The sequence below is a fragment of the Prionailurus bengalensis genome, chromosome D1 (assembly GCF_016509475.1).
Source record: "Prionailurus bengalensis isolate Pbe53 chromosome D1, Fcat_Pben_1.1_paternal_pri, whole genome shotgun sequence".
In the NCBI taxonomy this organism is placed as follows: domain Eukaryota; kingdom Metazoa; phylum Chordata; class Mammalia; order Carnivora; family Felidae; genus Prionailurus; species Prionailurus bengalensis.
In genome coordinates, this window is record NC_057346.1 from 103,494,593 (window position 1) to 103,566,111 (window position 71,519).

Genomic DNA, 71,519 nt, shown 5'->3' on the forward strand with positions numbered 1-71,519 from the left:
AGCCGGGGAGAACTGTCAGTGACAGCTGTTGTTTTGATGCAGGCGGGTGATGACAAGTGTTTGAGATAAGGGAGGAGCTGTGTGTGATCTTGCAGAGAAAGAGACAGAGTCCCGAGACAGACATTCCCGTGGTGGGCAGGACCCCGTGGACCAACCCTTCCTGGAATGACAGGGGAATTTTGGTTCAGAAGGGTTATTTGACTCGCGGGGGCTCACGCAGCTAACTTGTGAGAAAGGTGGGGGAATGTGTAATCCTAATTCCGCGATGTTCGCCTGCACTGGCTTCCTGGACATAGAAGATGGTTCTTGTTTCTCTGCGCTCCCTTGAAGGGAGGGGCTGAGAACAGTCACTTCTGAAGCTCACACAGCACCTGCTGTGTTTTGTCCAAGTACGTGGACTTAAGCTAGAAATACGGTTCAGTCCTGTTTACAGCTTCCTACCTGGCTTCTCATCCTAGCGCTCTCAGGCACCTCTGGTGTCATGGCAGAGAAGAACCTCACCTCCACGACCCAGTTCCTCCTTACTGCGTTCACTGACTGTCCTGAACAGGCTCTCCCTCTCTTCCTCCTCTTTCTGTTGATCTATCTCATCACCTTGCTGGGGAACACAGGAATGGTCATCCTGATCCGCGTGGATGGCCGGCTCCACACCCCGATGTACTTCCTCCTGAGTCACCTCTCTTTCATGGACATCTGCTACTCGTCCGTCACGGTCCCCCAGATGCTGGCCGTGCTGCTGGAGCGCGGGGCAGCTCTGTCCTACACACGCTGTGCCGCTCAGTTCTTCCTCTTCACCTTCTTTGGCTCCATCGACTGCTACCTCCTGGCAATCATGGCCTATGACCGCTACGTGGCTGTGTGCCGGCCCCTGCTTTATGTCACCGTCATGACGCAGAAGGCCGGTCTGGGTTTTGTGGCTGGGGCTTACGGTGCTGGTCTCTTCAGTGCCTCTGTGAGGACAGTCTCGGCTTTCACCCTCTCCTTCTGTGGAACCAATGAGATCGACTTTATTTTCTGTGATCTCCCTCCCCTGTTAAAGCTGACCTGTGGGGACAGCTACACCCAGGAGGTGGTCATTATTGTGTTTGCGATATTTGTCATCCCTGCCTGCATGGTGGCCATCTTGGTGTCCTACCTGTTCATCATCGTGGCCATCATGAGGATCCCCTCAGCGGGAGGCCGGGCCAAGACCTTCTCCACGTGTGCCTCCCACCTCACGGCCGTGTCACTCTTCTTCGGCACTCTCATCTTCATGTACCTGAGAGACAACTCTGGCCACTCCCTGCAGGAAGATCGGGTGGTGGCTGTGTTCTACACAACAGTGATCCCCATGCTGAACCCCCTCATCTATAGCCTGAGGAACCAGGAAGTGAAGGAAGCCCTGAGGAAAGTTCTTGAACGAGCTGAGTGGTCCTGACCATTTCCCACTTGGAAAGTCCTGAGAAGTACCTCTTCAACAGCCCCAGCATTCTAGACACTCATTCCCAGCACGCTCACTGTGTATCATCCACACATGACCCATGTCACAGGTCTGTGACTATGAAACAAAATGAGTTTTTGCAAACTTTTCTACGAAAGGTTTCTATCGCGCAGAGATGTTGAAAATAATGTACAGTGAACTCCTTATGTCCAATACTTAGATTCTGCTATCGCTAATATTTTGCTATTTTTGCTTTATCATATATATATGTATATGTATAATATATACACATATATATGTATAATCTGTTCAATTACCCATCGATCAAGTCATCCTTCGACCCACCTTATTTTCTGATGCATTTGGAAGTGAGATGCCGCCGTCAGTATCAGAACTCGTCACTCCCGTAACACTTTAGAATTACGTCCTCAGTTAGGATTCAACATTGAGATTACACTTATTGCTAATGATTACATGAAGGTCATAGTTCAGTGGTCTAATTAATAAAGCCGACCCCCTCAAAGTATTCTTCACACTCTAAAAGTTCACAGAGGTGCCTCGCAGGACTCACTGGAAAATGCCCACCATAACATGCCTGTCCCATTCTTCTTGACTGGAAACATATCCCATTCTTCCTTCCTCCCTGCCTGTTCTAGCCCTCACACATCACAATGTGTGCTGAGAACCCACTTGTGAATTGATATCCCTCCCACTTCCCGTAATAGTATCTGCTGTGTCTGTATCATTGATGTCGACTCTATGTTCTTACAGTTAAAAAAAATTTTTTTTAATGTTTGTTTATTTTTGACAGAGAGAGAGAGAGAGAGAGAGAGAGACAGAGCATGAGTAGGGGAGGGGCAGAGAGAGAGAGGGAGACCCAGAATCCGCAGCAGGCTCCAGGCTCTGACCTGTCAGCACAGAGCCCGACGTGGGGCTCGAACTCACAGACCGCGAGATTGGACGCTCAACCCACTGAGCCACCCAGGCGCCCCCTATGCTCTTACAGTTTTTGACCTCAGCGAGGCAGAGCCTTGCTGTATTCCATACACAGGTGGGCAAGAAGGTTCTCCCGTACCAGGTAGCTGTGTCTGCAGCAGCTCAACCTGGGTCTGAAGACTTCCAGAGTCTGTTGGTTCTTGATCCTCACTTCTCTAACTTACAGGTGTCTCAGTCAAATGCAAGGCACTAGAAGGGAACAGGCCACCCAACCCTTCATTTTCTGTTTTTATGTGATCTTTATTCCTGGAATTAAAATTATTTTCTCCCTGTCCCTTGGATTAAACAAAAACCAAGATCCCAGGTGTACGAATGATGTAAACCATCGTGGGAGAGAAGAGGGAGGCTGACAGTATCTTACAAACAGGGCATGATTCCAGAATGCTGTGTCACCCCCGGAATTGCAGTACGGCTTTGCCCTGCTATCCGAGAGTAGAGGCTTCCTATGAAATCTTTCTTAAGCCAAAACAGCATAAAGCAAAGAAAAAAATTACCATTAATTTATACGGAAAAAATTTTTCAGCATTCTCAGCAAGCCCCAAATAACCTCTCTTGGGCTTTTCTGATACCTTAGGACACATCTTGCTAACAGATGCACAAAATAAATCGAGACAAAGCACAGATGCTCACAGACATTGTTCGGAGCTGTGGCGGCTTGATGCTGAGAGGCTGAGTGTGGTTCCTGGGGAGGGATCATGGCAGGGCCACTCTCCATGTTCGAGGTGCATGCTGAACGCTATTGTCACCTTTTGTCATTTTTTTTTTGTAAACGTGGAGATCCGCGTTGGATGTCTTTCAGGTAGCAAAAGCAGGGGCGAATACAGGTCTTTCGTAAAAGTAAAGTGGGGCAACGTGAAATTTTGAAAGGTGAAGAATACCAGTAATGGGATTTTAAATTGGAAGAAGCAGCTGGAGGACCGGTCAAAGATTCAGGGAGAACACGAGTACAAAGGATACTAAATTTAAGCTCACCTACAGTAAAATAAAACACATTAAAATCTCCAAAGACATTATGTGTATTTCTAGAAGACAGGATGATTTAAAATGCATATTATAATCATCATAAGAAATACTAGATCCATTCAATAGTGGCTTGTCTGGTTCTTAAAACCCAGGTTGAAAATGCATAGCTCCAAAAGACGGACAGTTAATAAATAGCTCCCATGTTGACTGTGTTACAGGTAGTGGCAAAAGGCAAAAGTTAAGAAAGGAGCTAGAAATCTCCGATTGGTCATGTGAAGTTACCTCCTGATTGAAGAGACACCATTGGGTCTGTGTGAGTGAGAGCAGTGCACCAAAGAGCTGTTTGCTCTCTTGGAATCTTCCAGAAGGCAGGAAGCACACCATGAATTGAAAGGAACTGCTAAGAGAATGAGCTGCTAGATATAAGGAGACAACTTATGCTCTTTCTGATGAGATTCTAAGCAGGCAGTTAAGGCTGCTGTTTAAGAAGAAGGGGCCAACTGAGCTGTCTCTAGGGACCAGTGGCCACAGAGCCCCAGTGTTGTATATGGGACTTTTCCTCTATAGAGAGAGTTCAGGGAAAGTTAAGAAAAATGTCCTAAGGTATCCACTTATGTATGGAAGGGCAGACATGGTTAAATTAGTTTTTTTTTTAAGTTCATTTATTTATTTTGAGAGAGAGAGAGAGAGAGAGAGAGAGAGCATGTGTGTGCAAGGGAGGGGTAGAGACAGAGGGAAAGAGAGAATCCCAAGCAGGCTCCACACTGTCAGTACAGAGCCCAATGTGGGGCTCGATCTCATGAACCGTGAGATCATGACCTGAGCCGAAATCAAGAGTTGGATGCTTAACCAGCTGAGCCACCTAGTATCCCAAATTACATATTAAAAAAAATCTTTTTAAGTTTTATTTATTTATTTTGAGAGATACAGAGACAACACAAGTGGGGGAAGAGAAGACAGAGAGGGTGAGAGAGAGAATCCCAAGCAGGCTCTGTGCTGACTGCGCAGAGCCCAATGCAGGGCTCGAACTCATGAAACCTTGAGATTATAACCTGAATCGAAACCAAGAGTTGGACGCTTAACTGACTGAGCCACCCAGGCACCTCAAATTAAGTATTTTTAAAGAATAGTTGATAATATGAAGGTTACCTGGTTGTAAATAGGTGTTAGTATTTCCTTATATCTTGCTATATCTTGTGTGGAAGTCATTAAAATAAAGCAAATTGTGATTCTTTTTATTATTTAATTTTTTTTAATGTTTGTTTATTCTTTGTGAGAAAGAGAGAAAGCAGGAATGGGGGGAGGGCCAGAGAGAGGGAGACACAGAATCTGAAGCAGGCTCCAGGTTCTGAGCTGTCAGCAGAGATCCCGACGCGGGGCTCGAACTCATGAACCATGAGACCATGACCTGAGCCGAAGTCAGCCCCTTAACCAACGGAGCCACCCAAACGCTCCTAGTTATTTTAATTTTAAAAGTCCCATTTTAATAGAAAATACATAGTTGAGGATTAATCGTTAAAATATGCATAGGGAACACTAGGCTATTTAGACCAGAAAACACCATCTGTGGGACAGTCTTGAATGTGGCTGTAATACCTAAAAGGAGAATAAAAAAAAGGACTTCTGGGCAGATAACCTTGGATATCCAACTCAAGAAGTGGGTAGTGAGTATAATACCCTACCCAAACGCTCCTGGTCTCATGCCTGGCATTCAGCTGGATGCTCCCCCTCACCCTTCTCAGGTAGTTTCCTCCAAGGAGAACTCTAATACCATAAGCCAGGTCCTCCAGGAGCTATCAAAGAATGGACTTATTGGTATTATGGCCTCTCTGCTGGGTTCTGGACACACTCCTCACATTTTTTGCCCCAGCCCTGAAAGAGGAGTCCTGGGGACCACACTTCCCCGTCCAGGAGGTGGGGGAAGAAAGGCCACAGCTCTTCCAGAGGCAGGTAGGACAGGAGCGATAAGGCATGACTTGTGAGGTGTCAAAAGGGGCCTGATTCCCTCTCAAAACCCCTTTCTTTGCTTTCAGTTCCTTTGCTGGAAATCACCTCGTGTGGCTTTCTTTTCTGGGGACCTTCAGGTGATGGAAAGAAGGCTGGGTGGTGACTGACACTAGCCAGTGGCATGTCCTTCCTTAAGGGAGTTCCCAATTCTGTACCTCAAGTTTCTCCACCTGAAAACCTGGGGAAAGGCTAGAATAAGAGAATTCTAAGAGCCCCTTTGTGGTCTGGCATTCTATATGACTGGGCTTTAACTTTGTGAAAGTGTAAATTGTTTGAGAAGAGGACCCACATTGTGTGTTGCCAGCCACTTTGTCCAGCCTGGGTTAGGACAAACGAGTGCCCAAGTCTAGGTGATGGAGAAGTACGGGAATGAGTGCTTAGGTCAAGGAAGCTGGAGAGGCCTGAGATGAACTCTGAACACTTTTTCATCTGGTATTTCTGAAAGTGAATCATCTCCCTTCTCATAGGTGGTCAGGCATAAAGCTTACATGGTGTGAGAAATGAGTCCACCGACCCAATCGAAGGAGGGACGCAGAAACTCAGAGTACAGTGGAGTGAGGCTTTAATCAACGTTCCTGTGAGAGCAGGTGTCTGATGGACAGGCACACCTGGGGCAGTTACAGCAGACAATTTATCTCCTAGCATGAAGTCCCACCCCCGTTTCCTCATTGGCTGATTACTACAGAAGTTACAGCCTTATCTGGACGTCGCCTATGCCCATACAAGGCAAGGAGTAGTCTGATTGGAACAAACGTACATTCCCTGAGGTGACGCAGAGACTTTCAGTCCTTCTTCCCTTTGCTCTTTGGCTCATGCTCATTGCAAAGCCCATGAAAATAAGCTGGAGAAACGGAGAGGGGAAGAAGAACCAGGAAGTGAAGTGTCTAAGGGATCGGTACTCCATTGTTTTTTTGTTTGTTTGTTTGTTTTTTGGTTTTAAAAAAAAAGTTTTTTTAACACTTATTTTTTTTTGAGAGACAGAGAAGGGGTGGGGGAGGAGCAGAGGAAGAGGGAGGCAAAGAATCCGAAGCAGGTTCCAGGCTCTGAGCTGTCAGCACAGAGCCTGACACGGGGCTCGCACTCATGAACCGTGAGATCATGGCCTGAGCTGAAGTCGGATGCTTAACCGACTGAGCCACCCAGGCACCCCGGGACTCCATTGTTGGGGGGAGGGTGGTTCATCCATATTTCCAGTAGGTTGCAAACTTGCTGTTAACTAGACAGCACAGCTTTCATTTGGTATTTCTGAAAGTGAACCATCTCCCTTACTTCTCATAGGTGGTCGGCCATAAAGCTTAAAGACATTCCCAAACAGAACTTGTCTTTCCAATGCCTTGTTGATGGCAGTTAGATCTGCAGGCAGGATAGAAACCTGAAGGCTTATACACCAGCGCCGGACACATCTGCTGCCAGCTGTGCTGCCTCTTGCTTCCCCCAGTCACTGCTTAGTCACCACTTCTGAGGGATCCCCCGAAGTCCAGGGGCCGCAGGAATTTCTCGGGTTCTCCTGATCTTAGTGTGGTAAAAATCTCTTCTTTCGTGTTCCCAAACTAGCATCCCTTCTCGTCTGGGAATCTGACCCTGAGTTCACATGGGCATTTCCACATCTTTCTGGGCTCCACCAACTGGCCCTGAGGTAGGCGCCTTGTCCCTTGGCCATATGACCTCCGAGACCTTTCTTGGAATTTTTCTTTTAACTTGGCACGAGAAAAGGTGATTTTCATCTTTTTTTTTGTGGTGGGAAGGCTGGGGCATGTGAGGTGTGGACACAACCATTTGTTTTTCTACTTTGTGGAAAGACCAAAGCTGATATTCACAGACAGTCATGGACCATAGAAAAATTCCTGATGTCATGAGCGTTACCAGGTCCAGTTGTCCCTAAGTTCTGGCTGCACCCTTCCCTGCATTTCCTGAGGTTTTGAGAGTCTTGGGGTGAATTCATCTGTGTGTTCCAGTCACGTTGGGTGCTGGGCTTTTGTCCCCCATGACTAAGAAGACCTCATCAAGAAGCCCCAGAGACTGGAAGTAGTCCCGTTTTAGGATTTCATTCTCCACACTTGTGAGGAGCTGGACTGGATCCCTAAAGTCCTCTGGCTCCATCATTTGGGGAAGTTCAGATATAGAAGCTCTAAGAAAACTTCAAGACAACTTATAAAGGAAACAGTGGAAGAAGCTTGTCTCGGGCTGCAAACCCCTGACAGAATTTGGCGGGGAGAAAGGGCGGATACGCATTTTTAAGAATTAGAACTGAATCAAGAAGCATTCACTTGATTATCTGGTCATCTTCTGTTTGGGGCCTCCTCTGTATTTGGGGGAAGTAAGGGGCCACTGGGTAAGGTGCCAGTTAACCCGTTTGGCCTTAAATTATGGATTGGGAATCAAGTGAACTGATCCAACCACCGACTGTCTTCCTATTTGGGGACTACGGCCTGTTAGCCTGTGAATTGGAAAGAAGTCATTTGGCTTCTAATGTCCCCTGTAGTTCTAGCATCTTATGGGCGCCTCTAAAAATCCGGCAGTTCTGTAATATGTAAAGGGAGGATTGGGACACCAATGATGAACTGTAACATCAGGATAAATGCTTCCAAAGCCAATTTAAGGGCCCTAGACGGTCCTCAACCTTGAACTGGCATGAGATCCATCCACGTATGGATGGGGGATGATAACAGAGATAGATCCCAGGGTGAGAGCTGAGGATATATCCTCCTTACACCAAAACCTACTGTCCTTCCTAATGCTTCCTCCAGACTACGAGGCAGGACTCCTTGGCTACAAGGAACAGATATCCACTTTAGTTCAAGAAAAGAGCCTTTTGGAAGAAGAGAGGGTTAACCCTGGCAATCAACTCAGGTTGAGCTTTCTCCTCCTCCAATGATCTGTGCTTACAAGGGTGAGGCCAGAGGGGGCTGAGGGCGATGCTGAGTCCATCCTTCCTCCGTGGCTGTTGAGTAATACCTTTTAGAAGGAGCAGCGGCCTGGACAAGTACCCCAAGAATTTTCTACCACAGTCTCCTCACTCTGCAATGTAGGTCCCATCTCCAAGCCCCGTCCCTTCTTTTTAAAAGGTTAGAAAGAAAGCAGAGATGTAGAAGGCAGAACTCGCCAACTATTCCCAAATATAGGGGTCTAGAGACATCCGCACGAGGGTTTGCAATAGAGTACAGGAGTTCATCGTGTGCATTCTGGAGCCAGGCTGCTCAGGCTCAAATCCTAGCTCTGCCCCTCACTTTGGCACCATTGGTAATCCACTCCAACTGTCTGTGCCTACATGTTCTCATCCCCTTAAAATGGGGCCAATAATAGTACCTAACTCATAAGGTTATTTTGTGGATTCAATTAACTAACACATCTATCTATCTATCTATCTATCATCTATCAGTATGAGCATCATCATCTGTCATCCTCTATCATCGTAGAAGAGTCAACTGGCATATAGGAAATAGCTTACGTGGTCTTTGCTATTATTCTATTGGATATCCCTATCACATGTTGGCTTAGCCACCGCCATGCCCTGAATCTCTAGATCGGGAAACAAATGTCGGTCAAATCGGTAGTTCTAGAAACAAACCTCTAAACTCCCTTTACTGTAGCTGTATAGGCTCCACTACTCACACATGTGAAATTTTGGTCCATAACTTTTGAGCTTCATTCTGCTTTCTTTCTGGCGCTGGCCTCATGATGACTGAATTGTCTGAATAATTACCTGATAATGGTTTAAAATTCTACCAGAGCTTCCTGAAAGTGGGCTTCTGATGGTCTCAGCAGCCATCACAGCAGGGATGGAGTGAGGCGGAATCACTATTGTTTCTGAAGCAGAACTACAGCTGCTCAGCCACTGGACCCTCTTCGGGACTGAAGGAAAAGTCTTTTTTTTTTTTTTTAATTTTTTTTTTAATTTTTTTTTCAACATTTTTATTTATTTTTGGGACAGAGAGAGACAGAGCATGAACGGGGGAGGGGCAGAGAGAGAGGGAGACACAGAATCAGAAACAGGCTCCAGGCTCTGAGCCATCAGCCCAGAGCCTGACGCGGGGCTCGAACTCACGGACCGCGAGATCGTGACCTGGCTGAATCGGACGCTTAACCGACTGCACCACCCAGGCGCCCCATGGAAAAGTCTTTTTTTAAAAAGCTCCTGAGGGACCGATCTGGAGGGATTGTACTCCCTGCCTGACCCCCTACCAATCCCTTTCACAGTAGGAGCGATTGCTTTTGGGCAAGCCAGTCTGCACTGACTTAAAGGAGCCAGATTTCGAGATGGTGAGTCATCAGGAGATGCCTTTTCTTGGAATGATTATGGCTTGGCTGTTTGGCATTTGGTCAATTGCTGAGCTTTTTCAGAGCTGTACTGCCTCAGGCACACCCATCCCTGGGAACTCTGACTCTGCAGGATGCTAATCTGCTTTCACTGAAAAAGAGGTTTTGTGGTCAAATATTTGGGGGGAAATGGTGGGCTAAGAAAGGTGACAAGGCTTCTTAATTACAGGACCTCATAGATCGTTTAATACACTGCTAGGCGATATGAGTTTCCACACGGATGATACAGTATGCAGTGATTTCCAAACTTGTGAGAACAGTATACCTCTTTTCCTCCCTGGACCCACCTGGGAAGTCTGTTAACAAGGAAGGTGTTGGGGCGCCTGGGGGGCTCAGTCCATTAAGCGTCCGGCTCTTGATTTCTGCTCAGGTTATGATCTCACGGTTCCTGGGTTCGAGGCCCCCGCATCAGGCTCTGCCCTGAGGGGATGGAGCCTGCTTGGGATTCTGTCTCTTTCCCTCTCGCTGCCCCTCCTCTGCTCATGTACTCTCTGTCTCTCTCTCAAAATAAATAAATAAATAAACTTGAAGGAAAAAAAAAACAAACTAAGGTAGATGTCTGTACCCCATGACAAAAGAACTGTATCAGAATCTCTGGAGGCAGGATGATAGTATTCATGCTTTAAATAAATTCCGTGGGCCATTCTTATGCACCAGGAGAACCAGTTTGAGAACCAGCACTCTGGAGGAGAGATCGATCACCACTAAGAATTTGTTCAGTTTGCCTGGTAGAAGTCTGTTCACGACTCACACACACCTCGTGACTCGCCATTTGCACAATTCTCTTTCTGCCAAACGGCGAAATTTCAGAATCGCCAATTTCAGCGTGTCTTGGCATCGGGGAACAAAGGCTTATGCTTCCAAAAACGGTCAGAGCTGCCTAGAGTGGCAGTGGGCAAAGCCCTTGACAAAATTCCCAATAGAGATACAGGAAAACTTCAAAAAAGTACATTCCTTTTGGTACAAGGCAGAAATGAGGCAAGACCAGGAACGAGCCTTGTCAGATGCTGCTGAGTGATGGCAGGACAGGAGATGGGGCTTTTGGAGTTTGAAATCACAGAGAAATCCTCAAAGATATTAGACACCTCGTTAGAAGTCACATGAAGATAAATTGCCCCTCCCTGGAGACTCCCCTTGGGGACCAATTCAGGCATGATGCTGGGGCAGTGAATATAGGGAGCACTGTCAGCCAAGGTCTACTGGTGGATCAGAAGCTCAGGGAGAGAGGCTGGTGCCCTAGCCCTGCTATGCCATCCGAGTCTGAAGACAGTCCCAGGAAGCTCCAGAGTCAGGGATTTATTGTTTTGTCAAAGGTGAGAAGAAAGAGAGGGGCTCCATGAAGTGAGAGCAGACATAGAGGTCTGGAAGCCACCTTACCGCCCCCGAGTTGCTATGATTATGGACTCATGCTGCATTGTTGTTTAGTGAAAGGGAACGAAGACAGGATAATTGAAGTCCAGAGGGGAAAAATGACTTGCATAGGGTCACGCATCTTGTGTGGATGAATCAGAACACAGGTCTCTTCTGCATTGGCAGGTCCCATGGCTTCCAGATCTAATTTCTGTTCTTTGTTATTTTCCCTAATGGATCAGCTCAGTATTGGCCTGGCTGCTGGTGCATCGGGGAATGAAACAGGATCGAAGTCCTCCTTTACAGCCCTGCTTTAGAACCCTAAAGATTCCAAATCCCTTAGCTGAGATCCCACCAACAGCGCTTAGATACCAGACTGCAGAAGTGTTTCTGCTTTCTAATTTGGATGCTTGTCTATGAGCAAACTACTGCGTTTTCCAGGACTGTGTGAACAACCAAACAATGCTTATGGAGTTTTGTTAGGTGCTGAAAAGAGCTTATGTTTGTTGTTTTGATTCCAAGGTTATTGCTAGTACTTACAAAAAGCAACAAATGAAAACCCCTTAATAAGCCAGGCAGCCAACCCTAATTAGGGTAACAGCTATTTGTTAAACATGCCTGCTTTTAGACTGAGAATAGAAATCTTCCTTCCTACAGTCAGAGTCCATTGCTGATTGCTAATATGCTTTTCTTTTTTTTTCGGTTCATGCTCCTTTGTTCAATAGAATATACATTTTTCCTTCCTTAAAACATTCATTTACGATTTTAAATAGCTACTACATATACGTGGAGTGCTTTTAGCTTTCCTGTACACTTTTGCATCTGTTTTAATCTATGCATTAACGTTATTTCTTAAACAGGGCAGATATTATGATCCCCTTCTGGCAGAGGAGGAAATTGAGGTTCAGAGAGGTTAAGTGCCTTGTATAAGATCAAACAGCTAATTGGAGACAGAGTTGCAAATACAAGGGCTGACTTGAAAGTCAGATAAGCACTTGCTGTCCGTTCTTAGTGTAATAGAGGCGTTCATCAGTTTTCTCTTCTAATGAGCTCTGTATGTGTCCATTTCCACTTAAACTGCAAGGTTTGTTCAAGTCTGGTGCCTCCCGCCAGACACCCAATTTAAAGCCTTCTTGCTGGAAATGACTTGCACGTGTCTTCAGGGTCCCCTCACCTGGCTCTTGTCCATCCTCGCAGGTAAACCGCCGGATGGATGGCTGGGAGGAATGACACTGTAGTGAACGAGTTCTTCCTCACTGCGTTCCCAGAGCATCCCGAGTGGGGGCTCCCTCTCTTCCTGGTGTTTTTGAGTTTCTATCTCCTCACTCTGCTGGGGAACACGGGAATGGTCATCCTGATCCGTGTGGATGGCCGGCTTCACACCCCGATGTACTTCTTCCTTGGCCACCTTTCCTTCGTGGACATCTGCTACTCGTCCGTCACGGTCCCCCAGATGCTGGCCATGCTGCTGGAGCGCGGGGCAGTTCTGTCCTACACACGCTGTGCCGCTCAGTTCTTCCTCTTCACCTTCTTTGCTTCCATCGACTGCTACCTCCTGGCAATCATGGCCTATGACCGCTACGTGGCCGTGTGCTGGCCCCTGCTTTATGTCACCGTCATGACGCAGAAGGCCCGCTGGGGCTTACTGGCTGCAGCTTATGCGGCTGGTTTCTCCAGTGCCTTTGTTCGGACGGTCACGGCCTTCACCCTCTCCTTCTGTGGAACCAATGAGATCGACTTTATTTTCTGTGATCTCCCTCCCCTGTTAAAGCTGACCTGTGGGGACAGCTACACCCAGGAGGTGGTCATTATTGTGTTTGCCATTTTTGTCATGCCTCTTTGTGTATTGGTGATCTTGGTGTCCTACGTGTTTATCATCGTGGCCATCATGAGGATCCGCTCCGCGGGGGGCCGGGCCAAGACCTTCTCCACGTGTGCCTCCCACCTCACGGCCGTGTCACTCTTCTTCGGCACTCTCATCTTCATGTACCTCCGAGGCAACTCGGGCCAGTCCTCGGAGGAGGACCGAGCGGTGTCAGTGCTCTACACAGTGGTGACCCCCATGCTGAACCCCTTCATCTATAGCCTGAGGAATAAGGAGGTAAAGGAGGCGGTTGTGAAAGCCCTGAGCAGGTCAAAGTCTCGTGGAAGGCCCTAGAGGGACCCTTGCCAAGTACGTCATTCCTTCGTTTCCCTGTCCTTTCTGTCTATCCTCAACTTCCACCAACTGGGGAGACTTTCCCAGACAACCCTACGTCGAATTGCACCTGAACTTCCCACCTCCACTTTCAGATTTATTACTCTTTGTCATACTTGTCACCATCCGATGCCCGATGTGCTACACATGTGATATTGTCTAATTCTCACAAACTAAAAGGTAAACTACACGAGAGGAGGCGTTTTTATCTGTGAAATCCACTTCTGTGCGGTCAGTGCCTCACCAAGCACCTAGCACATAAAAAACACCCAACAAGTATTTGTTGAATAAACACATTCATCTCTGGTTCCAGTGTCTACCTTTCGGTTCCAACTTCCTCGTCCTCAGATTTTTTTTTTTTTTTGTCTTTTGTTTTTTTTTTTTTGTATCTGCCAAGTGGGTTGACCTACTTTATAGGACTAGATTTTCGAGGATCCAGGGCAAAAAAGAGCAGGGACCATGTCTGTCTTATTTGCTAGCATCTGTTGAATTCTGTACATCCCAGGCACAACACACACTTGATGAGTGGAGTGAATATTTTTGGAAAATCCAAAGACTTGTCAGTCTTTGTTCGTTTTTTTTTTGTTTTGTTTTTGTTTTTGTTTTTGTTTTTTTTGCACAAGTCACTTACATTTTGCAGGGTGGGGTAAAGCAACCGCACAGAGTGCATATTGGGGCCCGTTTTTCCAATATTAACTGCCGGGCAAATGTTCCCCTGACAGATCAGTTTCTGTGGCAGGAACAGAGGCAAGCGTGTTGTAGAAGGAGCTCCGGATTTGGCATCAAAGCATCCAGGCGGTCACTTCTTAGCTGTATGGCTTCAGATTAGTTAGGGTTTGTCAGTCTGCTTTCTCAACTGTGAAATAAAACTTATTGAGCATTTACCCTCAGCCAGGTTTTGTGTGTATCACATTTATTCTCACGACAACTCCATACATGTGGAGAAACAGAAGATGCTGGGTGAAGTTCTATAAACGTTAATTAATTTGATTATGGTGATTGTCCCAGGGTCTGCAGCCCAATGAGCACCAGTGGGCAGAAAGACCCATAGCTGATCGGTGGGCCTTTTCATTTTAGAACTGTCTGGAACAGTGTCTTCTGGGCTGACATTAGCCTTGGGTCCAGACACCTGCAGACGTGGGGTTCACTAAAATTTTTTAACTTAACTCTTGAAGTAATATACGCTTAAATACACACTTAAATTAATTCGAGGCACCAGGCTAAAGGCTTTACATGAATGATTTACTTTAGTCCCAGCAACTTGAGTGGAAAGTAATTCTGGTTGACCTCATTTTGCAAAAGGAAGATTTTAGACCCACAGAGGTGATATGACTTGTCCAAGTTCTGCAGCAAGAAAGTTGCAGAACAGGGAGCACCTGATCCCAAGCCTCTCTCACTCGAAAAGGTCTGCTCACAAATGCCACCCCCCTGTGTATTTCCCCCTGTCTCCTTCCCAGGCCCCAAGTCTCAGATGCAAATCATTTCAGAAGCGTCTGGGTTTTAGTTGCTTCCTCCAATAGGCAGTTCATCAGTACGGTGCCTCTAGGCAGTCACCAACCTTGCCTTCGTGTTTTCCTGTTCAATTTCAGTGATTGCCTAAGAATTCAAGGTTCCTTTCCATACACCGATCATTGTTTTCTTACCATTTAATAACATTTAATATATATTTAATTGTTTTGTTCTATCATCTACATCTATTTAATCTATCTACCTATCTATCCATCTATTATCTAAGTATCTATAATCTATCTACATATCTATTATCTATCCATCCATGTATCATCGATCTATCCATTATCTATCTATTATCATCTATCAAATACGATCTCTGTTTCTAGGAGTTTGTTTTTTTAGATTCCACATACAAGTGAGATCATACAGTATTTGTCTTTCTCTGTCTGCCTTATTTCCTTTCCAGTGCAATGTTTAATAGAAGTAATGAGGGGCGCCTGGGTGGCGCAGTCGGTTAAGCGTCCGACTTCAGCTCAGGTCACGATCTCGCGGTCCGTGAGTTTGAGCCCCACGTCGGGCTCTGGGCTGATGGCTCAGAGCCTGGAGCCTGCTTCCGATTCTGTGTCTCCCTCTCTCTCTGCCCCTCCCCTGCTCATGCTCTGTCTCTCTCTGTCTCAAAAATAAATAAAAACCTTAAAAAAATTAAAAAAAAAAATAGAAGTAATGACAGTGTACGTTCCTGTCCTGTTCTTGATCAGAAGAAACTTATTCTTTCATCAGTCACTGTGTGGGTTTTTCATAGATGCCCTTTATTAGCTTATGGGAGTTCCCTTTGATTCCTAGTTTGTTGAGAGGTTTTTTTTTTTAATTCTTAAGTTAAAAATTTTTTAAAAATGTTTATTTACTTTTGAGGGGGCGCAAGCCAGGGAGGGGTGGAGAGAGGAGACAGTGGATCTGAAGCAGGCTCTGCGCTGACAGACTGACAGCAGCAAGCCAGATGTGGAGCTCGAACTTCCGAACCGAGAGATCGTGACCTGAGCCAAAGTCAGATGCTCAACCAACTGAGCCACCCAGGTGCCCTAAGAGTTTTTTTGTTTTGTTTCGTTTTTTGTTTGTTTGTTTTTTAATCAGGAATGGATTTTGGATTTTGTGAGAAGATTTTTCTGTATCCACTAGGATGATCATATAGTTTTATTTTGTGCTTATTAATATGGTGGATTACATTGATTGCTTTTGGACTGTTAGATAATTCTTGTATCTTTCGGATAAACTGTTCTCGATTACAGTAAAGTATTGCTTGTATTATCAAAAAAAGTAGAAGATGCTCCTCAGTATTCTTGCTTGGTTACAAAGATCACAGATGGTATTGCCTAAAGCCATATGCCAGTTTTAAAAGGAGACTGTAGTTCTGAGTCATCTAAATACCTCTATTAAAAGGAGAATAGAAAGTAGCATAAGCAATGGAAGGAAAATGGGAGCAAAGAAGAAATTTGAGATGTTTTCATCTTCTGGGAAACATGTTCTGCAGGAGACAGTTTCCATGTGGGCTGAACTCTGAGGACACGGGACCGGTGAAGAGGTCGCTGGGGATGATGTCTGCCTGGGTTGACATGAGCAGATCACAAGGGAAGATCAAAGGGCTGACAGCTGGCCTCCTGTGGTATTTGAAACAGTCGATCCCTCTTTTCTCCTGGAAGAATTTTCACTCTATTCCTCAGGAGTCCTGACACTACTTTATTCCGGTTTCCTACCTCCCTGGTTCTTACTCCTCTGACTTCTTTTCTGGGTCCTTATTTCTAAATGTTAGAGTTCACACAGGGTTTGGTCATAGGTCTTTCTCTCTTTCTGTAGTTAACCCTTAGGTAATTTCATCCAGTTCCAAGGATTTAGTTCTTACTTAGAGTATTTATTTATACTTATTTTTTTTAAATTTGAGACAGACAGAGAGGGTGAGTGGGGGAAAGGGGCAGAAAGAGAGGGAGAGAGAATACCAAGCAGTCTCCAAGCCCAGTGTGGAGCCAATGTGGGGCTCGATCCCACAACCCTGGAATCATGACCTGAGCCAAAATCAAGAGCTGGATGCTCAACTGACTGAGCCACCCAGGCACCGCTTACTTAGAGTATTTAAATAAAATTCAAAGTCTTCACCATGGCTGGACAGATTTAGCCAGATTGCATCCCAAACTACCACCATGACTATATTTACTTCTCATCTCCTTCTCCCTCGTCCACCCTGTTCTGTGAGGGCACCACTCTGCTCTTGCAGCAAGATCTTTCCACTTGCTCTCCCCTTTTCTTAGAATGTGTTTACTCAGAACTTCTCATGGCTCACTCTCTTATTTTATTCAGTTCTCTACTCAAATACCCAAGAAAGGCTTTCCCCAACTCCTGCACCTCTCCATCCCAAATAACCATCCCACGCTGGGTCATTGTCTATTCTCTGCTCCTAGTGCACTTTTTATCCCAGGCCTTCTTGCTAGCTCATATTACAGCCATCATTTATTTATTCACACCTTCATTGTCTCCCTCTCTATGAAGGAAAAGCCAGACAAGCAACGGTGCTATCTCCTCTTCTTTTTGCTCTCACTAGGTATTTAAAAAAATATAGTTGCTTAGTAAATAAAATAACGTACCTTTGCTGGCATGTTTTGCATTGGGTTTTACAAGCCATGTTTACCCAATGTATGATTTTTTTTTTCCAGTTTGTTTTTCTAGGCATTTCCCTTGTATTTGTGTTACTCACACTTAGGTGATAGGGAATTCTGCTAATTTATTCATAGGCCACAAGTTGGTTTTCCTCAGGTATGGTAACACAAAAGCACTAAAATACATTAACATTCACTTGACAGTGTTTTGCACAAAATCTTTATGTATTCTAAATCTAACGACATCAGTTACTGACTAAATATTGTCTTTTCTTATCCGGTCTTACAAATCTCTTAACATTATTTTCGTGTCAATTTCTCGCTTTGGTCTGCGAGGGCGCCGAAGGTATGGGCTGTGAATTATTCATCCCTTTAGTCCCAGGGTCAGAGTCAGAGCCTGGTAAATTGATGGCTTATTGATGGCTTGCCATAGATGCTTGTTGAAATGACAGGTACAAGGATCCTTTAAGGGAATTCAAGCATCTGGGTCCAGATGTATGCCTCTCCTCCATGGAAACCTGTCAAGGTTTTTATAAAAGTTTGCGGTTCTCTATTTCCTGAATCGATTGTCTTTTGTGTCTTAAACTAAATCCTAATTCATTTTGTCGGGTAAACTCCCAACTTGCATCCAAGTCCATCCCTAGCCAAATCAGCTTCCCCATTACTCACTGAGGATGAAGCACCTTAGAAAGGATCCAGGCTCCTGGGGAGCGTCCGAGCTGGAGGTAATGGAGGACTGGCCCACATGGATGACCACCAAATCAAACCAAATCGCCTGGGTCTAAACCTGCTGGTTCTTATCCTATCACATATAGGCTAGATGAAACCAGAATAAAGAGATAAAATCACAGATCTGCCCAATCGATGTTTAACAGAACATTCTGGAACAGAAGATTCTGGAACCAGGTTAAGCATGGTGGTGTAATAGGACAAGACATTTTATCTTACTTAAAATAAAAAAGTATTTTTCTTCCTAAAGCAATAGTCACTGCAAAATGATAAAGCAATAAGAGAGTATTATATAAATCCCTCCATTTTATGAAACAAAATCACTATTTTGGTTACAGAGTGTTGTATAACAAACCACCCCAAAATATAGGGACTTAAAACAAGGACCGTCGTTTTATTGTTGTCTCTCGCAGTTCTAGGAGTTGACGGGACACGATGGGCAGTTTTCACTTGGGGTCTCAAGTGCCGACAGCCTGAGCTGACACTGGATCAGCTGAATGTTCACTCACTCACTTTCTGCAGACTCCGAGATTCGAAGGCTGGAAAAGCTGGAGCTCTTTGGGCATCTGCCTCTGATTCTCTGTGGCCTCGCCACATGGAATCTCCAGCATGGTGGCTTCAGAGCAGAGGGACTTCTTACAGGGAAATTCAGGGCTCCAGAGGTACACATCTGGAGAAAGTGCCAGGTGGAGGCCGTACTGGCTTTTCTAAGAGTCTTGGAAATCGTGCAGCACCACTTGTGGGGCACTCTATTAATCAGAGCAGCCCTAAAGCCCTCCAGGTTCAAGGAGAGGGACACTGACTCCATCTCTTGATGAAGAAGTGGCAAACTTCTTCAAGAGCGTGTGAGATGGAAATATTGTCGTGGCTGGCTGTTTTTGGAAAACACGATCTGAGACAACCACTCTCAATATTTTGCTGACTCTTCCTAGGCATCTCTTTGTGCACATGCCGTTGTACATAAATGGGCGTAATGATAAAGCTGTCGTAAAACCTTCTTTGCATATATCAGACCAATTGTTATGTTACAGTAAAAGAAACTGAGGTTGGTAACATGGTTTGTCACAAGTGAGTTCATTGCAGAGCCCAAGTCTCTTGATTATAAATCTAGGACTCTCTACTTGTCCCGGTAGAATAGTGAAAGCAGGGTTCTATGGTTCATGTTGGAGTTGTGGGTGGAACAGGGTGGACTTTGAGGTATTTGAGGAACAAGGACTTGGAGGCCAGTTTGGTAAGTCATATAAAAGCAAGTGGATTTTAAATTTATAATGCAAAAATCAAATGAAGCATAAAAGTTTGAGAGACACCAGAGAGAAAGGTGGGTGGCTGATTACGTATCTCCTCTTATGGAGGTTGGGCTTTTATGAGTTTAGAGAAGAAGAGAAGTCTTAGATTGGGCACTGAATAAACTTTGGCCAGGAAGGTAGATTGGGGTTGGGAGCCTGGGACAGTTCCCAAAACAAGGAATTTTTTTTAATAGTGTCTACGATATACGAGGATCTATGGTTGTCTCGCATACATGTCGATTTACTCACAAACAGCTTTGGGATGTTCGGATGATTACTCCAGTTTGACAGACGAAGAAAGCAAGTTTCAATGCTTAAATAATTTCTATGGATCATGCAGGTGAATCTCAACTTCCTGAAAAGCCAGGATTTAGAACCAAATCTCTTCACGCTACAGTGCAGTTGTTAGAGGAATCAGATTAAATAGCGAATAAAAGTTTGCTCCAGAGCGGCAAATATTTTTTAAAAAGGATTTGGACACAGAAAAATCTTCTTCTTCTGGGGAGAAGCTTCTTCTGGGGAGCTTCTTCTGGGGAGCTACTTAAGGTAGATGTCTGAAAGACATTTCCATCAACCAGTGGGCACCCAGGTTTGCAAAAATCCCGGAGCTGGAGTGGAACTCAGAGTTTATGGGGTTCAGTGATTCTTTAGCACAAGGGTCACCTGAGGGGTGTTTCCAGGCTATGAGTGCCTGATTCCTTCACTGAATCTTGGTTAGTAGATACAGGTGGGATTTGGGAGAAAAGCAGTAAAACCTAGTTTGTAGCCTTTCTCAGCCTCAAGGAAGTCCGAGGTTTGACCCTTGGTCTAATCCCTCTTGCAATGAATTCCAGAATTTTCTAGGTGGATCCTGGATCCAAGATGCAAGACAGCCCTGCCAAAGTGGCTCTGAAGCTTCTTGGCCACTTTTATCTGTTTGTTAAAATTGGTTATGGAGGAATTTGTAATTGATGAGCAGCTTATATTTGCATAGATGTAGCTGTACCTGAAAAGGGGTGCTAGTCACATATCTCTACGGGGATCATCAAGAAGCAAGGTGTAATGGCTAAGGAACCCCAGAGCTGAAGCCTTCCTGAACTGAGGTCGTCCACACCCAACGAGTGCTCTCTCTCATGACCATGCACATTCCAAGTATGGAATGACTGGGATATTTAGAAGGTGTGCCTTCTAAACGAGACCTCTACCCTCCTCCCTCACTCGTGCTCTCTTTCTCTCTGTCTCTCAAAATTTAATAAATGTTAAAAAAATTTTTTTAAATGAGGCCTGTATGATGCCATCGTGTGTGTGTTTTGTGGCTGTCCCGTATCCTTAAAGTTTTCTTAAAGCTTGATTCTTGGTGTATTTTGTGAGCTTTATTGCCAAGCTGAACCCAAGACCATTGCAGCTGGTTGAGGAGAGAAGTCACCTCAGACTGTCCTGCTCAGACACAAGGATCAATGAACTCGTATTATTTATCGCGGGCTTATCGGTTGTCACCTTCCCCTTTGCCCTCATCCTCTTCTCCTACATCTGCATTGTCAGGGCTGTCCTGAGACTCTCACCCACAGAGGGAAAGTGGAAAGCCTTCTCCACCTGTGGCTGTCACCAACTAGAACTAATAACCTTGTTTTATAGACGAGAATGTAGACTCAAGAAAGTGAATTGACATGCCTTGAGTTTCATAACTACTTTGGGGCAGAGTCAGGACTAGAACTGATGTCTTTTATAGAAATTCTCTCTGATTTGTCATTGAATGCATTTCTCCAATTATGTTTTGCACACTAGTCCCACGAACTACTTGGTGATGAGTCAGGTCATATCCGACTGAATAAGCTCATATATGATTGAATACGTTTGAGAATTGCTGCGTACCATACTGCCTTCTTGGAGATTTATGCTATACCAAAGGCCCTAAGAAGTTGTCTAGTGAAGACGTTTACTTCATGCAGCTCAGAGTTGCCTCACATTATTTGGATGTGGGACCCTTCTATGAACATCTCACTGAATAGTAGTTTTGGCAAAACAGACTTTGAGAAAAGCTGACTTAGAGAAATCAAGATTGAATAAAGGAATTAGTAATAACTGTCTTCAAATAAACAAACAAACAAATAAATAAATAAAATAACTGTCTGCAAAGCTGTAAAAGGTACTACATGCACTTGTTATTGTCTAAGTTATAAATGATTTGTGCCCAAGTTTGCAGTAACATACATGAAAATCAGAATAATGCGCTTTCCTTGTGACTTACCAATGGGGTTAGGGCCTCGTTTCCAAGACCAGAGCTATGTGGGAAAGCCCCAGCCCCTCAGAGGCGGATCTAAAACTGAACCATCACATCTATGCCATAAACTCTGGGCAGAATCATCCATCTGGTTATGGGGATAAATCAGATGCCCACGGCATCAAAGGGAGGAAGATTTTCCTACTGAGGAGCTTTCTTAGGGCACCTTTCATGTCCTTGTTCCTCAGGCTATAGATGAAGGGGTTCATCATGGGCGTCACCACAGTGAATAGCACTGCACCAATCTTATCTCCGCCATCAGGGTGAGTGGTTGAGGGGAAGAAGTAAACCCCTACAATGGTCCCATAGAAGAGCAATACAACTGTCAGGTGAGAGCCACAGGTGGAGAAGGCTTTCCACTTTCCCTCTGCGGACGAGATTCTCAGGACAGCCCTGACAATGCAGATGTAGGAGAAGAGGATGAGGGCAAAGGGGAAGGTGACAACCGACAAGCCCGCGATAAATAATACGAGTTCATTGATCCTTGTGTCTGAGCAGGACAGCTTGAGCAGAGGCGCCAAGTCACAGAAGAAGTGTGGGAGAGTGTTGCTGTCACAGAAAAGCAACGGAAGGAGCAGAAGAGTGTGTATTAGGGCAACAGCATTACTGAGGACCCACGGAATGACCGCGAGCGAAACGCAGAGCCTGGGTTGCATGATGGTCATGTAGTTCAGAGGGTGGCAGATAGCCACAAAGCGGTCATAGGCCATGACGCCCAAGAGGAAATTGTCAATAACGACAAACACAATAGAAAAGTACATTTGCGTGATGCAGTTCTCATAGGAGATGGATTGAGTCTTGGTCTGAATATTCATCAGCATCTTGGGGACTGAGGTGGATACGGAGGAAATATCAGCAAAGGACAGATTGGCAAGGAAGAAATACATGGGAGTGTGAAGGTAAGAATCCAAGCCGATGGCCAGGATGATGAGTCCATTCCCAACTACAGTGACCAGGTACATACCCAGGAAAAGCACAAAGAGGACCTTCTGCTGCTCAGCCTGGTTGGAGAGTCCCAGAAGGAGGAACCCAGAGACGGTGGTTCGATTTCCTTGATGCATATTTCTGCTGATCTGGAGAAAGGAACACAAGGTCTTCACAGACCCAAAGAAAAGCCAGTGTGGTAACATTTGGCTGCAGCCGCTGGAGGGGGGTGGAGAAAGATTACTTAATAAGGAACTACGTCAGTGGTTCAGAGACTCAGGAAATGCCTTCGAAAGGAAAGTCAGAGCCACCACGATAGACATTTCCCAATGAACACGTTTGAAACTCGAACACGACTCTGACAGTGATGGTTAGAGTGGGTTCCAAATGTAGTGAAAAGCCTGAAACTAAGGACGATGGGTGAGGTGTACTCCATATTCTAAAGATGCTGGATAGCCCTGAAGGAATTACTTAAAAATGAAGAAAATGGCCCTGACACCTTTCCTAGCATTCGCTTTCATTTTGAAATTAAAGAAGACAGAACTGGGAAGAGTCACTGAGGGAAGAGGTTGGGAAGGAGAACCAAGCGAGCTTACTGAAATATACTGCAGTGTGGGTGCTCCTGCCCACTCACGTTAGGGGGAGGATCCAGAAAAGCTACTCTTGGGGAACGTGTGCAAGAAGGGAGACCAGAAGTTCACTTCATTCGTGGCTGGATGTTAGGTGAATGGAGAAAGTTTAGGGGACTTGTAAGAACCTGAAGACTTGTGTTTGTGGGCCACTTCTAAAGATGGGAGGCTCCCCATACAGAGAAAGACAGATACCATATGTTTTCACTCTTATGTGGATCCTGAGAAACTTAACAGAAACCCACGGGGGAGGGGAAGGGGAAAAAAAAAAGAGGTTAGAGTGGGAGAGAGAGACAAAGCATAAGAGACTCTTAAAAACTGAGAACAAACTGAAGGTTGATGGGGGGGTGGGAGGGTGGGGAGGGTGGGTGATGGGTATTGAGGAGGGCACCTTTTGGGATGAGCACTGGGTATTGTATGGAAACCAATTTGACAATAAATTTCATATATTAAAAATAAATAAAGATGGGAGGCTCCCTGGATTAGCCACCTGTGGCTGGGGGAGGGGAGAAAGCATGGTGAGGGGCAATTCTGCACCCTCGCCATGGCATAGCATGAGTAGGTGAGTTTCCTATCTAGAGGCCAAGTGAGTGCTCCTGGATCTTGTTGGACTCAGACCACTGTGTTGGGACTCCACCCAAAAGGTCTTGCTGGGGCAGAGGAGGCCGTAGCAGTGAGGTCGTGGATGGGCTGTCTTACAAAAGAGGAATCATAAAAAGATCAGGTAGAAAATGCATTGCCCTTGATGCAAGCAGTCCCAGAAAGGAGGCCTCTGAAGAACCCCAACCGGTCTCATGACAGAGCACGCCTGCCATGCGAAACTCACCGACTGTTCGTATTCCACGGCAGCAGACTTGAGGACTTTGGTCCTCTTACCCCCTCCCTTTCTTCTTCCTTCCCACTGCATATTCCCAAGCTGCCTGAGCTCATGGGGGAGGATGAGTACTTTGAAGGGTGTGAAGTTAAAGTGTTGAATTGGTCCAGGCTTTTGCAAACCTAGAAGTGGTCTTGAGTCCCAAAGTAGAAGTTACTTTTAAAACTAACAGTGACTGAAAAGCAAGACGCACCACCCAAGGTGCGGCCCAGAGTCAGGGAAGGGAGACTGAACCAAGTCTGGGTTTCCTTGCAGCTGACTGGGAAGAACACTGGGCCGAGGGCTGAGGTATGTGGTTCCTCCCAGTCTTTCTACTCTGCTTGTATTGCCTCCTCTTACTCTTTCTCTCCCTTCACTCATCTCTCAAAGATTCGAGATAATCGTGTCCCCAAATAACTTTTCTTTCCATGAAGAGGCCACACCCCGGGAATCTTCCCCCTCTGGGATTCTGGCAAACTGAAGGGCAGTGGAGACTGAGCAGTAGATCTGAGGTCTCCTTGCTCGTGAGAAGGCTGGCTTACAAGTCAGAGGGGAGAGGGGGTGACTGGGTGGCTCAGTCGGTTAAGCATCCGACTCTTGATTTTGGCTCAGATCATGACCTCGTGGCCCCGCCTCAGACTCTGTGCTGATAGTGCTTGGGATTCTCCTTCTTCCCCTCTCTCTCGGCCCCTCCCCCACTCTCTCTCTCTCAAAATAAATAAATAAACTTAAATATATATATAAAACAAATCAGAGGGGGGAAGCCTATCTATTGAAGGGAGATTCCCACCCAAAGCCATGACGAGATAAAGAACTGGCAGGCATCGATATTGAAACCTCGGGGCAAGACACAGACCTGCCTTCTAAGGCCCTGTGATCACTAAGCCCTGGGCTGGTTTGGGCTTGACTAGAATGGCGACGTGTAGTTTTGAGTCACAATCTCCTGTCTCTCCCACCTGCCAGCAGTCCCACACAAATGGAGTCCCTGAGGCACCTGCCTCGCTGGTTAAGAGCAGCGCTAAAGTCTAAACAGGCTCACCTCTGAAGGATGATAAGAGCTCAGGAAGTTACTGGAATCTGAACACAGCAGCTTAACTGATTGTTGGCAGGGTAGCAGCGGGGAGCCTGGGAGCAGCTCTTAGGTATTTTTCAGAACCAGACTCTTTTCCCCAAGCACAAGTCATGGTGCGGGGCTCTCGTGGGACATTTGGCTCCTTCAGTGTCATTTGGGATGGTGTCCCTGAAGTGCTTTCCTCAAAACAGACGGTTGTTTTCACATCCCAGCTTCGGTGAGGAAAATGGGAAAGAGCCAGGCAGCTCTGTTGTTTTGTTTCTTTGTTTGCCCTCAGGTGCCCCTTCCCACTTCTTGGTTGAAGCTCTTCATCCCGCAAGTGAATTGTTTGCTGTGTGTCTTAGGTTTTCAGTGAGATGGTAAATACTTTGGATTCCTTCTGTTTCCTCTCTAGTGCCTAGTAGAGGGGGAGCACTTAAGAAATACCTCAAGACATAAGTGAAATTCCTACATTAGGGGGTTAGGACTCCAAAGAGATTCTGTCTCTAGTGGAAGGGGAGAGGCTATGGTCTTTGTGCCATGTGAATGCACGTCAGCATTGGAAGGGAATCTCGGGGTCCAGTGGTTCAGCACTCAGGGCTCTTAGCTGCCAAAGAATGAAATAAACTCTGGGTTTTTGATACACAAAAGAAACATACTGAAATTATTTGAGGTGGTTCACGGATTTGCTGGGAAGGCAGGAGAAAGAGACCCTGAAGAGGGCAGGATCAAGCGATGCTCTATAGCCAGAGACACAACCTAAATCAGTACCTCCCTTCTAATGCTTACATGTGCCTCATTATGTCGCGCGGGTATTTCCAACCCAAACCAGGAACACTCACGCCCTCCTCACCAGGAAACAATTCAACCTATAGACTAACCGTATAGTTACTCAGGACTAATATTTAAAAGAACTACATCATGAAGAAGAAAGAAAAGGCAAGCTGTTCTGTTATATCAATCTATCTAGTTATAGGTAGGAAGGAGATGTGGGTGGAACCATAATCCTGACATGTTTATGAGCTCCTTCTACTACAGTTATGGTCTGCATGTTTGTGTCCCCCTCAGATTCATATGTTCAGACCTAACTCTCAGGTGATGATGGTATTAGCAGGTGGTGGGGGCGGGGGGGAGGTTCTTTGGGAGGTGATTAAATCATGAGGGTGGAGCCCTCAGGAATGAGATTAGTGCCCTCAGAACTGAGACTCAGAGAGACCCCCATCCCCTTCCACCATTCGAGGACACAGGGAGAAGATGGCCATCTATGAACCAGGAAGTGGACTCTCACCAGACAGGGAAACTGCCCACACCTTCGTCTCGGACTTCTAGCCTCCAGAAGTGTGAGCAATAAAACTCTGTTGTCTGTAAGACTCCCAGTTTATGATGTTTTGTTACACAGCCTGAAATGCTTAAGACAACTGCCAACTTAGCATGAGTCTTCTAGAAACCAGACTCCGAAGCAGGAATTTCGATCTTGACATTCTATTTGGAAGGTCTCCCCGGGGAGGTGAGGACAACTGAGGGAAGGAGGCGAGGCTAGATGCAAACAAAGTGGTGAGATGCTTTACCGCAAGGGGATTGCACACATGCGTGGAGGGGCCGAGATTACTCATCAGACATGTTCACTCAGCATGTGGGAAGGAGCCACTGCAGCCAGGAGTTCAGAGAAGAGAAAAGGAAAGGATGCTCTTGTACCTCGTTCCTTCTCATCTCTTGTTTCCCGTCAACCTTGGGGACTTGACTCTTCTGAACTTCCTTCCAGTTGCACCATCTGGCTCCTTCGCGGTGCGAGAAAGCAAAATTTGGGGCACGTAGCTGGCTCAGTTGGTTAAGCGACCGGCTCTTGACTTCAGTTCAGGCCATGATCTTGCAGTTCGTGGGTTTGAGCCCCGCTTCAGGCTCTCCAATAACAGCTCTGAGTCAGCTCGGGATTCTCTCTCTCCCTCCCTCTCTCTGCCCCTCTCCCACTTGTACTCTCTCTCTCTCTCTCTCTCTCTCTAAAAATAAATAAATAAACTTTAAAAATTCAACCAAGTAAATATGAAGAACTAATTGGCTTCGTTAACTGATTCATGAATCAGGCACCATACCACTAGCAAGCAGAATGGGGTTCTAAGGAGCTTTACAAAATGAAAGGATTTTATAAGAAGGAGGGTAGGACAAGGAAGTTATTAATGAAAGAAAAGGATTGTTTCAGGCAAGGTCATCTTCCTTTAGGAGGAAGGGCTGGAGGGGGGGTGGGTCTCATCATGCAGATGACCTTATCTTCCTAGCGGGGAGAGAGAGTCCCTCTGACAGATTACCTTACTGGTGCTGACCAGAACATCCCAGGATTGGCTTAAAACCCCACTCCTGCAGAGGCTGAAACTGCAGTGAAGTCTTGGTTTACTGTACCGGGAGAAGTGACTCCACCTTGGTCTGTAGTTGTTTTGTTTTTTTTTTTAACCGTGGCCACACAGGAAGTCAGGAACCATGTTCAGAAACATGGCTATCAATCTGAGTCTGGAAGAGGAGGGGGACTTTGTGTGGGCAGGTTTGGCAATCAGGTTCACGTGGATGTCTGCTGGCTGAGAGACCTAGGAAAAAGGGCAGAGTTTGGGAGGCGAGCAGTGTCCTTTGAAGGGTTAGCTTCCAATCCAACCCACCTCTGTGCCACTCAGATGTACTCAGGCCTCTTTCATCTCTACACTTCATACCACACTGCGGGGCTTCCATTTTTCCAAGGGAATGAAAACACTCTGAGAAGGGAAGGATAAGCCCCTTTAGCCCAGAGCAGTATTTCTCAACCTTGTATTCATTATTGCCCAGGTACCCTCTCCTCTTAAGGACCCTTTATATCTTTTATCTTCAATTCTCTCCAGCTCCTATGACATTAAATACTATGGAATAAGATTTTGTCAGATAAAGGTGAGCTTTGGAGAGAAAACATTAGAATATCTAAGATTTTTTTCACCTCCAAGTACTGATTTTTGCCCACGTGGGGGCGATGTTGTCCCTGTGAAGATCCCATCAAGGGGGTGGCCAGTGTTGGTCTCTTGGAAAACTACAGCAAGAGTATTAGCAAAACAAGTCCTAGTCCTCCCGTTTCTAGCTGGCCCTGAGGCTCTGGCTGAGTTCCTCATCCCCCTCCTTCATTTGTCATCAGACTCTCTGACTCTGGGATCGCACTTTGGCTGATCTGGATTGTTTTCTGCTTCCCCGAGGGGTAAGGATACATAGTTGTCCTAACCTTTTGGGTTCTGGTTGTCGTGATTGCTCATTATAATCTTCCCTCCAGAGTTCAAAATTATCCTGGTTCAAGGTTTCAGGAACTGGAAACCCCCTTTCTCTACCATGCTGTGAAATTTTGGAGGTAGAACCTGAGGGTTAGCCCTATCGAAAGAGAAGGACTTGGGAAAATCTCCTAAGCTTCTGACTATGTTTTATCTGTTTAAAGTTTATTAACAAAACATTACTTAGACTTTACTCCATATCCAGTTCTGGCTTAGGTATTAGGGAGAAGTCATGCGGGTTAACACTCAGGTTCTACCCTCTTAGACGTTCACGGTTAACTTGCAGATACAAGATGTGAACAAAGAAGCAAGAACTTGAAGTTGCCAATGGCAGGTGGAGACAAGTACAGTGATTGCCGTCAGCTATCAAGCATGGTAGAGAAAATGCTGCAGGAATCCAGGAGACGGAGAGTTATCTGTGGACTGGGGTAGTAAGTAAATATCTCATGGAAGACGTGAACCAGAGTCGTTCTTTTAACATGGGTAGGGTGTACATGGGTGGGGAGACACAGAGAGGGATTGTGAAGCAGGGCAATGGTCTGAGCAGAGGCCACATGGTGGGACCATGCATGGCATGTTCTGGGTTCAGTAAAGAGACTAGTGTTGTTAAGGTTGAGGTTCCTAAGAAGAAGTAAGAAATAAAGTTGAAAAGTTGTACCTTGGGGCCTGATCTTGGAGCGCTTTTAATGTCAGGGAAAGGTGCTGCTTTTGCATTTACCAATTCCTTATCAATCATTTCTAGTCGCTCGTAAATTACATGGTGTGGAGTCATTCCACGAACAAAGTCATGGAATCTGGAGCTGGAGGGCACCACGAAGGTCAACTAAAACCTCGCTCATTGTACAAATGAGTAAATTGATCCCTAGAAGGATGGGTGCCTTGTTGACATCAGTTGATTAGTTTGGGCAGAACCAAAAAGAGAACTGCATGAAGTGGTTTCCAGTCCAGTATAATTTAAAAGCTCCATAATCCCAGCCATTTTTTCTTAGCTGGTTTGAGATAAACACTGATAAAATCACCAAGGGCTCAGATAACAAAATATCTCCAGAAAAGCCTGGTTGAGACATAGGTGTGTTAAGCTCTGGCTAGTGGGGCATGGGAGTTCAGAGAACTGGAGTATGGGGGCCAGAGAAACCATCTGATGACAAGTGCCCATTTCACATGTCTAGCATAAGACACCCAGAAACAAAAATGAGACTTTAGAATCAAGCTCACAATGGATAAAGAAATTGGATTAACCAATTGTGGTATATTCATACACTGGGATACTACTCAGATATAAAAAAGAACAAATTGCTGAAATTCATAACCACCTGTTTGAATCTCAAAAACATCATGTTAAGCGAAGGAAGCCAGACACAAAAAGAATACAAACTGTGTGGGTTCCATTCATATGGAATTTCTGAATGGGCACAGCTAATCTGCAGTGATAGAAGTCAGAACAGTGGTTGACTCGGCAGGGAGGGGAATTGACTGGAAAGGTGGTGCAAGAGACATTTCTGGGGTGATGAAAATATCTTATTATTGAATACAGTTGCCCAAATACATGAAACCAAGCCATTGGAAATCTATGCATTTTATTGTATGCTGCTTGCACTTCAATTAAAATATAATAAAACCAAAATAAGGCCAGTACATTTTCCTTTTTGTGCTTCAAGGGGAATTTGAATATATGATGGCATCGGAGTTCCTGGAAAAATCTTTTCTTGCCTTGTCATTTCTCCCAGAGAAGCAGAGGTGGAGATGTTAAAGCTTTGCTGGGATTCTGGAAGCAGAAGCTGGGAGGCAGCATGAAGCCAAGGATGTTTCTACATATGGTAACATCGAAAGGGAAGATATCGACCTCCAAGATGTCTTGGTCTAACAGGAAGTTGGTCCACACTCGACAAGAGAGATGAGACCAGATATGTGGCGGTATCTTAGAAATAAGAAGACCCGGGATAAAACAAGCCAGTGGGCACTTATGTACAGCCACAGGGATTTGCTGGAGGCTTCTGGACTCGTATGTATGGGTGGGAGGGAGTCTTAGACATTTTGGAGCCAGAGTTTCTAAGAGCAACTTGGCCATGGAAAAAATATAAACCCTTCTGTGAGAATACACATAAGAAGCACCAAAACTTATGTTGAGGAAGACACAGGCACATCTTACACCATGTGTAAGACACTAATAATTGTGTGGTTATGTTCCCAATAGTCTGTAGACTCCTTGAAAGCAGGTATCTTGTGTTTTGTCTATGAATTCCAGCATATAGCACAGTGTCAGGTACATAATACAGTCCCCTTTTCATTCCCAAGTCACCATCACTCAACATTCTTGTGTATACCAAATCCTTGGCCCCCATCACCACTCTCCTCCTATTTTCATAGCACCAGCATATGGATGTATTATCTCTTTCCCTCTCGGGAATATTAGACCCATAAAGTCAGAGACTTTGGCAAATAGTAGATTCTTTCTACACATTTGTTTAAAAATGAGTAAATGAACACCCATGATTAATATTCGTTGAAGGGGTTGTTGTATTATGGCATCGAGGTGCCTTTCTAAAACAATTTTACAAAGATCACCAAGTATGTGGGCTGTGATCTCAGAGGATGGTTACAAAACACTGTGGCCCATCTCTGTTGAGTAACCTCTTTCCCCCCATGTGTGAGCACCATACTTTTTTCCTTCTCATGAGAGCTGGATAGAAACCAAAAAGGAGCAACTAAGACAAGTCTTAAGTCGGAGCTGGTGGGCAAAGAGAGGTTCAAGGAATAATCACCATCCTATTTCAAGCTTCTAATTATTTTCCCTAGAATCCATGATTTTACAATGTGGTTTTCAAAGTAGCTACTGGGAGAGGGAGAGGGAGAGGAGGGAGGAAAGGGAACGTGGTCGTCATTGTGAAAATACCTGTTGTGACGTTTGATGATGTGCTGTTGCAGGTTGTTTCTGACCCATCTAATATCCACAAAGTGAACCGTCTGCCCAGGATGTGTTGTTACATAATCTCTCTTATTCCGGCCTTCTCTTATCTAGCCATCTCTCCATCTACACTTGTTAGTCGTGCTTGGATAAAACAGACGGACACAAGTAACACACTCCTTATATGGTTTCCTTGGTCTTCAACCTGTGGAAAGGAGAAAATGGAATTCTGGGGAATTTTCAGGAATGTACAAAATTAAGCCATGTAAAAACCATTCTCACCATTCTTTATCCTCTTTACTCATTGTGGTAGGCATCTAAAATTTGTTCAATGGTTAGAAACAGTAGGTATATTACTATATACCAAGTGAATACCAGTGAATACGCAAATGCTGGAAAAAGCCCGTGAGCCTTACCAGGTGGCATTTGAGGAAAGACACATTCCAGTCTCCCACTAGTATCAACAGTTCTGTGCAGGATCGCATGTCAAAACTGCCAATCTGAGGACTTATTTGCCTCCAAACTGTGTTATTTCTTAGAACATCACTCATAGGATTTGTATAAAATTTCCCAGGCATATAGGCTTATGACTATTTATTTTATTTGCAAGGATGACTCAAAGTTAGCAGCAGACAGGGCCACGAACTCACACACAGAAACAGCTACCGGCAAGATTGACTGATCCGTCATGACGGTTTCTCGCCCAGTGCTTCTTGTTCTGGTCTTTTCCTGGTCCCAAACGTGTAAATTTAACCTCTGACCCCGTGTGTCATGTTCCCTGCTCTTTCTTTTCCCCCGGACATTCGTGGATTCTCTAAACCAGTAGCCTCTCTGTGTTGCTTATTATGCTTTAATTCTTGCGGGAGAGTTACAATGCCTTTTCCAATTTCCCTAATTTCTCAAAATACCTTTCCTCAGAATTTGGGTTTAAAAATAAATAATTATTTTTGAGAAGTGCTGGGAAGGAATTTGCACATGGAAACAAAACTCTCACCACTGTGGCTAACCCTTCCTTTCATGCACCCGTTGAACCAGGAGAAAGGACTTGGAGAAATCCAGTATGACAAACATATCAGTGATAAAGTGTTTAAGAAGACATAACGATGTTTCTGGCAAAGTTACTTGCAGGCAGTGTCATTTCAGTGAATGGAAGTGATTTCCATTTTGTACTGCATGTAGTGTCATGTTTAATTTTTAAAAAAGAAAAAAAGACAAAAAGGAGGAGCTTCCATTCAGCTAAAATATGCCCAGGAAGGTAACTAGGGGAGCCCAGTAATCCAGCTGAAAGGATTGATCATTTCTCTGGAAGCTTCATCTGGATAGAGTAACAGTTCACCTTCTTTTTGGGTCCCGAATTAATTTTCTTTTTTGTTCTCTAAAAAAATTTTTTTTCATTTATTTATTTTTGAGAGACAGACACAGAGACAGAGCACAAGTCGGGGAGGGGCAGAGAGAGAAGGAGAAATAGAATCCGAAGCAGGTTCCAGGCTCCCAGCTGTCAGCACAGAGCCCTACGCGGGATTGAAACTCACAAACTGTGAGATCGTGAAATGAGCCGAAGTTGGATGCTTAACTGACTGAGCCACCCAGGCGCCACCCCCCCAAGTTAATTTTCTATATGATTTGTGACCTTAAATAAAAACAAAAGGAGGCATGGAAACACAGTTGGAAACTTTCCTGATGTTTGCATTCTCGACAATGTCTCGCACAGTGTGCACATGTAATTGATTCATTCTGTCCTGATGTGGCTTGGCCTGCATAGGTTGATAAGCAGCTTGCCAACCAGAGTTCTGTTCCTTCCCTCCAGCATTTAGCTGGAAGCAAAGGCATTTCTCATACATTGTGAAATCCATGACTGTTTCCAGAATAATTAACACTTTGTAGTCCTTCTCCTGACCCCCATGTGACATCAGCGTGAAAACAATTAAAAGCATGGAAAGCAGTCATTATGAAGAGAAGAAGTAACTGAGACAAAAATACACCAGTTTAGGAAGAATAAGAAAGGTGGATTGTGCTGTGATAGGAGTTTACAGAAACTGTCATTTATCTGCTTACAAGAGTAACACAGTCTCACTTTACAAAACTTGGAAACATGCATGAATGAATAAAGAAGAAACGATTACCCATAATTCTACAAAGCCCAGATAAGAACCACTAACTTTTTGGTGTGTGTCTATTCATTATTCTGCACATGTGTGTTTACCAAACTGGGCTCCCATTATACATACAGGTTTGTTTCTGGCTCTTACCACTTAGTGTTCTGATGAGAAACATTGCCCCTTGTTGTTTAATATTGATTGAAATGCATTGTAAGTATGTTATATTCATGTGTCCAACACTGGAAGTGAGATTTTAATGCCTTTTCGTTTTATAAAGGTAAGGAACAGGCTTCTAGTTCCACTTACGTTAGCCTTAATTATTTGACATTATGATTTTAGAACGAGAATTACTGAATTAGTAAAAAGAAGTATTTTCAGGCCTTTGGTAAACTTAGCCCTATGGCATTTAGAAACATTTTACCAAGTCCTTAGGTGAGTTTTAGTATCCCCTGGCTGACACTTACTTCTTGGGGTCACTAGCTGAAGTCAGCCTAATGGGCAACATCCAGTCCCTTCCCTGACAGGTCGTGTCTGCCCCCAACTGTTCTGGAGCAGGTAATTTCTGTTAAGAACTGTCCTTGGATCCCTCTTTACTTCATTGTTCCTCAGGAAGGCTGGGCAGCATGAAGTCAGCTGTGCAAGGCACCGAGGAGCGAATTCTACAGGGTTTGCCTGTGGTCAGGGAGCAGGTGCAGGAGGATGGAACCACCAAGGGGCTGCAGGACGTGCCGCGGTGGGAGGACCAGTGGCGCCACCTGCTGAGCGGGTCTTCGACCAGTAGCCGTTAAGAAGGCACCGGAGGAGGTGAGGAAGGAGAGTAAAGCTGCAGGAAAGCCAACAAGGGCACGGAGGGCTTGTACCCGCAGCGCTGGCGTCCTGCTCAGTCAATGGATGCCAATTCCTGCCCGCTTCCTGGCACAATGAAGGACTATGAAGGCAACCCATTGGGATGTATGGAAGGAAGGAAGTTGATGCATTAGATAAGCTTCTGTTTGCCACACGTTCGTATCTAAAACAACAATACAGTGTATTTCTCTTAGTAAGGTCTATGTCTGTAGGAACACATCTAACTGAAGGCGTCGTTCACAGGATACCTCAGTATCATCGCCTTCTCAGGAGGCAGGGCGTCTGTGATGCTTTAGTCCCAGCATGCATGTGTTGGGCGGGGGGGAGGTCCTGACGAAGCAATTGCCCCGACTGAGCTCTGAACCTTTAAAGTAGGGCCCGCAGACTAGCTCTCCTGCATTGAGGTTTTTGTCCACATTTTCCAAATCTTATTCAAGCACTTCAAGAAAATGAGCACAGACTGTGGACATGGGGCCAATACGGCAAAAAGAAACGTCAACTGCAAAGTGTGGGGGAGGTAAGCATGAGAATTCCATATTCGTTGTTCAGAGTCCATTATCACGGCCACTGACAGACACCCACCCCCAGGCCCCTTAAGCCTCAACGGGTGTCCGAGGCTGCTTTACTGGCGATGGCATTCCTCAGGGCACCTTTGACATCCTTGTTCCTAAGGGTGTAAATCAGCGGGTTGAGTAAGGGGGTGACGAAGGTGTAGACCAAGGCGATTTGGCGGTCCTCGTCCTCTGAGGTGCTGGAGCGGGGACGCAGGTAGACCAGGCTGCAACAGCCATACTGCAGCAGGACCACGGTGAGGTGCGACGAGCAGGTGGAGAAGGCCCGGCGGCGGCCCTCGGCGGAGCGGATGCGCAGGATGGCGGAGGCGATGAACACGTAGGACACACAGATAAGCAGGAAGGGGACGGTCAGCACCAGGATGCCCACCACGTAGAGCACGGCCTGGTGCACGCGGATGTCGGCGCAGGCCAGCCGCAGGACGGGAGGCACGTCGCACAGAAAGTGGTTGATTTCCCGGCGGTGCCCGCAGAAGGGCAAGGTGAAGATCAAGCAGGCGAGCTGCAGGGAGAGGAGGAGGGCCAGGCCCAGGGCGCACAGCACCATCCGGACGCACAGCTTCTGGGTCATGATGAGGGTGTAGCGCAGCGGGTGGCAGATGGCCACGTAGCGATCGTATGCCATGATTGCCAAGAGGAAGCAGTCAGCGCTGCCAAGGGAGACGAAAAAGAACATTTGGGCCCCACAGCCAGCCAGCGGAATGGGTTTCTGGGAGCCCCAAAGGTTGGCAAGCATCAGAGGCACCACGACAGAGGTGTAGAAGATTTCCAGGAAAGACAGGTTGCACAGGAAGAAGTACATGGGGGTGTGCAGCGAGCTGTGTGTGCGCACCGCCCAGACGATGGCCGCGTTACCACAAAGGATCATCAAGTAGAGCAGGAGGAAGAGGAGGAAGAGGAGGGCCTGCAGTTCGGGGACGGTGGTGAACGCGCGGAACACGAACTCGGTGGGGCCGGATTGGTTGAGGACGGGGCTCCTGGCAAACATGTCCCCTGCAAGAGAGCGACAGAAAGGGCCGGATCTTCCTTCGCTGAGTTGTTTTATTGCGGGAAGAAAAGCAGACATTTTAAATTTGGTTTCTGATTTGGCATTTAGTATCCAGTTTCCAAATTCAGTGCTTGGGATGAATTCACACTAGAGGCTACGGTATATGTTTTCCCAAGGAATCTTCAAAAATGGGATAGATAGTAATCTGTAGAGTTCCTTGTGCCAAAGACTTATAGATATTCTTTGGTGAAATGTCTTTTTTTTTTTTTTTTACACTGGTATTTTACATCTAATTGACAAGGGCTAAATCTTTGCTTGCATTTCATCCAACAGTTGTGCGGTTGTAGATGTTTTTTAAATTAGACAAACGGATGCGTTTTTTTTGGTAAACATTCTTAGTGAAATGTAACAACCAGAGGCATTCACAAATCCTAAGTGTAGGGCTTGAATTTTTTGCACTGTAAACACACTAGTATAGCCACTATCAAGAGGGACAAATTGAACAATTCCAGAAACTTACACCCATCTCTCCTGTCTCCTGACTTTCTACCTTACAAAGGTAAACCGCCCTTTCAACTTTGGTCACTGCAGATCGGTTTACGTTTCAATTCCTACGTGTGATGATAAAGCGTGTACTGTCTTGTGACGGGCTTCAACATTGTGTCTGCAAAGTTATTTCTGCTGTTCCATGTAACATTTGTTATCATTTCTGTTGTTTTAGAGTATTCCATTTTACGGCTGTACTGCAATTTATTCTTGAGTTCACTTTTCATCCCATTATTTTGGCTCAGATAAAACTGGGCAAACACCTTTTATTCCAGTCCTTTCTGAGATACACTTTTTATATATTTCCTCTCGTTTAAATATTTTTTCTAAATTTCCAGGCATGAACCTAAACTTTAGGGCTAGGACAGATTCACCTAGAAGGGGACTGTAGGGAGTAAGGGAAAATGAAGGTAGACCTGCTAGAGATAAGAAAAGGCAATAAGGAAACTAAAAATGCAGTAGCAGAATTGAAATAGATATTAGAACACGCAGGCGAGTAAGAAAAGAACTTTAAAAGCATCTAGGAAGGGAAAAGTACGTACAAATTAAGCACCTTCGGCTACTACAACTTGATTTTTAATATAAAAACCCAAGAGACAATAAAGTCATATCTATAGGTTTAAGAAAAACAAACTGGTGTCAAAGAATTCTGTACCCAGGCTTTAGCGATTTAGGTTCAAAAGCAACAGACAGACTCTCTCAGATTTACAAGGGTTTAGGAAGTATGTCGTTCTAAATACAATTGAAATAATTTCTCAACAAAGACTCTGTGCTGCTGGGTGACTAATCAGGATACATAATCCAGGACTGGGGAAGTTGTAATGGAAAAACTCGATTTGAATAATCAAATAGTAAATATATATATTTAACACTAAATGGTTAATACAAATATTATTGAAAGAAAAAAAATTCCCCGAATAGTGCTCAAAAACATACATAATATAAAATGAAAACATTAAAATAATTCCTCACATTAAACAAATTTTATGTTTATTTATTTTTGAGAAAGGGAGAGCGTGCAAGCAGGGGAGGGGCAGAGAGAGAGGGAGACACAGAACGCAAAGCAGGCTCCAGGCTCCGAGCTGTCAGCACAGAGCCCGACGTGGGGCTCGAACTCACCGCGAGATCATGAGCTGAATCGAAGTTGGACGCTTAACCAAGTGAGCCACCTAGGTGTCCCGATAATTCCTCACATTTAAAACCATGAATTATATTCATTGGGAAACTGATAGGGAGTGATGGGAGAAATAAAATAATAATGAAATAATATCCTCAATCTGTATAAGGAAGGATTCAAGAGATATTTCATTCGGATGTGACTAATCACAGAAATACCTATTCAAACGTATATTTCTATAATGATCATATGTAGAATAAGTCACAGCATATCCATCCCAAATGACCCGATTAAAAGAGTACATATAGTGCAGAGAACAAAAGGCTGAAACAAAGGAAAATGTGAACAAGCATATAAGATGAAGTGGCTTAAGTAAGAAAAGTAAATGTTTAATTTCTGCAAACAAGTTTAAATGAAGTTGATGTTCCATTAAAGACAGAGTCTCATATTTACATCATAGGCACATCCACCCAGTGTACACACAGAGACCTAGAAAGGCTGGCATTACTTTGGTTTAGCATGACATTTTGTGACTGAGCCAATGCAAGGGGACAGAAAAAAGGGGATAGAGGATTTCATGAACTGAAAACACAACAGAACCAATTGAAAAATTAGGACCAACCCGATAGTCAGTCCACTGGCTAGTCATTTTGTAATTATGTGATTTTATTACGTATGACAAAACCTGATAAGATGTTACGTGGCTATAAATTATGAAAATTAACAATGGACTGCTTAAGAAACACCTGATAATTACAGGTTGCTAAAAATTTTTGTGGGATACGGTGTGTGCCAGAACAATGAAAGACTGGGAGTGAAAATGATACAATTTTCAGTAAGTTCATATTCATATCTGCCATGGGTCTAAATGTTCACTCCATCGTTACAAAAGCTAAAACTGGAATTAACATATCCTGAGAATCAAGGCTTTGATTTCAGGTGATACGAACTCAAAGCCCTCGGCTTTAGATCCAAAGGTTGATGAATAGGTTCCCCTTTGAATATTTTAAGTTAAAGTAAATGATTATGGTAAGTACGTACTTCATGCTTTGTTTGGATCTTAGGGCTTTCTGGGTTTTGTTTGTTTGTTTTGTTTTGTTTTTTAATCAATGTTAGTTAGAAAGTGCCTTTCCCAGGGCGCCTGGGTGGCTCAGTCGGTTAAGCATTGGACTCTTGGTTTCGGCTCAGGTCACGATCTCACGTTTCATGAGTTTGAGCCCTGTGTCGGGCTCTGTGCTGACAGCACAGAGCCTGCTTGGAATTCTCTCTCTCTCTCTCTCTGCTCCTCCCCTGCTCCCTCTCTCTCCTTCTCTCTCTCTCAAAAATAAATTAATAAACTTAAAAAATTTTAAAAAGAAAGTGCCCTTCCCTCAAACCACTACCAAAAGGAATGAGTGAATAATAAATAAGACACCAGGGAATAAACCTAAGGAGTAACAAGTAGGAACTATTTGAAGAAAACTGTTACATGGCTGGATGGAAAACCCAATATTTTAGTGTTAACTGGCTCTGAAGGAATGTGTAATTTCTATGAAATTCCTATCAAAATCCCTAGAAGAATAAACAGGTGGAAAGACAAGAGAGCTAAAAAAAAAATGAGTGCCATCACAGAACAGAATTTGCATCACAAGACGTTAAAATAGATCACAAATGATCATATGTTATAAAATAGATCCTATGTTACGTCATAAATCAAAATGGCATTCGTAGAGCACCAGAGATCCAGCACGTTAGAACAGAAAGAATCATTAACAGTAGCCGATCGTTCGATAGCGTTCATTTGGTCAGGCATTGATTTATGCAGTTTACATTCCTTGACTTATTTCACAACGGTCCTCTAAAAAGGGGCTCTTGTACCTGTTGTATGGATGAGAAAACTGAGGCCCAGAGCGGTTAAGTAACTTGCCCAAAGCTGTCACCACAGCTAGCACGTGCCGGAATGGGAATTTAAACGTAAGTTGGCTCCAGAGTCTCTTGTCTTACTCACTGTGTTATATTGCTTCTGTCTATTATGTGCATAGTTTTATTATCTGTAAAATGGATCTGAAAATACATGTATCTACTTTGTAGGTTGTTGTCAGACTTTGTCAAAGGAATTATTTTATAAAAGTACTTAGAACAGTCCAGGCACAGAGTATACATGCAATGGATACGAACTATTGTCACTATTTCAAATCAATTCGAGAGGACCAACAGTTTCCTGATATGGACTCAGGACAATGGGCTAATCATTTTAAAAAAAGAACTCCCTAACACATTATGTATCAACATTTATTTCTGATGGACTTAAGATTCAAATATTTTAAAAAGAAAAAGAAAACTACAAGATAGTGAAGATGAACGTTTTTCAGTCCAAAGAGTACAGATGATTTGCAAGCAAATGTGCTGCACACATAAAAAGATTGATATTTTGACAGAATAAAAATTTAAAAGATCTGTGGGTCAAAAATAAAATAAGCAAACTAAATAGAAGGTGAAATCTTATATAATTCACCAAAAATAAACCCATCAATAGAAAAACAAATAGAGGATCTGAACAGGCAATTCAAAAAAGAAATATGCAAATGCAAACAAATATATGCAAATCCAATGTCATTAATACTCAAATAAATATACAATGAAACAAGATCAGATACTATTTTCTGCTTATAAACTGACAGTAGTGGAAAAAAAAGATAATCCCTGCTGTTGTTAAAGTTTCAAGGAGAGACACATCCCTGACTATTGTTAGTGGAAGTAGAAGGTGCTAGAAAAATTTCTGAAGTATAATCTGGAGATATGTAATAGGAGACTTGAGTAAATGCCTACATTTTGCTTCAGTGATATTCTTTTAAAAAATTTATTCTTATAGACTATTTATGAGTCTGTGCATAAAATTATTACAGTTTTCAATATAACAGTGAAAAACTGTGTCAACCAAAATATCAGTAATAAGAAAATGGTTAATCCATGTGAGAGAACATGTCATCATTTAAAAATGATATTGCAGACTATTGACAAGAGCCAAAGTATGGAAAGAGCCCAAATGTCCATCGACGGATAAATGGATAAAGAAGATGAGGTATATATATATATATATAAAATGGAATATTACTCAGCAATAAAAAACAATGAAATCTTGCCATTTGCAATATATGATTTCACTCATATGTGAGAATTAAGATACAAAAGACATGAACATAAAGGAAGGGAGTCAAAAATAATATAACAACAGAGAGGGAGACAAACCATAAGAGACTCTTAAATACAGAGAACAAACCGAGGGCTGCTGCAGGGGAGGTTGGTGGGGGGATAGGTTAAACGGGTATGGGCATTAAGGAGGGCACTTGTTGGGATGAGCACTGGGCGTTATATGTAAGTGATGAATCACTAAATTCTATTCCTGAAAAAAAAGCGATGTTGCAGAAAATTATTTAATAAGATCTAGAAGGCTCATGAAGAAGCAGATTATAAAAAAAGCATTACATCATGATTCCATTTAAAAAAACAATTATATCTGCTCATAAATTGAAAGAACATTTTTAAAAATGTTAATAATAGATATTGATGGGTGAGTGGGATTGAGAATCTTTTTCTTTATGACTTACGCTTCTCTGTCCTTACAAATTTTATAATGAACATACACAATTTGGCAATCATATAGCAAATTAAAATTTTTCCTCTGTGCATTGGTGTTTCAACATGGTGTTGGGAAGGAGGGCTGGTAGAGTGTCAGTCACACGGATTTTTGTAGTCAATGAGATCTGGTTTTGAAATCTAGTCCCCTTATATTTGCTAATTTAATTTTCACATTAATTATGTTACTTGGTAAGCCTTGGTTCTCTAATGTATGATGGAGGAAGTGAATCTGGTGCCTAATAGGGAATTTATGAAGATTAAATATTTCAAAAAATAATGTGTCTGGGGCATAGCAAGCGTCCAACTGCCCTCCCCTCTCTTTTCTCACGGTGGTGAGTTTCCTTTGGATATTTACCCTTCATTCTTGTCTCTTCCAGAGTGGAAGAGCTTCCTCTACAGTTGAATCCTTCCAGGTTGTACAGTTGCTCTCATAAACCTTGAATAATAATAGTAACAGAAAATCAGGAAGAGTAAAACAAAGTGGAAGTGAGATTTCAGTAAAATATTTATAATTATGTGTGGTGAAAACCACATAAGAGATCTGGATTCAAGAAAACATTTCAAAATGATTCTATCGGATTAAGACATGGGCATTGAATGTGCAGCACTGTACCTCATGAGAACATGCGAGATTTGGTACAAGACATAATCTGGGGATAAAGTAAGACATGTAGTATTGGAACCTGATGTCTGCCAGGACAAGTCACTACAAGGTGATTTCAAGGAGCAACTCGCACACACATCCAAGGTGGGTCTACATAGCCTATTGAAAAACCAGACGCAACAGAGTTTGTTTACAAAATAGGGCTTTCCTCTTCAGGGTTCATTTTCAAAGGTTTTTCACTCTGCTGTTCTCAAAGAACCTCCCAACCCTGTTATCATCACTACCTGTGAATTCACTTGATTTCCAGCTACTTGTATTCCTTTCCTGGGGAGTTCATGCTTAAAGCACTCAACTCTGGTAGTGCCCGTCTGATAAACATTTCAGTCAGGGCTACATTTAAGTGATATTTAAGGGCAAGAATGTCTCTCTTGTTCATCAGTGTATCCCTATGGCCATTGATTTGATTCAAACTAAATCGGATTATTTTGTGGTTAAATTTCATGCCCTTTAAACTTCCTTTAAAAGCCAACGTCGGGTGGCTCCTTCTACAGCCCAGTTAGCCTGCAATTCCTCCAGCTCCACCTTGACTGGGACTTCCTCAGTACAGTGGTTATTTAGTTTGTCTGCTACAGGGCATAAAGCAGGGCTCGGGTGGGATAGACTCAGTTGATGAGTAGTGGGAAGCACTGATGTGCATGTTGAGCCAGTAAGTTTGAGAATGTTGGGAAACTCAGGTAATGATTATTCCTCAATAGCCAATGAAGCAGTATTGGAGTTTGTAATGTATTGCATCCTGGCAACGCATAAACAGCATGCATGTAACACAGAAACACTTTTGAAAATGTCAGGGAACCATGAAACCACGGCCAGGTCCTGCCATAGGTCAAACGTGTACTCTTTTAGAAAATATGCAGGGGCACCTGGTTGGTTCAGTCAGTTAAGCGTCCGACTTTGGCTCAGGTCATGATCTCACGGTTTGTGAGTTTGAGCCCCACATCGGGCTCTGTGCTGAGAGTTCAGAACCTGGAGCCTGCTTTGGATTCCGTGTCTCCCTCTCTTTCTGTCCCTCCCCTGCTCACACAATCTCTCTCTCTCTCTCAAAAATAAATAAACATTAAAAAAATAAAACAGAAAGTCGAATCCTTATATCTGGGAACTGTAAGGGGACTCAAGAGACATCAGTTCTATCCTCTTGTATCCTACATGCAAAAACTGAGGTCCACCAAGATGAAGCCTTGTCCAAAGGCATGTGGCTGGTTATGGGCAAACCTGAGGCCAGAATCCACACTGGATGTATTAGTTAGCAGAGAGTAGAGTCTATTTATATCAATACCTCACTTTTCACCTATATCAAAGGCTGCTTAACTTACCTAGAGACTGCAAACATCTAGGCAAAACAGGATACTTGGTATGACTCTGGTAGTGTTGCTAAAAAACATGCCCAGACTCAGACTACTACTGTGCACACAGGTAAGGGAGGCCACATCTTTTGCCAAATATTTTGAGAGCTCTTTAATACATCTCCTGCCCCCCAAACTATTTCCCTTAGATACATCCTACTCCTCTTTCAGAGCTCAGTTCAGTTCTTCCCCAGAAAACTTTTCCTGATTCTCATTTTCCCCCAACTCTAGAGATAGGTGCTCCCTCTGTGAACTTCCAGAAAACCCCTTCATCTCAACTCTAAGGTCATGCATGGTACCTTACCCATAAATAAATCAAGTGAACATTTATTGAGTGTCTGTTATGAACTCAAGTCTTGGGCTCAGCTATGTAGAGGGATCTAAGAAAATTATGACTTAATTGCCAAATTCAGCCTTATAAGGAAACAAAGCACCTGAGAAGAGAATTTAAACATCTTCTGAGGAACCAGTTTTGAAACTGTGTTCCTTAGAACGTGAGCTGTTGGCGATGCTTCAGGAATGAGTTTGATGACATTGAAAATATTCACACTCTTCCTCAAGGCTCACGATGCATATTAGTACAATAAAGTTCTCTGAGGTCCTATTGTAAAGCAAATAGCTTAATTTTGCCTGAAAAATTTCCAACTATTTTCACCATGGAATACTTTAGTTTTCACATAGCACCATTAAATTGCTTATGATTTAATAACGTTACTGGAAAAAAGTGGGTTTCATGCTATACTCTTTAGGATGGTCCCAAGGAGGAAATAGTGAAAGAAAAGGCAAAAGACGTGTTTCATACTGGCTTTATACTTATCAGGTATATGAAACTGAGCAATTCAATCATTTATCAGAGTTTCCTTTTCTGTATCTGTGAAAGTGGATAGTAACACACACTCTGATAATTCATTGGTTTTCCACAATTTAATATTGATATACATGAGTATTTTTCCCCAATAGTAAACATTATAGGAATTTGTGTTCTCTATTATTATTTTTAAAAATAAAATCTAAATCAAATCAATCAAAGGAATTAAGTCTCTTGAGATGCTCTCTTACCATTTTGAAATTTGCTTCATTCCATCAGCCTTCTAAGGAAATTCACTAAAGAGAAGGTTACCTTTTTTTCCCCTTTTCCTTTTTTTTTTCTGAGTTGCTCAGTTCCCACCCTGTAGGATAAAGGAGCTCTCTCTCAGAGTTCACTGACTTTTACAGGATAAAATGTAGTGAGGATCCATGAACTTTGCATGGTGCAATATGTCCTGGAGAGGAGAAGTAGATGCTATGTGGTACCTACAATATCCAGGTAAAAACAGAGAAGTTTCCTCTACATGCTAATATTCAGGAGAAGAGACACCTCTTAGAAATTTATGGTCAAGGTGAAGTAGGGTAAGAGAGATATCCTTTGGAAGGATGATCCTGTCGAATAATCCTAATTCAAGTTTGGAATTAGAAGTCTAGTCTCTTCCTTAACCATAGAAAATAAATTCTGGTACAGCCACTCAGAGTCCAGTCTTGTCTGATCTAGTCAGATCATTTAGTGTCCTTTGTAAAAGGTCTTTAAAATTAATGAGTCCCCAAAGAGGAGGAATTTCCCCAATGGTTTCCCCTCAAACTGAACCCAGCTAGAGAAAAGTACTTGAGGAAAATTATTTTCTGAGTTGACGAACTCAGCCAGTTGCCAATGGGCAACTCTTCTGTGTGGCCACTGTAGACATTTACTATCCGAGAATTCCATGAGGGTCTCCTCATTCCTTTCCTGTACCCGCCAGGGAACTTTCTGACGTTGTGTTCCAGACAGTTTCCCAGTGAGCACTGTTGAATGCCCATGTTCATTTCAGCCTGAACTCACGGCGTATGTGCGATGCACTAATTCAGCACTAGCCTAGGCATCTGGGGATCTAGAGTATAGTTACAGCTCTGCCATGGGGCTCCTTCATCTTTGGCAAATACTGAAGCTCTAACATGGGCTCCTCATGTGGGGTCCAAGGTCATTGATTAATAGACATCATGGATCCTTTCAGCTCTAAACTTCTATGAACGGTGGGTGCCTTTTTCTTGAGAAGCAGAAAATTTATGAAGGATTTTTCCATAATCATTCCTTCTGGTCTATGGCCTCATTTCCTCTTATCTTACTTGTTTTTGTTTCTTGATTAACTTTTTTCTCTGCTGATACTTTCTTAGTCATTAAAAGGTGGTGTTTTGTTTTGTTTTGTAATTATACTTACGTTTCCAACTCTGCCTTGCCATGTTTTTCTTATTTGTTTCTGCCTTCCCACCTCCCTCCAGACTTCATGGACTTAAAATCACATACCTTCTCACCATTGCTGCCATTTATTTTTAGCCACGTTCGGCCTCCTTGTCTCATGTCCATTATCAACAATACATTTTTAGTCAATATGTAACTAATATTTATTGAACTCCTGCTGTGAGGTAGGCCCTTCTTCCAACTCTCGGGATACTTCAGTGTACAAAATAGACAACTATTTTGTCCTCACAGAGTTTGTGTTCTTGGAGAGGGGAGAACAGATCACAAGCAATAAATAAGAATACGCACATTTGGGGCGCCCAGGTGGCTCAGTTGGTTGAGCGTCCGACTTCGGCTCAGGTCACGATCTCACGGTTGGTGGGTTCCAGCCCCACGGCGGGCTCTGTGCTGGCAGCTCAGAGCCTGGATGGAGCCTGCTTCGGATTCTGTGTCTTCCTCTCTCTCTGCCCTCCCCTGCTGATGCTCTGTCTCTCTCTCTCAAAAATAAATAAACATTAGAAAAATACGCATGCTAAATTTTTCTTAATGTTTATTTATTTTAGAGAGAAACAGAGTGCGGGCAGGGGAGAGGCAGAGAGGGAGGGAGACACAGAATCTGAAGCAGGCTCCAGGCTCTGAGCTGTCAGCATAGAGCTCGACACGAGGCTCAAACCCACGAACCGTGAGATCATGACCTGAGCTGATGTCGGAGGCTTAGCAGACTGAGCCACCCAGGCGCCCCAAGAATACGCACATTTAATAACATGCCAGAGGGGTGGGTGCTATAGAGAAGAAGCAGAATGGGGTAAGGGTAATGGGAGAGAGAGCAGAAGAGAGTGATGTTCTAGGCAAGACGGGTGCAGAGGGCTATTCTGCGTTCCAGGAAGACTTCTGCGAGGCAATGAACAGATCTACGAAATGATGTGCCAGCCACAGGAAGGGAAAAAAAGGCTTAGGGCAGAGGCAGCTTCACGTGGAAAGGTCTTCTCTGAAGCCAAAATAAGCAAATCAGATTTTTCCATAAAGGTCCAAGATATCTAAAATCTATGTGAGTGAAGACAGCTTGCCTTTTATATTTGTGGCAATGGCCAAGTAAATCTGTGCTGGTTCTTATGACTGAATGGGTGGGTAAGTGCATATGGGGGCTGTACTCAGACCCATTTTCCTTTCTGTCCCACACAGATACATTTATTTGTTCAGATGACCTCATTCCTACAAACATCTTTTACATCCTTGCCATAGTTTCCACATAATTGTAGGTTATAAACGTTTTTCTTTTAAAAAATTTTTTGTAACATTTCCGTTTATTTTTGAGAGAAAGAAACCGAGCGCGAGCGGGGAAGGCCACAGAGAGAGGGAGACACAGACTCCGAAGCAGGTGCCAGGCCCTGAGCTGTCAGCACAGAGCCGGAGGCGGGGCTCCAACCCATGAACTGTGAGATCGTGACCTGAGCCGAAGTCGGACACTGAACTGACTAAGCCACCCAGGCGTCCCAACATTTTTCTTTTTAAAGGTCATGTTCATACTTATACTTTTTGTGACTATTTAATAGTATTGATGTTCCACAATTTATTAAACCATTCACTAATACTGGGCATTTAGGGTGTTTTAATTTTTATTTTTTACTACTTCAGATAAATATATAGCTAATATAGACCATTTGATTCCTTTAGTCATCCTATAAACTTTCTTATTGCCCCTACGGTTAATTTACATGGATATTTTTATATGATTTAGAAGGTAATTATGACGTATGATACACTTCACATTTGTTAAGAGGATAAATCTCATGTTGTGTTCTTACCACAATAATTTTTTTTGATTTTAGTTTTTAGAATCACAAGACATTTTTTTTAAAGGGCAGCAAGAGTATTTTGAAAACATCAGGAAAAGCTTTACAGAAATCAACTTTGAAAAGTTCATGCTTTATATTTGCCAACGATGGCATCTAATTAACTCAATTATGATAAATAAAATATACATGATCTTGATAGACTTATTTTCCTTTTATGGGCACTCCTTGATAAACTCCCAGCTCCCGGAGTTTGGTAGAATCAGCCACAACAAGTTCAATAATACATAATCAAGCACACTCCACAGCAATTGCAACGACAAACTGGTCCAAGCTTAGCAGCAGGAACCTTGCAGCGTCCGTGGTTCCGACGCAGGGATAATGGCTCATAACACTGCTAATATTTTCTGAATGTTTTCTCTATGCCAGGCAATTGTACTAATTTTAAATATATGTAAATACATGAATACGTTAAAAACCATGGTACCAAGTGAGATTACTTTAGGAGGGGAGGGAAATCAGAAAGAAGGCCAAGGACTGAGCACCAACATTTGGGTGTCAGGACAATAAAGAGAATCCAGCCAAGGACAATGAGGAGGATGAATATAAGGACAGGGAGGTTTAATGAAGTACTATCCACATGTCCATCATTGTGAATTTATGATTGCAACAACCACATTTCTTCTGATCTGGGTATCTGAGGGGGTGGCTGGTGATGCAGGTGGCAAGGAATTGCACCAAGAGTAGAGCAATGAGCAGAACAGAGTTTATTCACTCTGCAAGGGAGGAGAGGGGCCAGACATCAGGAGGAACGTCGACCCCGAGTTTCTGTTAGGCTGGGCCTTTAAACGTTTTCTAAAAAAAATTTTTAATGTTTAATTATTTTTAGAGAGAGAGAGAGACAGAATGTGAGCAGGGGAGGGAAAGAGAGAGAGGGAGACACAGACTCTGAAGCAGGCTCCAGGCTCCGAGCTGTCAGCACAGAGCCCAACGTGGGGCTCGAACTCACAAGCGGTGAGATCATGACCTGAGCTGAAGTCGGATGCTCAACTGACTGAGCCACGCAGGAGACCCTAACCGTTTTTTTTTTTTAATTTTCTTAATTTGAGAGAGAGAGAGAGAGAGAGAGAGAGAGAGAGCATGAGCAGGGGAGAGGGGCAGAGGGTAAGAGAGAGAGAAAGAGAGAGAGAGAGAGAGAGAGAGAGAAAGAGAATCCCTGCTCAGTGTGGTGCCTGACATGGGGCTTGATTCCACAACTCTGGATCATGACCAGAGCCAAAATTAAGCGTTGGATGTCAACCGACTGAGCCACCCAGGCACCCCTAGGCTAGGCCTTTTAAGGGGTTTCAAAGATGTAAGAGGGTTGCAGCTGTGCCCATGTGGGAAAGTGAGTGGAGGGATCCACTATTGGCTGGGTAGAGCAGGAGGTGACCAGTTCCTTGGGGGGACTCCATATGGGGCTCGTCTGTGATGTGGGTTGTGGTCCAGCTAGAAGAGAATATGTTTTGTAGTTGTGGTCTATTTTCTGAGACCGGGAGCACCATAACGCAGAAAAACAAAGAGTTGGGGCCAAGTACAGATGCCTGTGAGCTTTGTCTGGAAGCTTGACTGGGGAGCAGGCTTTGAATAGAAACTTTTCAACATCCAAAATATATTTTAAGTGCCACATACCCAAAACACAATTCTTGATTTTCCTCACTAAATTTTACTTTCTCCTAGGAGTCTCAGTTTTAGTAGATGGCATCTCATTCCACTTTTAGAAGTCAAAAAAAAAAAAAAAAAAAAAGAAGCCTTCCTTGACTCCCCTCTTTCACTCACACCCCACATCCCGTCTGTACAAAATTCTATTGGCTTTACCTTCCAAAGACATCAGAAATGTGATTCCTTGCCTAGATTGTTACAACAGATGCCTAACAAGACTCTGGTCCCCTGTTTTCTCTCAAATAGCGTATTTTCTACTCCACAAGCAGAGTGATTTACTTAAAATGTAAGCGTGATAATGCTCCCACTCCACTCAAATCTCTCCCGTGGCCTTGTACCTTAGGGTGAAATCGAAGCTCTTACTATGGTCTATACATTGCTTCACGATTCTGACTTTGTGTAATTTCTTATCTCCTTTCATATCTTATCTGCTACCATACCACCGTCTGTTGCTTTCTGCTTCACCCTGTGTCTAGAGTAAAACAGCCTCCTTGCTGTTTGGCTCACCGGGCATTGGGCACTTTGTTCTGGAAAGAGTAATAGAGCATATTGATTGAGTGGGTGGACTCAGATGCTCTGTTTCCTGGGTTTGATCTCTGGTTATGCTTCTCACCATTTTTTTTTTAAACCTTGTATAGTAATTTAACCTTTCTGTGCATCCGTTTCCTTATCTATGAATTGGGGATAATAATGATATGCCTCTTCTAAAGTTTTGGGAAGGATAAATGAATAAAACCATGTAAGTGATCACGAAGGGGTCAGCTATCATCATCATCGTCATCATCATCATCATCATCACCGTCGTCATCCATGAAGCAGAAAAGAAGGACTAGGACTTGACAGCATATCCACAAGAAGTTTATAGGTTTAAGTTTCTTTTTTTCTTTTTTTTTTTAAGTTTATTTACTTAGGGGCGCGTGGGTGGCTCAGTCGGTTAAGCGTCCGACTTCAGCTCTGGTCGTGATCTCACAGCTTCCGGGTTCCATCCCCGCGTTGGGCTCTGTGCTGAGGGCTCAGAGGTGGAGTCTGCTTTGGATTCTGTCTCCCTCTCTCTCTGCCCTACCCGCCCCCCCCCCCCCCCCCCCCCCCCGCTCACTCTCTGCCTCTCTCTGTCTCTCTTTCTCAAAAGTAAAGACAACATTTAAAAATAAAGAGAAAGAGACTAGAATTCTCTCTCTCTCCACAATATGAGGTGACAACGAGAAGACAGGAAACCAGGAAGGGTGTCCTCACTAGACGCTGGCACATTGATTGATCTCGGACTTACAGCTTCCAGAACTTTGAGGGATACATTGCGGCTGTTTAAGCCACTCAGCCTGTGGTGTTTTGTTACAGCAGCCCATGCCAACTAAAACATATATGTTCTGTTAATCATTTCAGTAGGTTTAGGTAGAATGGGAAAGGTTTCCTTTAAAATCATTAGACTCATTCCTACTAACAAATACTATAAACTAAACACTTCTTTCACCTCTACAGATCTTAAATGGCTGAATCTCAAAAAGAAGGAATTCTCTCAGGTCAATTTACCCTTTCATTGTTGCTGCTGATCCCCTCGAGCTTGAATCTATTTGATGAGTCAGCAGCACACCCCAAGGAAGGAAGTGTGGAGAAGATGCTGGAAGAACCTCTCATAACGTCACTTGGGAAAATAGCCCCTCCAATTCTCTTCCTTTATTTTCCTTCTGGGGCCCCCAAATAACGATGATAATGATAGGAGCAATAATAATACAACAATGGTTGATATCGTGCTTATAGGGCTTATTGTAAAACCTGCCGGAATTCATTTAATCCTTAAATGATTCTTTCAGCTACGTTTATTGTAATCTCCATTTGATTACAAATAAAATCAAAGCACAGAGGCCTTAAGTGATTCTTTCCTTGTCACACATGTAGAAAGAGGCACACCCAGGTATTGTGGCTCCGGGGCCTGTGCTGTGCCACGAATCTTCTTCATTGCCTCTCGGTAAACTTCCAGATAACCACTTCTTTAATTATGTAACTAATTAGGGATTATTGACTGTAGAATGCCACTGATAAATGAACGTGTTACTAAGAAGTTAATTACTACCTAAAATTCTAGCGGCTATCGAGAATATTTAAAAAGACACAAAAATCGTCTTCTTAAAAGCCCCAGACAGGTGAAAAGATAACAAAGTATTATCAGAATATAACTGGAAGGAAAACAGGAATTCACTAAGGCAAATGAGCATGGAAGCTACTGTTACTTTTCCCAGAAAATAAAGCTTATTTGGAGGACGTGCATTGTGAGGTAGAGGGTATAAACAATATTCTTTCATACAATAATTGTCTAGCCAATACTTTATTAAGGGGAAATTGGGCCGTTAACATATTTTCATTTCTCCATAAAATACTATATAATAAACAATCCTTTTCTGATTGTTCTCTGTTTGTCCCTAACTCTCAGGATCCTTTTCTGCCCTGTCTTGCTCTACAAGTCTAGTTTCTGAGAACCGAATCATTCAGTCTACACTGCCCTCTTGCTTCCAGTTGGGTTTGGCCAACGGGAGACAGGGCAAGGGTTGGGTTGGGAGGGTGCAAGCAGAGAGAGGCGGGGCTATTTATCTCCCTGCTCTCTCCTTGCGTGGCTGGAGTCCTGTCAGTTGTTGCCTTTCCCCCCCTAAAGCCCTGAAGGTACAGTTTCTACCAAGTGTTTTCTCTCAATGAATCTAGCTCTTACTGGTCTCTGATAATACTGTACCACCTTATGTCTGTGAGGTCCAGGGGTGATCGTGGCTTCTTTCTATTGCTAGACTGGTGTGTGTTGCCACTCTTATTGGTTCCTTTACTTCGATATGTAATCTTTTTATTATTATTATTTTTTCAGTTAAAATCTATTGAATGAGCCCTCTCTTTCCAGCCGATAACTGAGAGGCAGTATTATACTTGTCACTTTCTGTTGTTATGCACATTTGTTAATTTCCTTTCTAGAAGAGAATTAGTGAGTAAAATAGTAGACAAATTTTAGAGGTCTCTGGCACACATAGCTAAATAATATCCAGATAATTTATATCATTAAAAAAATTTTTTTTTCAACGTTTATTTATTTTGGGGACAGCGAGAGACAGAGCATGAACGGGGGAGGGGCAGAGAGAGAGGGAGACACAGAATCGGAAACAGGCTCCAGGCTCTGAGCCGTCAGCCCAGAGCCTGATGCGGGGCTCGAACTCACGGACCGCGAGATCGTGACCTGGCTGAAGTCGGACGCTTAACCGACTGCGCCACTCAGGCGCCCCTATATCATTTTTTAAAGATGACTTATTAACTAGGATAAATTCCAGTTGCATGGAGATTGGCATGAGCTGGAACCAAATCCTTGCCTGAAGGTTATACCCTCCCCTAGTTGTTCTGGGAGAGGCAATTCCTGGCAAGAACTCTCCCCAGGGTCTCCTTCATTTCACGGTTCCTCAGGGTGTAGATAAGTGGGTTGAGCAGTGGGGTTCCCAATGTGTACACCAGTGAAATGAACTGATCTTGCTTGGGATAGTAGCTGGAGTTGGGGCGCAGGTACATGAAGGCACAACAGCCATACTGCAGCAGGACCACGGAGAGGTGGGAGGAGCAGGTGGAGAAGGCCCGGTGGCGGCCAGCTGCCGAGTGGATCTTGAGCACAGCAGCCACAATGAAGGCGTAGGAGGTGGCGATGAAGAAGAAAGGCATGGCAATGGCCAATGTGGCCGCCACCAGCACTGCCCGCTCATGGATGTGGCTGTTGGTGCAAACAAGATGCATCACCGGTGGCACATCGCAAAAGAAGTGCTCGATAGTCTGCGCCCGGCAGAATGGCAGCGAGAAGATGAAGGCCACCAGTTGTATGGACAGGAACAAGCCAATGACCACAGAGGCCACGACCAAGTGGACACAGAGAGTTAAAGTCACAGTGAGCGGGTACTGCAAGGGGGAGCAAATAGCAACATACCGATCATAGGCCATGGCAGCCAAGAGGAAGCAGTCAGCGCTACCAAGCCCAATGAAGAAGATCATCTGAGTGGCACAGCCCAGGAGGGTGATGGTCTTCTCTGACTGGAGGATGTTGGTCAGGATGTGGGGCACCACCACAGCAGTGTAGCATAGTTCTATTCCCGAGAGGCTGCCCAGGAAGTAGTACATGGCTGTGTGCAGGCGTGCTTCTGTATGGATGGCCACCACAATGAAGACATTCCCACCGATGATCAAGATATAAACCAGGCTGACTCCAAGGAAAAACAAGACCTGGAGCTCTGGGGGAGACGGATAGGCCAAGAACACAAATTCCATCAACATTGAGTGATTTCCCCAGGTCATTGAGCTAAGAGAGAGGATCTCTGCCGAGAGTTACAAAGCAGGAGGGAAAATAAGACCAGTGATATATTTAGTTCACACTCTGAGCCATGTTCTAATCTGATCAGGTCTGGAGTTAGAAACTTTGAATTGAGACTAATTCTCTCTTTCCCTCTTCTTTTACCAAGTCTTTTCACATAAATATCTATAGCTCTATAACTTAATTTCTAAGTGCCAAGAGTTGGCCTGAATTGTATAAGATTTTTTTTTTTTAAGAAAAAGAGGCAGAGGAAGTTTATGGCATTCTCAACAATTTTTAGGAGAAGGGGAATGCAAATTAATTCTTTCAGTAAATTCATAAGTGTCAAGGAATTCTTGAAAGCAGGGGTCAGTCATTAAGATGAGGGCGGGAAGTTATTCATTCATTCACTCATTCATTCACATATTTATTTACACCCAGTGCCTCCTGAGGGATTGACTCAGGAATATATGGATGTAACACTGAAAATCCAATCATAAGATGGAAATTGATGAAAGTAAACAATGCTCATGGAGAGCTCACACAGGTCTGAGATGGACACGGTCAGGGATGAGCCTCCCGCTCCTGGTTTCTCAATTCATACCCAATCAAGAGAAGTGAAGGACTTGAAGAAAACAGGGAAATTTATCATAGAGCTCCTTCCAAGCAGGCTCCGTGCCGTCAGCACAAAGCCCAATATGGGGCTCCATTCCATGAACCGTGAGATCTTGACCTGAGTCGAAATCAAGAGTCGGATGCTCAACAGACTAAGCCACCCAGGTGCTCCTCAACCTTCCCATTTTCAACATTAATTATTTATGATGAGCTTTGAAGAAAAATCTTAAGCCAGAAGCACCACACTAGTACAAATTGTCCACATAGACCCAGCTCTGTGTCACAAGCATAGGGAGAAATGTGAGTAGACTGTCACAGATATTCAGAGCACCTGGGGCACGAATGACTCTGTTGTTTTTCCAACAGCTGATGAGTAGTGTCCAGTTCCTATCAATTCTCTTTTCTTCTTCTGAACTTCGGTCATGCTCTGAATGATTTCTAATATTACCTGTCCTATTCAATATTTTATTAAAATATGAGGAGTAGGGGCAGTGCATCCATGTGAAATCAGGTTTTTTTTTTAATTTTTTTTCAACATTTATTTATTTTTGGGACAGAGAGAGACAGAGCATGAACGGGGGAGGGGCAGAGAGAGAGGGAGACACAGAATCGGAAACAGGCTCCAGGCTCTGAGCCATCAGCCCAGAGCCTGACGCGGGGCTCGAACTCACGGGCCGCGAGATCGTGACCTGGCTGAAGTCGGACGCTTAACCGACAGCGCCACCCAGGCGCCCCTCCATGTGAAATCAGTTTTGAATTAAATGATGTGGTTTGAATAATCTCACGTCCTGGCTCTGTGATGCTGGGTGATATATAATTTCTCTGAGTCTTAGTTTCTTTACTTGACAAATGGGGATAATAATTATACTTAGTTCTGAGGGTTTTTGTTTGGATTAAAAGAGTTCATTATGTAAAGTATCTACCACAATGCACAGTTCATCACAAGAGCAGCTCGATAACAGATAACCATCATTATTATCCATAAGTTCAAGGGCAGACATCTGTCCTTATTTACATTTTCATCTCCCATATCACCAAGCCTAATGTACAAATTATAGGCACTTGATAAATACATGTTGTATGGATAAATATACTATGAAAAGTATGTCATTTATACTTTCTTTTTCACTTTCTCTTTCACTTTTAAGGTGATTTCATGATCAAATCATCTGTTTAAGAGCCCGCACCGAAAACAACTTGGTAACCAACATTAGGGCTGCACTGTGGAAAATACCCTGTCACTACGGAACATAACAAGTAGAAGTCTATAACAAACACATCTAGGGCTAGTTTCCCACTTATATTTGATACAGGGCTTTGGAACCTGTGTGATAATGATGACTTTAGAGAATTTCATGATAGCCACACTTCTGTCATTTTAATAGTGCTCTCCAAGATCTATAATAAAATATTTATAAAAGAGTTATCTATAGGTCATTAATTCTTAGTGCTGGAGAGGACTTCAGAAATTACCTAGTTCAGTCCTCTGTCAGATGCTTGAATTTTCCATACAATACCTGAACATCGGGTCCATTTCAAAGCCTGGGGAATGTCATTACTTCCTAACTTGGTTGCTTTGTTGTTGGATAGCATAATTCCCTAAAATTCTTTTCTTGTAATGGCTGAAACCTGCCTCAGTGACCTCTACATTCCATTCTGTTCTATGGCATGGGGCCATTGTTTCATGAAACACTTCTGGAACTAAGAGCTTTTATCATGCAGCCCTAAATTTTCTCCCATTTTCCTTTTGGTATTCCTTGAATGACATAGTTTTGTTACGTCTCAGTTTCAGCTCTGGAAATGCTTTCATTTTTGTTGTTGTTGTGTTCTGTTTTGTGTTTGAGAGAGAGAAAGCATGAGCGGAGGAGGGGCAGAGAGAGAGAGAGAGAGAGAGAATCTTAAGCAGTCTTCACACTCAGCCTGGAGCCTGACACAGGGCTCAATCCCATGACCCTGGGATCATGACCTGAGCCGAAATCAAGAGTCAGATGCTCAACCGATGGAGCCACCCAGGCTCCCTGCAAATGTTCTAATTTTAAATAACTTACTTAGAAGTATACTGCATGGGACAGATCACAGGGATGGTCAAGTATAAAGAGATCTGGGTATCAGTATCTGTCCATTGGCAGTCTATTGCTTCAGACTAACCAAAATTAGATTCATCCAGTTGTTTGTGTTTCATTGTTTTGATAGTCTCCTCAGACATGGATTGAGGTAGCTCCCTGGATGCTAAAACCCTAAACATTATTTTTCATTTTCAGAGAAGCAAAACATGTTCATCATGTTTATACTTATATTTATATTAAATATATTATGTATTTAATAGATATTAATTAATGTAATTAATTAATTATATTATATAACTATAATTATGTTATATAATATAATTAATATAATATATAATATAATAATATAATATAAATATATTAAATATATTTTATATGTATGCCACAAAAATTTATGTACATCAAAGTCTGATTCAATGCTATAAAAAAGTGTGTCATAAGATTAAACAACATATGTCTCTGACATAGTTTGTGATCAGGGGATTCAGAAAGGCTTCCTAGAGGAGTAATATTCAAGCTTAAATCTGAAAAATAGAATTAATCAGGAGAAGAACGACAGGCAGAATAATGGGGTCCATATTCCGGGCAGATGAAAAAGTAGGTTGAATGTTCAAAGAGAGTGAAACTTATTGTAACCGCATGTCCTCAACTTGTTTTTCCAAGTTGTTACTAAACATGTGGCATGGGACAGAGGCAAGAGTAGAGACAGCACTCCAGCGTCGTGCCCAGAAATCTGCCCAGGCTGGCATCTGTTCGTGAATCCACACCTATCTCGGTGGCTGCAAGTCACAGCCCACGCCATATCTACATCTCCCCTCTTACCTCTCCAGCCAGGCCAGCCCCATGTGGCAAGAGTGTCTGAGAAACCTTGCCCGTGTGCATTCTGGAAATACAAGATGTCCAGACGGCAGTGGCTCTCAAATTGTGGAGTTAGCATTGTGCAAAACAAGGGGGTTAGCAGATTTGGTGATACCACACCCCAGGCAGAATCTCAAGCTACTATTAATAGCGATGTCACTGGGGCAGATCAACTCACATTAATGTCTGTCTCCTCATGTTCCGAAAACGTAAATAATAATACTCACCTAATGGTGTTGTGATGGAATTAAATGGGATAAAGTATTTAGAAACCTTGGTTTGATGTGTGAAACCTATTAAGTTGCATAATAAATGTTAATTCTTCTCTCCTTTCTTTGGATCTGTTAAAAGGATATTAATAATACCTGCTTCATAGCAGAGGATTAAATGAGGTACCTTACAAGAAAAGGACTTTTATTAATTCCTTAAACCTTCTCCAAACTTACATTAGCCGTCTCTTCAATATTTTTTAGGCTAAGATTAGTTATTACCATTTTAATCAGAAGAATAGGCCTTCCAAGTGAATTTAGAGGAACACGATAAGCCGTGGGCTGAATGAGCTCTAAAATCTTGGAGTCTCTACTTGTAGAGCCATTACTTGCTTTTCTAGCCTGGTGTCAGTGGGTACCTGGTATGTTGTAAATCTAGAAGGAGACAGAAAAAGACTTCTTCTTACCTTTATCATGAGAAGGAGGAGGGGTGTACCGAGCCGGTCTCCTCAGGTCTAGTTGTAAGAGATGGAAGAGAGCAGGTGAGGGCTGTTTGCTCTGGTGGAGACAGAGAGGACCATGAGGCCAGAAAGTTGGCCCCGTGGGATGGAAGCTTTAGTAACCTTCCCAAGGAAATTTGCGGAAGGAATAAATTGCTCTGCTCTCTAGGGCCTTAGTCCATAAATTCTGTCTCTCCCAGCAGGTGGTTTGATGACTGTTGATCTCTCCTGTGACCAGATAATGAGCCGAAGCCAAAACTGTCCCTGCACTTGGGAGCTCCCATCAATGGAAGATCTGCTGTGAGCTTGTCAAAGTGAAGACCAGTATTAAACCCTTTATCAACACTCTCAGCGTCCCATATAATTTCCTGAGAAATAAGACAGTCCCTAATCAAGGTCATTTGTGCTTCCTGTCTCAAGTAGTTGACTGCCACCAGATTGTCATAGCTGGGTCAGCCCAAGTCCCAAGTTATTATTGCCGTGGGGAACTGAGACCATATTTTTTATTTTAGGGGTGTCTGGGTGGCTCAGTCAGTTAAGCATCTGACTTCAGCTCAGGTCATGACCTCATGGTTCAAGGGTTCCAGCCCCACATGGGGCTCTGTGCTGACAGCTCAGCTCCTGGAGCCTGCTTCAGATTCTATGTCTCCCTCTCTCTTTCCATCCCCCACTCACACTCTGTCTCTCTGTCTCTCTCAAAAATGAGTAAACGTTAAAAAAATTATATTTTCTATGAAAAAGGGGGACCTGGTAACCTTGTTTATATATAAAGGAATGAATTGAAGGGAAATGCTAGACAGACATTTAACTTTCCTCTGTCACTTATTAATTATATCTTTTTTTAATGTTTGTTTATTTTTGTGAGAGAGAAAGACAGAGCATGAACAAGGGAGGGACAGAGAGAGAGGGAGACACAGAGTCTGAGGTAGGCTCCAGGCTCTGAGCTGTCAGCACAGAGCTTGATGCGGGGCTCAAACTCACGGACAGCGAGATCATGACCTGAGCCGAAGTCGGACACTTAACTGACTGAGCCACCTAGGCACCCCTCCTCTGTCACTTCTTAAATAATTTCCTTACTGTGGTCTTCCAGAATTTTAAGAAACCATACGTTTTCACTCAGTGTACCATACAGGCTTGTAGGTTTGATCATGTCCCTGCTCAGATATTACTTTGCCATATTAAACTTGCTAATTTTTAATATCTTTCCCCTTATTGCCTTTCTCTCCCTCATCTCCATTGATCTCCTAGTTCTTTCACAGTGGAACATACTTTTGATATGTTCTTTTTGATACCCGATAATAACATAGACTTAGGGTTCACTCATTTAAAGTTTGGTTCATCATTGGTTGACTAATTAAACAAATATTTATGTAATATGATCTGCCCATCACTGGTCTAAGTCTGGGCACCAAGATGGATAAGACAAACAAGCTTCCTGCTGTCATGGGCTTATGCTGTCGCTAGTGAAACAGACAATACACATGGTAAATAAGTCAGTTAGATATCAGATAGTGATGAGCCCCATGACGAAAATCTAACAGGTTGAAGAGCTAGAGAGTGACTGGAAGAGGATGATCAGAAGCCTCTTCTTTAAGGAGGTGATGTTTGACCTGAAACATGAATGATGAGAAGAAGCAATCCATGAAATATGGGATTTAAAAAAAAATTCAAACACAGGGAAATACAGTTGAAGGTAGTAAAGAACTCAAAGCTGGAAGAAAAAAAAAACGCAACATGCCTAAAATAAAAAAATATTGAAATTTAAGCATATCCAGGCATATGGATATTGGAAATCCTATCATTCAGAGACCTTCATTGAGAAAATGAGACGTGGAGAAGTGGCCTGATTTGTATAGTGTCCAAAAAGTCAGTGGCAAAAACGGGACTAACTTGGTTCTTCTGATTTCATCTAATAATGTCCGCTGACTATTGAACATTAAAACCAGGTGGCTCTTCAGGATCCCAAGGGAAGTGAGTAGAGAATAAGTATCTATTTTTAAAAGATCAGCACACTGCTTTCAATAACTCCTTAGGCCAAGGATTTAATCTTTTTCTAAAGATGAAAACTAATCAGAGTGAGAATTTTTTGAGATTGAATATATTTCTAAGAACTAAATGATTGCATATTTTGAAGTAATACTTTGTATGATGAGTTTCTAGTGAATAAAATGTCGTTAAAAGGATTTCCTCACATTTTTCTAATATAGAAATGTAAATAATACCACTGAGATTAGAAGTTGCATCAGAGCCTTTCTTTGTCATTTCCTAGGCTGTTGTGGTCATTTTAATGTATTATCTTGGCTAGGCCAGAGTCCCTAAATATTTGGTCAAACACCAGTCCAGATGTTACTTGTGAAGATATTTTTAGGTGAGATTAACAATTTAATGAGTAGGATTTGAGTAAAGCAGACTATTATCTGTTATGTGGGTGGGTCACATCTAATCAGTTGAAAGCCTTAAGAGGAAAGAAGACTGAGGTGCCCTGAATAAGAGGGATTCTGCCTCTAGACTGCCTTCACATTCAAGCTGAGACATCAACTCTTCCCTTGGTCTTCAGCCTGCTGGCCTACCCTGCAGAGTTTGAACTCACTAGACCCACAACTGCATGAGCCAATTCCATAAAACAAGCTTTTCCTCCCTCCCCCTCCCCCACCCCTCCATGCAACCTATTGGTTCTGCTTCGTGGAGAACCCTGATTAATACAGTTTTTTATCCCAAGAGTGGTTCTAGAGGAACAGAATATTAAGGATGAGTTTTCAGAATTGGTTCTGGGGTTTGTGGAATTGGCTCACTGATCTGATAAGAGTTAAAGGCACTGAAGACTCCACTTCAAGTTGTAAAGGGAACACTGAGTCTACAGTGTGATGCAGCAACAAAGATATGCAAAATATCACCACTGGCTACAGCTAAGTCAGTACTTATGGAAGCCAGGTTTTGGGTGACCATGCACATGATACCTTCAGATATTTTCGTCCAAGTGATGACTATAATGAGATTGGCTGTTTGCTTCTAAATGCACTAGAGTAAGTGGGAAAGAAAAGGTTGAGTCCGGTGATTCAGTCTCAGCTCTACTATTTCATAAATGACCTGAAAACTTCCATGCCTGCCTGAAAGAGACCAGTGTATTCTGTAGTTGTGAGCTGAGGTTGCTGAAAAACAAACCCAGAATCTCATTCTGTGAGTGGCTGATTTACAATGTAAATTGGATTCTTAGCCTCTCAGGGTTTCCTCCTGACGTTTGAAGACATTAGCTGGGAAGGAATGGGATCCTGAAAATTGGAATGAGGATATACAGGATAATTCCTGATGATTCTGGGGGCATAGAACCCCTAAATTCTGATGAGTCTTCTTTGGCAGTAGAACAAGGCATACCACTCCCACTGAGGAGATTAATCCTGCCTTACCTATAATGGCCTCCCCTGAAGGATTTGCCTTGTGAGACACTGCTGGTTCTCCATAGGATCCACTCCCATCACCCCTCTTTGCTTCTTGACCTATAACTAGGCCCAAGTCCCAGCAGGCCCTGAAAGATGGGGTACAAAATCTATCATTAAAAAAAAATTTTTTTACACTTATTTATTTTTGATAGACAGAGAGAGACAGAGCACAAGTGGGGGAGGGGCAGACAGAGAAGGAGACACAGAACTGAAGCAGGCTCTGGGCTCTGAGCTATCAGCACAGAGCCCGACACAGGGCTTGATCTCACAAACCACAAGATCATGACCTGAGCCGAAGTCGGACGCTTAACCAACTGAGCCACCCAGGCGCCCCTACAAAGTCTATCATATGAAGAGGTGCATTGCATTGTAAAAGAAATACATGATTTTTTCTAATTTATAACAAACAAAAATCTGGGGAATGTGCGTAGAAATGGATATTAAATGTATGGGTTAATGATGGGAGGAACACAAAGTTGGATCAGGCTGAATTTATCGACATGGGTCCGCAAAGCATAGATTCTCAATTAACTTTGCAGCTTGGGGTGTTAGGGCTCTTAACGATTTGATTGTTTGGTTGAAACATGGGCCAGTAGGGGGGCTACACCAAAATAAGTTGAAATATGAGTCCTGCTTTGGTCTACTGTAGAGAAAACAATTGAAAAGCTTCAGGAGATTAGAAGTTAGAGTGGATTTGTCACTTAAGACCCGCTTACCTATCCCAGGAAAGTCCAGAAGACACAACTTTCCCCATGATTGTGGGAAACAAATTTATAAGGGGAGCCCCCAACATTTTTGAAGGCTGTGTGATTGCTTTTCTCTCTGTCAGAAATTTCAGTGAGATCTGCTGCCTCTAAATTGGGGAACCTAAATGCAATGGAAATACTTGGACCCCAGGGTGGCCAAGGCCAAGTGATGGTACTTACTTGTCAAAGGTAGGGTGGGTGTGGTTATTACACTGCACAGAGTCGAAGCAGTAATCAGAATAGTCTACTTCACAGAGACTTACGGCCTTGGCTAGTTGATGACAGTGCTCCCAGAAGTGAAAGGATGAGAAGTCTACTACATTCTTACTTGATATGTATGAGTGGAAGAGTTCCGGATCAAGTGAACAAAAGTGTAACTTGAATCATAAAACAGAGAGTCAATTCCCAGACTTGAGCTAGTTTGCAGACCTAGAACCCCTTGAATGAAGGGGGAGGCTGTGCCCTCATGGGGAAGGACCCTACTATGCTTCCAAAAATGTATGTACGCTGTTAATCTTTTGCTCAGTCTTCCCCAAAGGGACCTAAACACTTTCAGCAACATGACTACATTGGGGGAAAGGAAATAATCAGAATTTTCAGGTCTACTATACAATGGCCATGAACTGACACTAATTCCAGGAGACCCAGAAAGTCACCGTAGTCCCTAGTCAGAGTAGGTGCTTATGGAGACCAGGGGATCAAAGGACTTTTTAGCTCAGGTTCATCTCACAGTGGGTCCAGTGGGTCCCTAAACCCATCCTGTATTTTCTCTCCCAGTTTGGGATGCTTACTTTCAGGAAGATTTGGCTTCTCTGCATACAATGCTTCTGCCAAAACTACATACTTGCAGAATGCTTTATTTACAGTCACGGCATTTCATGCAGCATAGTTTTTTGCTCAAGGAACTCACTTTCTAGTAAATGAAGTGATAATGGGGCCATGTTCATGGAACTCACTGGTCTTACCATGTTTCCCACCATCCTGAAGCATCTGGCTCGGTAGAGTAGTGAATGACCTTTTGAAGATAACTACAGCACCAGCTGGCTGACAGTACCTTTCAGGGCTGGGGAAAGTTTCTCCAGGAGGCTTTATGTGCTCTAAATCAGCATATAGTATTATTTCTCCCATAGCCAGGACTCATACTTCCCATAGCCAGAAATATAGTATTATTTCTCCCATAGCCAGGACTTGCAAATCAGTGGGTGGAAATGGGAATGGATTCTGGTCATCCACCAGCAAAATTATTCTTTTCTGTCCCCATGACATTATGCTTTGATGGTCAAGAGGTCTCTATACCAATGGAAGGAATGATTCCACCATGAGACACAACAATGATTCTATTGAACTGGAAGTTAAGACTGTCACCTGGCCACTTTGGGCTCCTCATGACCCTGAATCAATAGGTAAATAAGGTATTACTGTACTGACTGGGGTAACATCTTGATTACGAAGGGGAAATTGGACTGTTGCTTCATATAGAGGTACTGAAGAGTGTCTTTCAAGGGAATCCCTTAGGGTATGTCTTAGTACTACTATGCCCTGTGGTTAAAATGGATGGGCCACTACAACAATTCAATTCAAGGAAGACTGTAAAAGTCCCAGACCTTTTGGGAAGGAAAGTTTGAGTCACTCCACTACATAAAGAACTATGGCAAGCTGGGATACTTTCTAAGGAGAAAGGGAATACGGAATGGGTATTGAAAGAAGGGATTTATAAACATCAGTTTTGAGCACATAACCATTTGCAGAAATGAAGACTGCAATTGTTATGTGTGTTTCTTCTTTATTTTTTTTTAAGGAATATGTTTGTGCGTATGTATGTGTGTATTTTCTTCCCTCTCTTATCCCATTAAAATGTGACATAAAATGTATTAACTTTACATCATAGTATTTAAGTTACAGAGTATAAAGGACAAGGGTGAATATCACCCAAAGACTTTGCATTCTCTCGGGGGTAAAAGTACATTTTTGGTTATAGACACGATAATTGTTATCAAGTTGGGTAGAAATATGGCTGTTATTGTCTTTATTTGGAGGTCAAGTATGGTCTAAGGAGATGAGTATGAACGTCAAGTGGACAGGGGGTGGATAGTGATGATTACTTTTATGAGTCAATTGGCTAGGCTATGGTACTCGGTTGTTTAGTCAAATACCAGTCAAGATGCTGCCATGAAGGTGTTTTCAGATGTGCTGAACATGTAAATAAGTAGACTTTGTGCAGAGCAGCTTACCCTCCATAATGTGGATGGACCTCATCTAATCTCTTAAAGGTCTTGAGAGAAAAGGCTGAGACAGCCAGAAAAGGAAGGGATTCTTTTTCCATTGCCTTCAAACTCAAGATGGCAACTGATGCCTGCTGGAACTTTCAGCCTGTTGGCCTCGGCCGAACATTTTGGATTTGCCAAACTTCACAACTGTGTGAGCCAATTGCTTGCAAATTGGCTTTCTCTATCCTGTTTGTTCTGTTTCTCTGGAGAATGTTGACCAATACAGAGGATGACCACTGGAGAGTTTGACCATGATACTTGATGACCCACTCTTGCTTTCCCAGAACTTAGGGGGTCTTATGTTGGCATAAGTTATTCTCAACACATGTTAACTCTCAGAGCAAACTGATTCTGCACCACCTTTCCTAACTTACTTGTATATTCCTGGATTGAATGTGGGAGCATAGGTTAGACCCAACCACAGGACCTTGTAATGTACAAAAGAGGTTTAATGAAGGAAATAAGTGCATTAACCAGGTTATTACTTGTCATATTTTAAAGCTTTTTTTTTAAGCTTATTTATTTATTTGAGAGAAATAGAGAGTGTGAGCAGGGGAGGGGCAGAGAGAGACAGGGAGAGAGAGAATCCCAAGAAGGCTCCACTCTATCAGTTCACAGCCCAATGCGAGGCTCAAACCCATGAACCGTGAGATCATGACCTGAGCCGAAATCAAGAGCAGGTCACTTCACCGACTGAGCCACCCAGGCAACTCTGTCATACTCTAAACACAAAACAAGAATAAGGCATTTTAGGTGAGATATCCTTATGAACATTTTCCAAGCAATCAGCTAATACCATTGCTTCTCAAGAGGAAGCTTCAAAGATAATAACATTGCTTCAGAATAAATGTAGACTTTTGATCCGTGGCTAAGTGAATAATAGCCTACAGAAATCTTGTCAATTTTCAGTTTTAAAGGTTCAGAGAACTTTAAAAACATGAAAGTGAACTGTAGCAAACAAGCATGTTAGGGACAGAAGAAATGTAAATCCAAACTTTGGAGAAATAAATATAAATCTGGCATTTGTGGTAAGGGTTTCACTGTTGTCCTATGCTCAGGGACCTGTTTCAGGTCCCCCTGAAACTTCAGAGAGCTTCACCTGTTCCTTTGCTACTGATGGCCTTTTTCAGGGCACCTTTGACATCCTTGTTCCTAAGGGTGTAAATCAGCGGGTTGAGTAGGGGGGTGATGAAGGTGTAGACTAGGGCAAACTGGCGGTCCTCATCCACCGACGAGCCCGATTGGGGACGCAGGTAGACCAAGGCACAGAAGCCATACTGCAGCAGGACCACGGTGAGATGCGACGAGCAGGTGGAGAAGGCCCGGCGGCGGCCCTCGGCGGAGCGGATGCGCAGGATGGCGGAGGCGATGAACACATAGGACACACAGATAAGCAGGAAGGGGACGGTCAGCACCAGGATGCCCACCACGTAGAGCACCGCCTGGTGCACGCGGATGTCGGCGCAGGCCAGCCGCAGGACGGGAGGCACGTCGCACAGAAAGTGGTTGATTTCCCGGCGGTGCCCGCAGAAGGGCAAGGTGAAGATCAAGCAGGTGAGCTGCAGGGAGAGGACGAGGGCCAGGCCCAGGGCGCACAGCACCATCCGGACGCACAGCTTCTGGGTCATGATGAGGGTGTAGCGCAGCGGGTGACAGATGGCCACGTAGCGATCGTATGCCATGATTGCCAAGAGGAAGCAGTCAGCGCCGCCCAGCGTGAGAAAAAAGAACATTTGGGCCCCACAGCCAGCCAGCGGAATGGGTTTCCGGGCGCCCCAAAGGTTGGCAAGCATCAGAGGCACCACCACTGTGGTGTAGCTGATCTCTACGAAAGACAGGTTGCACAGGAAGAAGTACATGGGGGTGTGCAGCGAGCTGTGTGTGCGCACCGCCCAGACGATGGCCGCGTTGCCACAAAGGATCATCAAGTAGAGCAGGAGGAAGAGGAGGAAGAGGAGGGCCTGCAATTCGGGGACGGTGGTGAACGCGCGGAACACGAACTCGGTGGGGCCGGATTGGTTGAGGACTGGGCTCCTGGCAAACATGTCCCCTGCAAGAGAGCGACAGAAAGGGCCGGATCTTCCTTCGCTGAGTTGTTTTATTGTCCGAGTTAGAATAAAGGCACGTTTCGTGCAGAAAAAAAATAACTCAATTCCTCAAATCATCTAGTTTGTTAAAAAAAACCAAACGAAAGCGAAGTGTTGGGTGTTGTGTGATATAAATGTCGTGAGAAGTAAAACAGTAAAACCCTGCTGTGTCTAAATAATTATTCCAAGTATTGTTTTATAAAGAACGGAAGTTTTCAATATAATTTTTTTAATATATGAAATTTATTGTCAAATTGGTTTCCATACAACACCCAGTGCTCTTCAATGACCAATATAATTCTTAAGAAGTTTATTATGAAAAATAATTTTTAAGAGTACTCCAGAGCTAAAACCTCTCAACTGATATGAAAAATATGAAAAATGGAAAGGAGAAAGGAGAGAGAGGGAAAACTGTTAATTTTCTCACACTGTCTAAAGAGTGACTTATATATAGACTTTATATGATTAAAGTATAAACTTTATTGAGATGTGGGTGGTTAAAGAAAAGTTTATTCTTTATACATTCTTTAATATTTATTTATTTATTTATTTATTCATAAAATGTTTTTTATTTATTTTGAGAGAGGGAGGGGGAGGGAGGGGCAGAGAGAACGGGAGAGAGAGAAGCCCAAGCAGGTTCTGTGCTGTCAGCACAGAGCCTGACGCAAGGCTCAATCTCACAAACCTTGAGACCATGACCTGAGTGGAAATCAAGAGTTGGGTGCTTAACTGACTGAGCCACCCAGGTGCCCAATTCTTCAATATTTAATATTGATCACTTTAATATTAAATATTAATATTTAAATTTAATATTAAATATTAAAATAAAGAGAATGTATTTTTCCAAATATACATAATATAAACATACACGTCTTTTTCCAAAGTTAAAGAGAAAAATTAAAGAAGGAAGCTATTATTCAAAAGAAAAAAAGAACAAAATGGATACAGAAATGGGGGTAAAAACGTGCAGTTACGTGTTTTAAATATGCTTATGCAATTATATGTTAAAGATTTTAAGGAATACATACATTTTAAAATTGATTTTTTGCGCAGGTGTGTGGGTGGCTCAGTCAGTTGATCATCCAACTTTGGCTCAGGTCATGTTCTCGTGGCCTGGGGGTTCAAGTTCCCAGTCGGGTTCTGTGCTGACAGCTCAGAGCCTAGAGCCTGCTTTGAATTCTGTGTCTCCTTCTCTCTCTGCCCCTCCCTGTTCATACACTCTCTCAAAAATAAAAATAAATAAATAATGTAAAAATGATAATAAATTTAATTTTTTTCGTAATTGCCTTTTCAACGATCTGATCAATTTCTGGCTCTGATTGCATTGGATGAAAGGGCTTTTACTTTACAGAAAGCACAAAAGTTTTTCTCTGTACCAGCAATAAGTACTTAGAACACTCTAATCCCAATAGCCTCACAAATATAAAGTGTCAAACAATGTAATGTAATCATAAGACAAATTTAAGGCTTTTTTGTATGGAAAAACTCAACATTTTAGCAATATTATGTATCTTAAAAATAATGCATGTAGTTGGTATGAGTCTGATACAGATCCCAAGATAATTTGAGTTTGTATATGTGCACACTTTTGTGTGCGTGTGCATGTATTTCATAATGTGATTTTAAAGTTTATTTGGAAGAACAGCCAAGTGAGAATGGATGTTCAAAAAAGAGTGAGGGTGAGGCTTGCATTAACTATTAAATTGTAGCATTAAATAACAACATGTTGTATATCAAAATTAAATCAATTAAAAATACATGCAGGAATAGAGAGTTCAGTAAGACAGAAAATACTCATAAATATGTGAGTCTCCAATTCATGATAAAGGTATGGCAGCATAGCAGATTGGCTAAGTGCATGTTTTCTGCCATCAGACTCCTTGGGTTCAAAGGAATCATGGGCACTTTACATAAAATCCATATACTTCAATTTTTAAAAGCCATAACATGGGAATGACAACAAAGACACTTGGACAATATAATGAAAATAAATTAAAAGCACTTAATATGGCATCTGTCCCTATAAACATTCACTAAATGTTAACTCAAACTATTTTTCAAATAACTACAGTATGGAATAATGGACCAATATTCATTTTGATATGAATTTTTAAAAATTATCATATGCTGACATTTATTTTTGGATGGCCAGAAAGCATATTCTTAAAAAGCAGAATCAAAAACGAAATCATACAGGTAAGGACAAAACTAAGATCCTGAGCCAGCAAGATCTAGTTATGAGAAGGTAGAGTCTCCCCTACACTCTTTGGTTCTTGGATTTCATTCTTCTAATCTGTTATCAATTACTTGGTAACTTTGACAAGACGTCCCAAAGACCCACACAGAAAAGACAGATTTGTTGGAACAATTCCATTGGAGAGTCTAATACAAATATTCAATCTCCGAATCCATACGTGTAGAGAGGGAGGCAGTCTCCTACAAAGTATGATTAGAGAAGCCTGAGAAAAAGCCCTGCTACTCCATACTGTCCCCACCATATTGCCCCCTGACCACTGTGAAGGAAATTCTTGAGTTAATTATTCCTGTGTGAAAACACACAGGCTCTAAGGTCCTTTCGCCTGCATTTGAATCCAGGTTCTGCCACACACCAGCTCTCTGGCCTTGAAAATTCACTCACTCAATAAGTAAACCTACAAAGCTCAGTTTCCTTAGCTGACAATCTGCAGCGTTCGTGTTCATGTTAGTAAAAATATACACACAGTGCCTTGTGCGTTGCCCCGCTCTTCCCCCTCCCAAACATTTCCTATTTAAGATCTATATAACGCAATATTTACCATTTTAATCGCTTTTAAGTGTATAGTTCAATGGTGTTAAGTATATTCAGATTTTTGTGCAACTATCAACGCCATTATCAACAGAAATCTTTTCATCTTGCAAGAGTGAAACTCTATACCATTAAATAACTCCCCATCTCTCTTCCTTCCCAGCCCCTGGCAACTGCAATTCTACTCTCTGTGACTATGATTTTTTCTTAGTGTTTATTTATTTTTGAGAGAGAGAGAGAAAGCTCACGAGCAGGGGGTGGGGCAGAGAGAGTGGGGGACGGAGAATCCTAAGCAGGCTCTGTGCTGACAGCAGAGAGCCTGATGCAGGGCTCAAACTCAGGAACCATGAGAACAGGACCTGAGCAAATCGGACCCTTAACTACTGAACCACCCCCTCTGTGTCTGTGACTTTGACTACTCTGGTTTCCTCATATAAGTGGGACCCTACAGTATGTCTCTTTGTGACCGGCTTATTTCACTTCGTGTGTCTAGCTTTTAAGAGGGGCCTATCTCTTCCCAGTGCTCACCCTCTCTAATCCCTTGACTACTATCTTGTTTCTCTCCTGAAATGGCTGGAAGTCCGTCAGCCTGGGTGACTTTTCCTTCCTTTCTTCCTAGCTAATGTGTACAGGTTTCTGCTCAGGAAGCAATTATCCAGGAAGAATTCCTGATTCTCCTTCTCTCTGCACCTCTGGGTAAGGTGCTGTTTGTATGAACTGCTGCAAAACTGTCTCAGTTCCAAGACTGCTGTGCCTGCATCAGGCTAAGCACCGTCAGGCAAGCAAGAAAGCTAGCTAGCATTTATTGAGCACCTGACGCCTACTGAAATCTTAGTCTCAGCTCTGGGGAAACCATTTTAAAAAATATGAAAAATGATGTGTGTCTTTAATCATGTAAGGGAGACCTGATGTTTAACAGAATTTGGGAAAAACTCTTCTAAGTGAGAGTTTCCTATGTAACCTTTCTAGAATATCAAAGCTATAAAAGACCTCTCCTCCTACATAGAAAGATGATGGATGGATGGATGGATGGATGGATAGATAGATACATACATACATACATTTATAAACGAATAGATAAATAGGTACATGGATACATATATACATAGTCAAGCACATTTGGGAAAAACTAAATAGTCTCTTTGTGACCTGCAGAGGAGATAAGCATTGAAAGGCTTTTAGAATCCTGATGTGCAGAAGTAACTATAAATTTAACTTTTCAATGTTTATTTCTCTGGCGTTTCACAAAAGCTCCTTTAGGTGCCTTGGCAGCATATTCAAACATAATAATAATGGCTCGTGTCACAACGTGAAGGCACTCTGGTAAACTCTCCACATGTATTAATTCAGACGCACCTCACAACTACACCATGAGCTGGGTCATATTTTATGCGTATTTTACAGATCAAGAACTGAGAAAGATTAGTCTGAGATTCAACAGCTGGTCCGTGGTGGAGTTGTGATTTAAGCCCAAGCATTTTGGATCTGGAAAAGAAAGACCTAAGTTTGGGCCCTGGCTTCACCACTTCTGAGTTACGTGATTTTGGACAAACCACAATCTAAGTAAGCCTCATTGTCCTCATCTGGGGAGGGTGGAGAATTACGTCCAAACCACTAAGCTATTTGATTTATTTAACCCTTCTTGCATGTACTTTGAAATGTCTCCCTGTACTCTAAAGTAGGGATTAGCAAACTTTTTCTACAAAGGACAAGATAGAAAATATTTTAGGCATTGTAGGCTACATGGGGTCCTTGTGTATTATGTATCTCCCTCCCTCCTTGCCCCTTCCCTCCTTCCTTCCTTCCTTCCTTCCTTCCTTCCTTCCCTCCTTCCTGTCCTTCTCTTCTTCTCTCTCTCTTTCTGCCTCCCTCCTTCCCAATCTCCTCTCTCTCTCTTTTTATTCTTTTCTCTTAAAGTACAAAACATACTCCTAGCTCAAGGGCTGCACAAAAAGAGGCTGAATTTGGTTTATAGCCTAGTTTGCCTATCCTTGCCCTGAAGTATTATATGCAGCAGGTTAAGATCAATTAGGAAAAAAAAATAACCATTAGTTTTTAAAAAGTAAAGTCTCTTAAGATGTTTCCTTACCTCCTTGCAATTCACTTCATTCCGTCAGCCACCAAAGAACATTCATAAAGGCAAAAATTTTTTTGTTTCTGCCTATAGATGATTAAGGCACTTCTTTCAGAATGCTTCCTGACCCTATGTATTCTGTTCTTTGAGAATGAAATGAAATATGAATACATGGGATCCAGATGTGTGTAATCCCCTGGAAATGAAAAGTAACCAGTAGGTGATGTCTTTGTAGTATCTAGATGTGCATGGCAAAGAGTGTGCTGGTGTTCAGGAAGAGAGTCAGGTTTTAGAAAGCCATTCTTGGAATAGGGAAACATAAAGAGGAACATAAGGAAAGTGGGTATACTTTGGAATTATTCTAAGCCAGAGTTCATGGAAGGACCAGACTCCTTTTCTGCATTCTCCTCTTTACTCAGAGTCCATTTTGCCTGATTTAGCCACATAATTCAGTGCTCTATAGGATGTCTTAAAATAATGGGTCCCAAAGAGGAGGAATTTCCCCAGTGGCCTTACTTAAACCAAATTAAACTAAAAAATATTGGGAGGAAATTTCCTGCATTGATCAACTGTGACAAAGTTAACGGGCACCTTGGTAGTCACAGACAACTGTTGTCTGGGGACCGCAGGGTGGTGTCCTCATTCGAACCTAAACCCAACCCATAGGAACATAAGGATGGGTATTCTGGAAAATTCAATCTATGGGAAACATTCGTGCCAGCTCAGGGTTCCCCAAAGCAGTAGACTACATAAAAATTATCCTCACCCGGGCAACTGGGAATGTGAATTT

General features: G+C 43.2%; 6 protein-coding genes across 6 annotated transcripts; 2 read left to right on the forward strand and 4 right to left on the reverse strand.

The window, feature by feature from the left end:
• The first annotated feature begins 481 nt into the window (after positions 1-481).
• LOC122482814 (olfactory receptor 9Q1-like) lies at positions 482-1,417 on the forward strand. Its single transcript, XM_043579109.1, has one exon. The coding sequence runs from the start codon at positions 482-484 to the stop codon at positions 1,415-1,417; it is 936 nt and encodes a 311-aa protein (XP_043435044.1).
• A 10,849-nt stretch (positions 1,418-12,266) lies between these two features.
• LOC122482815 (olfactory receptor 9Q2-like) lies at positions 12,267-13,557 on the forward strand. The gene has a single exon (XM_043579110.1). It carries the CDS (start codon positions 12,267-12,269, stop codon positions 13,209-13,211), a length of 945 nt encoding a protein of 314 aa, XP_043435045.1. The 3' UTR covers positions 13,212-13,557.
• An 8,157-nt stretch (positions 13,558-21,714) lies between these two features.
• Positions 21,715-22,716, reverse strand: LOC122484354 (olfactory receptor 1S1-like). Its single transcript, XM_043582308.1, has one exon. It carries the CDS (start codon positions 22,681-22,683, stop codon positions 21,715-21,717), a length of 969 nt encoding a protein of 322 aa, XP_043438243.1. The 5' UTR covers positions 22,684-22,716.
• A 12,085-nt stretch (positions 22,717-34,801) lies between these two features.
• Positions 34,802-35,761, reverse strand: LOC122484355 (olfactory receptor 10Q1). The gene has a single exon (XM_043582309.1). The coding sequence runs from the start codon at positions 35,759-35,761 to the stop codon at positions 34,802-34,804; it is 960 nt and encodes a 319-aa protein (XP_043438244.1).
• A 16,384-nt stretch (positions 35,762-52,145) lies between these two features.
• On the reverse strand, positions 52,146-53,090 carry LOC122482816 (olfactory receptor 10W1). The gene has a single exon (XM_043579112.1). It carries the CDS (start codon positions 53,088-53,090, stop codon positions 52,146-52,148), a length of 945 nt encoding a protein of 314 aa, XP_043435047.1.
• An 11,778-nt stretch (positions 53,091-64,868) lies between these two features.
• On the reverse strand, positions 64,869-65,828 carry LOC122484356 (olfactory receptor 10Q1-like). The gene has a single exon (XM_043582310.1). It carries the CDS (start codon positions 65,826-65,828, stop codon positions 64,869-64,871), a length of 960 nt encoding a protein of 319 aa, XP_043438245.1.
• Between the last annotated feature and the right edge of the window lie 5,691 nt (positions 65,829-71,519).

Coding starts and splice junctions, on each gene's coding strand:
- LOC122484355 (XM_043582309.1), bottom strand. CDS start 35,761: ATGTTTGCCAGGAGCCCCGTCCTCAACCAATCCGGCCCCACCGAGTTC.
- LOC122484354 (XM_043582308.1), bottom strand. CDS start 22,683: ATGCATCAAGGAAATCGAACCACCGTCTCTGGGTTCCTCCTTCTGGGA.
- LOC122484356 (XM_043582310.1), bottom strand. CDS start 65,828: ATGTTTGCCAGGAGCCCAGTCCTCAACCAATCCGGCCCCACCGAGTTC.
- LOC122482816 (XM_043579112.1), bottom strand. CDS start 53,090: ATGACCTGGGGAAATCACTCAATGTTGATGGAATTTGTGTTCTTGGCC.
- LOC122482815 (XM_043579110.1), top strand. CDS start 12,267: ATGGCTGGGAGGAATGACACTGTAGTGAACGAGTTCTTCCTCACTGCG.
- LOC122482814 (XM_043579109.1), top strand. CDS start 482: ATGGCAGAGAAGAACCTCACCTCCACGACCCAGTTCCTCCTTACTGCG.